Source organism: Phodopus roborovskii, unplaced genomic scaffold (genome assembly GCF_943737965.1).
Source record: "Phodopus roborovskii unplaced genomic scaffold, PHOROB, whole genome shotgun sequence".
NCBI lineage: Eukaryota > Metazoa > Chordata > Mammalia > Rodentia > Cricetidae > Phodopus > Phodopus roborovskii.
The window spans coordinates 24,290,261-24,361,452 of record NW_026126459.1 but is presented as its reverse complement, the minus strand read 5'-3'; the positions used below and the strand labels follow the sequence as shown (position 1 = coordinate 24,361,452).

Below are 71,192 nucleotides of genomic sequence, written 5' to 3'. Positions count from 1 at the left end.
TAAAACAGAGTGCCCGGACCCTGTTGCAAGAAGGGTGGACAGGCCAAAAGCTAAACCCACAAAAGATGGTTCCAGATGGTGATCCGCTGTGTTACACAGGGTATGGCCACGTCTGACTGGGTGGGCAGGCCTTAGGGAGGTAGAAAAATTACTGAAGGGCTCACTTGTGGAAAAGCCGATGCTGAGCGCCAGGAGGCTGTAGCCAACTTCCAAAGCAGCAAACGGCCCAGAAATGAGTCGACCAGGGCTCCCAGGAGTGAAGCAGAGGGGGTGTGGGGGGCTGGGAACACCACATTTTACAAGAATGGAGTGCTGGGAAAGAGCCTGTCATAGGTTGGGTGGACAGTGGCAGTCTGGGGACCTAGCTTCTACTCAAGGCAGACCTCAAGTGCTCTCACTGGTGAGCCAGGCTTTCCCACAGGGACAGTAAGGGAGTTCAGACAAGTGACCCCTATGTTTGTTATATCTAGGGAGGAAAGTTTCAAAAATGTACCTTAAGAGGAGGTTCAGGTACTGAAGAGGGTGTAGAGCCTCAGGTCAGGCCTGTACACGCTCATTAAAATCCCCTACACAATTTCCCTGGCTCCAGGCTAAAAGAAAGATGGAAAATGCAGCCTGTGTTTGGAGGGGGCTGCATGCAGTCAGAGCTTGCCTGAGCACAATCCTCCCCCACAGGCAGTTACCACGCTGACACAGATGCAAAAAAAAAAAACATCAATTTTATAGTTTGTGGTTCAGAAGCAACATAGGCAAAAAAAAAAAAAAAAAAAAAAGGTGGTACAGTCCAGGCTGCCCCACCTCACCTGAAGGAACTCTCAACTCTCATTCTTGTTCCGCAAGGGGCACTGAACCCAGGACCCCTGCCTGGCAGGACCCACTTAGTTACAGGTCCCTGGAGAGGGGTTTAAGCCCTTAGGGGGTCAAGGCTGGAGGGAGGGAACCAGCACCTTGCCCCCTTGGGAACCACTGGTTCATTGGTGTGTGTGTGTGCGTGTGTGTGTGTGTGTGTGTGTGTGTGTGTGTGTGTCTGTGTCTGTCCATCTGTATGTATAGGGTGGAGAATGACCCATCATGGACCTCTCTCCTCAGGAAAAGGGTTGGGGGAAAAGTAAAGCTAAGGAGAGGGCTTCTTGGGACAGGGCCCCCACAAGGCACAACTGACCCAGACTGTAGGCTGGCAGAGCCCTCTTTGGTTCCCCAGAACTCTCCCAACTCCCACTGTCTCTTCTCCCCCTGCAGAGACCCTGCTGTGGTGTAGGGGACGAAAGAAAGCAACCAGGCTCTCTTTTTTTCTCATCAGAGACAAGCCATGAACCAGACCAGCCAGAGCTAGCTAGCAAGGACCCTCTCCCGCAGCTTTGGGCTCCCGGGGTCCTTGGACCGGCACTTTTTGCACTGGCTGTTATGATGAATAAATAAATAAATACCTCCCGCGTGCCCACCCGCGCCCCTACAGCTGGCTCTCCTCTTCCTCCAGGGAGCGGTTGAGTCCGGGAATGAACTTGAGCAGCCGCCGGCGGAAACTGCGGTACTTGGTCTTGCGTAGGCCGGCGCCGCACAGGGCCTGCTCGCGGGCCTCAGTCCAGAGCGCGCCCGGCGCGCCCCCGCCGCCACCCCCGCCCGGGCCCGCGCACCGCACACTGGCGCTGCGGCTGAGCGTGGCGCGGGGTGCGGGACACAGCACTGACGCCGCGGCCTCGGCGGAGCCCGGGCCTGGTGTGCGCGCCGGGGGCGGCGGGGGTAGCAGCGCCTGCGACTCAGCGCCGCCGAAGAAGCACGTGTGGTACACGGCGTCGTCAGTGTCCCCCTTGGCCCGCCGCACGCTCCCGCGGGAAGCCCCAGGCGCAGCAAGCAGAGGCCCAAAGGGCAGTGAGCCAGGGAGCAGGCCAGCGCCGTAGAGGCAGGAGCGCACGGACTCCAGTGTGTCATAGATGCTTGGGTCCTTCACCACCAGGCCTGTGGGGACAGAAGATCAGGAAGCTTCCTGAATCCTGGGGCCAGAGCGCCGTTGGCTAAGGGTCAGAGGGCATGCGCAGGATGTCCAGTTCTTTCCTGTTGGCCACCTACGTGGGCCCTGAGCCCCAGCCTTTCTGGCTGTAAACTCAAGAATGCTACTTAGGGACAGAAAGGCAGGCCATAGGAATGACACACACAGGCTGCTACTGCTTCTTCTGTTTTGGAGACGTGGTCTCTCGACATAGCCCTAGCTGTCCTGGGACTCACTAATGTAGACCAGGCTGGCCTTGAACTCTGAGATCCCCCTGCCTCTGCCTCCAAATGCTGAGATTAAAGGCTATGCTCAACCCTAACCTCCAGTGAGCGACTGTGAGAACAGAACAGTATCAGCTTAGGGCAATGTGGTGTCCAAAGCCCCAGACTCTTCACTGTGAAGCCAGCAGCCAGCTCTAAGAGGGGAGTACCGATGGGGATGTCTGTGAGGATATCCCAACCTACTCACCATGAACTAGCCGCTGCTCCTGAACCATTAGTGATCTGTATTCCCCCCACTTCTCATACAGGGTTTGCTGTAAGACACATGCAGCCAGCTGTCAGGACTAAGCAGGAAACCAGCAGAATATAGGGACACAAGGGTCAAGGGTAAGGCCCAGAAGCCTAAGGGGTAAGGGAGGTTGAGAAAGGTGAATAAGTCCTTGAAGGAGCTGGCCTGAAGGCCAGGGAATGGGGAAAGTAGGACAGAACCTGGACTTGTTTGATCCCTACCTTAAGGTACTGCAGGCGCGCCTCCAGTTCTGCTTTGCGAATGGATGTCCCATACAGAGTTTCCAGTCTGAGGGATTGAGGGGACAAAGGCTAAGTGAGCCTGAAGGTTGAGGGAATGCCACAAGGCTGAGCTCAGGAGCGCTTAGGCACTGCACCAAGACATGGGTACCTGAGAACGTTGCCAGATGCCTTGATGATGTCAACAATTTCCCGGTGCCGGATGCCTTCCACATTGAGCCCATTGACACTGGCGATAGTGTCCCCTGCCAGGAAGAGAAGAAGTCAGCGCCTGTTTCCCAGGGCATGAAGGAAGGATTCCAGACAGAAGGGGCAAAATGGTAACCTGGAGAACTATTCCTGAACTCCCTTCCACAGTGGTGGGGAGACCTGGGCATTTCATTTACCCTACTCAAAATACACAGACCCTAGCTGGGTATGGTGGTGAATATTTTTAATCTCAATACTCGGGAGGCAGAAGCAGACAGATCTCTGAGAGTTCAAGGCCAGCCTGGTCTACAGTGTAAGTTCCAGGGCTACACAGAGAAACCTTGTCTCAAAACAACAATAACAACAACAAAAGTGCATAAAACCACAGGCATTTCCTCCAGCACAGAAACCACGAGCTTGACTGGATAGAGTGACCTACGCTCAGTTATCAGGCATACCCTCAGGAAGCTCTGTCCCTAATACAGAGTCCTCCTGGGTTCCCATGCTCGTCCTGGAGTTAGTATTTCTGTTTAACCCACACCTGTCTTAGATTCATTCAATACAGGGAAGGCAAGGGTTAGTGCCCAACTGGGAGCTGGCCCTGGCTCTAGGCATGCCAATCTTCAGCTTTTGAATCAGGTCAGGCCCTGACCCTAGGCAGGGCATGCTGAAGACTTTAAGTGCTTGTTTGCCATCTGTAAAACAAACAAACACGATACAGTTCCTGGCTATGGCTATACCAAGGACAATCAGGAATTACCTAGCAAAGTGTTGCTGGTATGTGGACAAGAAAGTAAGGGCCCAAAGGACAACTGTGCTGGCAGAATGAGTGTGGACTCCTGTGGTCTCAGGTCGCCCTAAACTGGGACCCTAACTTCAGGGTCTCTTGCTGGAGCACCATTTCCTTGAAAAAGGACATAGCAAAGGTATCCCAGATGGAGTAGAAAGACATGGTCCTCATGGACCATTTAGAAGCAGACCTGGTAGAGTACTTTTCTACCACATTCTGCCCAGCTGGACTGCACAGCTGCCAGGAGGCAGAACAGCTGCTCAGCAATAGCATCTCTTTCTCCAGGCTCCACTCTGTGCTCAGGGAACCACATTGCCACACTGTTGTCTGTCCCATTTTGTAAAAGAAGCACATAGGGTCCCATACTACATGGCCAGCATGCCCAAATCCAGAGTACAGATTCCACTCATTCTTCTGGCCTTCCCCAAGTTGGAGGATAAAGGAGACAGAGAAAGAGAAAAATGTATCCCTCTGCTTAGGAGTAGAGTTGTACACTGTCCCAGAGCCCTGTGTTCTGGGCTCAGGGTTTACCTGGTGTGAGCCCAGCTAGTTGGGCAGGGCTGGACTCATGAACTCGGCAGACAAAGGTCACCATCTCTACGCGCTGCTCCTCTCGGTGGTGAAGGCCATACGTCTGTGAACAAGCAATTGGGACACTCAGAACAGAGGCAAGCAGATCTGCTCACCCTCCAGTTTGACCTGATTCCTCACCCCTCTGTGCCCAGCTTTTCCCACCTGGATCTCGAAGCCGAAGGTCTGGTTGTCTGTCTTCTCCAGAGTCAGCACCTTTCTGCAGAAGACACAAGGGTTGCGATTACAAGAACCCAGGAAGTATTGAAGAGCTGGCTATGGTGGCCTGAATCTATAACTCTGGTACTTGAGAGACTGAGGCAGAAAGATGTTCCATTTGCATCTGAGCTACATAGTGAGGCCCTATCTCAAAATACAATAACAAAAACAGGAGCGTGACAGCCCCACAGCTTAGCCTTCAAGGATGTAGAAGTTTGATCTGGAACATTCTAGAAGGACCCAGAGTCTCCAGTGACAGCTCATTCTCCACAGATTTTTGGAATGCCCTTCCCAAACCCAGCTGAAATTGGCCTCAGGGAGCTGCACAGAAGTAAACCAGTCTCCTACAGGGGAAGGGAGGCATCAGCAAAGGCTGGCCCTGAGAAAGGGGTGAGCCTAGCAGCACCACAGCCTTCCTGTGAGGGAGTCTGACCATATACTCACACTAACTGAGGCCCCCAATTTGGCCCCAGGGCTGGAGCATCCTGGCTCAGCTGCTTTGGGGAGAAGACAGCCCCACCCCCCAGGGGCCAGTCACGAGGCTGGGCACAAACCACAACCGCTCCTCCCAGCTGTGGTGTGGCCAGCCCACCAGATGTGAAGGCTGGGGGAGGGGAGCCTGGGGCCACCCCTTCCCGAACTGAAGGCTGCCTGCTGGACACAATGGTCTGGAACGCCTCCAGATCCTAGCCTGCTGGGGGAGTCCAGAGTTTCCTCCGCGCACCCCCTCCTCTTCCTTCCCGCCAGGCAGTGGCAGAATAAAGTGGCTCCTAAGGCCCCTTTGAGTCTGGCAGTCCCAGAAAGGCCCCGGAGAGCAGGCCTCCAGCGCCTAGCCTGAGTCACACCCCCTGTCGCCTAATGCCGCACAGCAAACTCCCCTTCTTTGAAAGGAGCTTTTTAGCCCTGTACGTTCAAGCAGGGGGCCTGGAAGCCTTGCATCTATCCCAGTACTCTCTGGGTTCCTGCAAGGGTCTGTGAACTCTTAACTGCAAAGAGCCAGATGGTAAATATTTTAGGTTTTGTGGGCCCCATATGGCCTCTGTCATATATTATTCTTTGTTTTTACAACCCTTTAAAATATTAAAATAGGCCAGGCATGGAGGTGTACGCCTTTAATCCCAGCACCTGGGAGGTGGAGGCAGGGGGAATCTCTGTGAGTTCAAAGCCAGCCTGTTCTACAAGAGCCAGTTCCAGGACAGCCAGGGGTCTGTAGAGGGACCCTGTCTCAAAAAAACAAGAAAAATAAAACCAAAAAAAAAAAAAAAAATTGAAATAAGTTTTTAAGTGTGTGCATACATATTTCTTAGTTGAAGAGCCAAATAGGTCAATCTGGCCAGTAGGCCACAGTTTGCTGGCCCATCTCAAAGTAAGCCAGGCCCCAATCAGGCATGAGACATGAACAAAAGGGGATCTGGTCCTAGAGTGAGCAGGTTCAAGTGCAGCCATGGGATGAGACCCACACAGGACTGAAGGTTTTGGAGCATAAGGCTCAAACATTTACAAACATCTGGCCAGAGAGTCTCTGGGCCCACTAGGGTAGGCTGGAAGTCACAGAGGACAAAGTTAGGACACTCCCACAGTGTCTCCTACTTCCCACCCTCCACCTCTCACTAATCCAGCTCTTCCCAGGAAAAGGCAACTGGCAGAGATTGGGGGTGGTTAAGGAGCACCTAATGACTCAAAAGTGCCCCCCCTTATTCTGCCGCCCCTTCATACAGCCCACACCCCCACCTGCCTCTCAATCCCAGCAGGGAAGTCATGCCTAAGGAGGGGAGATGTCTCCCAGGGGGCTGGGCTGAGATGCTGCATAGTGCTCCCCCTCCCCCAACACCTCACTTTTCTGGACCACAGCAGGGGCTTTGGGTGGGGGTGACTCACCGATGTTGCTCGGGACTCTGACCGAGATTCTTCCAACGGAATCCTGAGCCCTGGGTGGGAAAATGGCCAGAAAAGACGATGAGAAGGTGCTGGGAAACCCTCTCTAGGAGGACTCTGACCAGAGCCCCAGCTCTGAACATAGCACCCCACTTCCTGTTGCCAGTCTTCCTTCCCAGGTTCACCTCTGCTTCGGTGCTGGTGTAACTATTTTCCAAGTACAGCTACTATTATCGATCCCAGAGTTCACAGTATCCTGGGACCTCAGACTAAGATGGGTGAACTCTTAGCCTCTACTAACCAGCTTGGGGTCTTGTGACTCTAGAATGGCCTCCACCAATGGCATTATGTCTGATGGGCCAGGCCTTCCAGGCTCCAACGCTGAGGCAATAGTTTTCCCCTAGTTGAAGAGAAAGGTAGGCAGCCATTGGGCTGAAGGTACTTACTCCAGGGGCCCTGCCAGGTAAGTCTGTTCATTTAAAGGCTCAGGCAGATAGTAGTCTGGGAGAGTAGAGAGTCAGGGGCAATGCCAGCCTGAATATGGTAGAGGTGCCAAAGCAAAGAGTTTGCAGGGGTGGAGGGTTTCAGCTGTGGATTCCAGCTGTAGTTGTCTATGTCCTCCAGACCCAAGTCTCTTGATAGCACCGTATATATATTATTTTCTGAGACAAAGTATGTAATAAATAACTAAAACAATACAAATCAAACTTGTTTCACAACAGTTGAGAAACTGGGGGCTCTATTATTTGGAGAAGAAGGCCTCTAACTCTGCAGGCCCTAGATAGCCCCAAACAACCTCTGTCCCTCCTGAGATTTTAGTTCTTGGAGGAAGTCCCATCCGGGACCAGCCCTTTCCCAAAGTGCCAAAACAGCTAGAGGCCTTCCTGGGTTGTGCTCTGGTTAACACTCCCTATCCCTCCCCCTCCCCCGCCCCCCAAGCTGCCCCAAAGCAAGGAGGAGAAGGGGACCCTCTTCCTTCAGAACCAAAGATCAGCCTCAGGGTGGGGTTAATACCCAAATAAGCCAAGGAGGAAGGAATGGGCAGTACAGAGAGACCCCTTTGTTTTTCAACCCGATTTTCATAAAATGCAAATTCTCAACAAGCTGTTCATTGTGTATAGTAGGGAATGGGGGACCAGGAGAGAAGGAGGGGGACGCGTGGAAAGGCTACCCATCCCTTCTCCTTAGCCTGGGTCTGGGGTCTAAGCATCTGAGTGCTCAGGTCCTCCCAGGCCAGAGGAACAGCCACAATAACGGGGAGACGCAGAGAGCCGGCGGGTGCGGCCTGCATCCTTCCTGCCCTGTGACCTCTCCCACCGCGTCCGGTCCAGACTGAAGTCAGGAGGGCTGTCCTCTCGCATCCCGCACCTTAGATGCGGGACAAAGCGTGAGGCCCTGGACCTAGGATGCCTGGCGTCTCAGCAGAGGGGTTATTCTCGGGAATTCGCAGCATTCTAAGGGGACATTAGCCTCTCTCCCTCCCAGGACTCAGGGACCCTCAACTTGTCTGAGGCAAGTGGTGGGGGTCCCTTCCCTAGCCCTTCCTGCTACAACTTCAGGAGGTGCTTGGGCGAGGGGGTCCTGAGAGTTTCTAGACTTCTGGACACCGGCAGGCTGAGCGGGAGGCGGCAGAGAGCCAGATGGAGTGAGCCTGAGAAATGGGGTGCTGGGGCGGAGTTAAGGCAGGAGAGTGGGAGGAGATGGGGCGTCCGCGCGTGGGGAGTGGAGTGCAGTGGGGACCCAACCGAACTGGGGGCGTCGAGGTGGCGGGGGGGGTGCATAGCCTTCCAAGCCGGGAGTGGGCATGTTTGCGCCTTTGGAGGGCAGGGCCGAGAGAGGCGGGTGGCCCAGGGTCGGGGGCTAGGGTGTGCTGAAGTGTAGCAGTCGCCAGGGGCTGCTGCGGGCGAGCAGGTCCTGCCGAAAGAACACTGGGTACCGAGTCTGGGGACAAAGGTTAGGGAACGCACCTTTCGGCGGGGCAGGGTGCCCCCGGACACGGCGAGCGCGCGGTACAGCTCCGCAGGGTGGTAGTCCTCCAGCGCCGCGTACAACTCGTCCCCCGGGGCTCCGGACGGAGCGGCGGCAGCTGGGGGGCCCGAGGGAGTCGGGGCCGGAGATGCACGAGCCGCTTCCGAGTCGGGAGCCCGGGCAGCCGGGTCCGACGCGGCCGTGGCCTCCTCCTTCTGCTGCAGCTTCCTGAGTCGGCGGAGGGTCATGGCTCCGGCGCCCTGCGCCCCTCGGAGGCTGCGCTCACCTGGTTCCGCGGGGTTAGCGACGGCTGTGTTGAGTCCAGCCCAGCGGGCCGCGTGTAGCCTTGCTTTATAGACTCCGGGGAGGCGCGGGGAGCGGCCTCCGGTGGCCTCGCCCCCGACACGCAGGCACCGCCCCAGGGGATGGGGGGGGACCTGCTGTGGCGAGCCCCGCCCACAACGCTTCAAAGACCGCTGGTGCTTAGGAAACTCTGGGGGACTTGAGCGCTCAGTGGAGGAAACCTAGTCGCCCACGGCAGCAGGAGGCACAGGACATCTGGGGCGAGCAGGGGTTTGGTTTACGTGCTACCTGGAAGTGGTCTGTGAAAGCACATTGGATGAGATATAAACTTTGGGAATGGGCGATGGTTTTGGTGGTTGGTGGAGACGGGGCGGGGGGGGGGCACAGTAAGAAATCATGGTAAATAAGCCAATGGAAGCTTTGAGATCGGGGAAGGAGGGGGTCAGACTCAGTGGGCAGAGATTGCAGGAGGCCCTGGACGGGGCGGGGGTAGGGAGTGCTACCCAAGGGGAGGAATGTGGTTTCTGACGAAGGGATGGGGAGACATCTCTGAATTGACCTCGCAGAAGCCCCTGGGGAGTGGGGGGCTGAGTGTTTCACCTTCCACCTTCACCCTAGAAGAGCTAACTTTCCTTTCCCAAATCAAAGCCAGGGGAAAGGGAGACTGGAAACCTGCCTGTAGGAGATTTAATTCAGGGCTCCTCCTGGATGCTGGAATCCAGGCTCTCTTTCCTCACGCGGGGCTTGGACTGTGCACCGAGTAGGTGCTCAGCGTTGGGGCATGGTGGGTACTGAGCCATTCTCTAATCCTGTCTTAGATACCATTCCTCATGCTTTTTGTTACCATGGTTGCCAGGCTGCAGGAGAGGCGGATGACCTAGCCCATGTCTGTCATCAGTGATTCCCAAATAAGAAGTGAGAGAGGGAAGTGGTCAGCATCTAGCCACCACAGAGAGAGCCTGGGGCTCGGCATTTGGAGATGAGCCAGTACACATGTGCTTTACATACATCGTAACAACCTATGAAGTAGGTATGCCGTTATCCCTTACAGAGGAGGAAGCTGAGACCCACCAGAAAGCACCTTGTGGGGAGGGTCACTCAGGGGCAAAGCTGAGGTCCCCAGCAAGGCAGCCTGGTTCTAGGGCTCCAGCCTACCTACTCTGACTTCGGTTCTTCATCTTGAGTTTGAGTCCTACTCTGTACCAGGGACTGCCTGGACACTGGTGTAACAGAGGTGCTTGGTCTGGTAGGGGGTAACATGCTGTACATGCACTGTGTAAGACACATAGTATGGGGTGGGGGCAGAGCAAAGGCCAGAAGGCCATATCTCAGAGGCCAGGAAAGGTTTTCTCCTGTTTCAGTTCACCAGTCTAGCTGTCTCGCCGTGTCTGTGTCTTGCCCACCCTCAGGCTCCTGCGCCTCCACTGTACAAGAGGGAGGTGGGAAGGGTGCTCCTCCACACTCAGAAATTGCACAAGTCCAGATGGCAGGATGCTTGTGGGTTTGGAGGTAGGGGTGGCTTAGAGCTAAGGCCTAGCTACCTTAATGATTTTCACCCCCCTTTAACCACCAAGTGGCCAGCAGCTGAGGGGCCAAGGGAGTGTTGGTGGAGAAACATGGGACTCTATTGAGAGCATTAACACAGATGGACCCCTGGACCGTCTGTTGCCTGACAGACGGCATCTGTAGCAGGGGAGGGAGTGGGGAATAACAAGGCAGAAGGTCCAAAAGTTTCCATTGTATTCATTCTAGTGCTTATCCATGCAAGGACCCTCCCCAAAGGGACCCTGCACAACCTCTATGTAGGAACAACTTCTCTACTCCAGAGAGAGTAATTTAGTGAATCTGTGTCTAACAGCCCTGCTGACACAGACCTCCTTCGGGCTTACATAGAGGTAGATATCCCTCTCCACACCCCCAGCTGGTGCAAGTCCAACAGGCTCTGGCCTCCAAGTAAGAAACCACCACAGGGAACTGAAGTTCTTACCTAAGAACGAAGGTGCTAGAAAACCAGAGAAAGTGTGGACCCAGAAAAAGGCAATGTCTATAAATCCTTGGCATGGTTTCCTCAAATCCTAAGATTTCAGAGCTTGAAGGGGCTTTATGTTCTGGAAAAGACGTGTGTGGTCCAAGCCTTGCTGCCTGTAACAGCAGCCAGAGGGGAAAAGACTGCCATAGAATGGGCTTGGAAACCCAGGACTCTTGACAAAGACTGCATCTGGCAGCTGGGGGAAAGCCGAATTACCGCTTCCTCAGTTTCTTCAGGGAGCGATGTGTAGTCCCGGGTGCGTCCCTGTGGGATGGTGACGCCCTCTGCTGGTCATGAGCCTTGTGGTGGAAAAATCTCCGGACTCAAAAGGTGAGCTAGTGCCTGCACCGCTGGAACACCAGCTGTGTTTTGGGATCCCCCTCAGCAGGATATTGCTCAGGTGGCCACCGAGTTCACAGTAAGGGTCTTGTGAGGAAGAAGATGACGCAGGTGACATGCACTGGAGACTGGAGGCTGTTGCTGGGTTTTCTGGGAGCACTAACTTCCCTCCACAGCACAGCTCCAGAACTCAGCCTTCTACTGCTCTCCCCGACCTCCTCATAAGCCACGCCCCTTTGTCTAGTATCTGTTCTTTTCCTCCAATCTGCTGCAGTCTTCAGCAGGCCTCCTGCTACTCCAGAATGTCCCTTACCCCCTCATGCCTCCCAGCAAATCCCCTGTGGATCTGCTTCTGAGAAATCTACACTCTGCGACTTAGGCAGAAGCAGGTGTCTTGTTCCCAGGGAGTTCAGGTTTCCCAGCTCTTTGGCTACAGCTGCCCTGGATGAAAGGGGGTTGGTCTGTGGAAGGACCTGGATAGTGTGTGGTATTAGTAGGGACTGTCTGATGAACAAAGCCCCTCCTCACTTCTTTAGGACAGCCCTTTGCCAAGTCTCCCACCAATCCACAATTCCCCGTGAGGAAATGGGAGAAGTAACTCACAGACCTGCTTAAATTCTGGGGTACCCTCAGGAAGTTGGAACACTGGAGTATGGAAGATCGGGCCTTCTAGTTACTTTAGGATCCAGACCCGGCACGGATGAATAGCTCTGTGGATGCGGCCTCTGCTGCTGCACTGGGGGTGGGTGGCAGCAGGACAGGGCCTGGGACTCAGCTGGCTCTCTAGTCCACCAGGAATAAGGGGTTGGGCCTCAGCTGCATGACATCACTGCTTGCAGGAGGCACAGAACAGCCGGTGGGCAGCTGACTGGGCAAGGAAGGCTTATTTTCTTAATCGCTCCTATTGCCTAACAGTGTTCACGGGCTAGTGTTGGTGTCAGTGCTGGGGCCCTGCTCGGGGAGGGGTCTAATAGCAGGCCTGATGCAGTACTGCTCAGTGGCATGACTCCTGGGAAGTCTTCAGGTAGGAGCCTATGGGCAGGACAGTTTGTGTTGGGTATGGGTGCCTCATGGCCAAGGGCCATTCTCTTGATTGGTCAGGTTGGAGTGACAGAAGAAAGGGACACACAGTCTGATTTTCTTCAGAGTAGCAACAGCTCACTCCTAAGGCATAGAGTATGAATTATCTCACTCCTCACTTCAGCACAGGTATTCGTCGGAAAGGCAGAAAGTGACAGCTCTTAGGGCTCAGACTCCACAGAGTTGGCAAATGCACACTCGTTTTGTAGCTTAATCGATGACTTCCTCTCCAGGGACAGCATTGTGCATCAGTCTCCCAACTGCCAAAACACATATGCTAGACCTTCAGGCCGCTGACTCCACACAGAAGCCAACTTCCTTTGTGCCATGGTTTGTATCTGATCATGCCTGAACCTGTGTCTCCTGCCCCCTGGCTCTGCCTCCCCTTCCACCCCCCTCCCACTGCGGCTGCCTCCCAAAGGCAAGCAGGGCCACAACACTCCCCGGCTTACAACCCTCTGCTGTGTCTGAATGCGGCTGGTGTCCCACAGATGCAGCCCTTCATGTGATGGAGACCTTAGGTGGTTTGGTCAGCAGGGCTCTGTCCTCACAAATGGGACCTGTGCTGGCTGGTTCTGTGTCAACCTGATGCAGGCTGCAGTTGTCTGAAAGGAGGGAGCCCCAATAGAGAAAACACCTCCAAGCTTCTCACTATGAAGCCCTGGCTCACCTGAAATCACTCTGTAAACCAGGTGGGCCTTGAACTCATAGGTCTGCCTGCCTCTGCCTTGAAAAACTGCTGAGATTAAAGATCTGCCCTATCTTGTTCAGACACATTAGTGGCAGGAACAAGCTAAGACACCCTTCAATGGCATTATCCCAACACGAAGAGTGGGAAGTGAGATCTTGGGTTTTTGTTTTGGTGAGTTTGGATTTTAGAGGAAGGGTCTCTGTCACAGAGCCTTGAAATCAGTATATAGACAACGGTAACCTTGAACCTCTGTTCTCCCACCTCTCTGCTGAGATGTACGCATCACCACACACCCTGTTTTATACATGGTTAAGAATCAACGTGCATGACAGCTAAGCACCACCAGCTCAACTATATTCCCAGCTCCAGTAGGTTTTTAAACTTGGTACAATAGGCATGCTAGTAGCTATTAAGAAAAGTTTGGGGGCTGGAGAGATGGCTCAGAGGTTAAGAGCACTGGCTGTTCTTCCCGAGGGCTCAGGTTCAATTCACAGCACCCACGTGGCAGCTCACAACTGTCTGACACATTCACACAGACAAATGTGTACATAAAATAAAAATAAATAAATTTTAAAAAGGAAAAATTTGGAGACCAACATAAGAGGGAAATTTACTGGTTAGCACAGAGGGAGCTGACCCAAGGGAGGTAATAATAGCATTCATGCTACAGTGTTACCACTTCTGCAGCCTCATACCTTCTCAACACAGGAGCAGCTTCAGTTGACTCCCCTTTCTTATGCTCCTGACTTCCTTGATGTGGCCAAAATGATCATCTTTGTATTTGTGTTGTCGTCAAAATTTATCATAAAATAAGAGTGTTTTGCTTACATGTATACAAGTGCTTGCCTGTTGCCTAGAGACCAGAAGAGGGCGCTGGAGTCTCCGAGAACTGGAGTTACAGTCTTGAGCTGCCATGGGGACATTGACTGAGAAGGGAAACTCGATCCTTTTCAAGAGTACCAAATGCTTATAACTACTGGCCCATCTTCCAGCCTCTCTTGTTCATTTACTGTGTGTGTGGGTGTGTATTCGTGCCACAGTGTGAGTGTGGAGGTCAGAGGACAACTTGTGGGAGCTGGTTCTCGTCTTCCATTATAGGGGTATCGGGAATCAAACTCAGATCATCAGGGTAACAGCTGCCTCACCAGGTCCCTTGTTTTTTGGTTTTATTTATTTTGTTTTTAAACAGGGTCTCATGGTGTATCCCTGTTTGGTTTGGACTCACTATGTAGAACAAGCTGGCATAGAATCTTTGCCTCTGCCTCCCAAGTTCTGGTATTGAAGGCATTCTCTACCTTTCAGGCCCCCTCAGGCTGGCCTCCAGATTGCCTCAGCCTCTGGTCTCAATGCTGGGGAAAAATACATACATGCATACATACATGCATGCATACATACATGCATGCATACATACATACATATATATATATATGCCAGGCACCACTGTAGTATTTCTGTTTGCTTTTTATTTGTTTGTTTTTCAAGACAGGGTTTCTCCGTATTGCTTTGGAGCCTGTCCAGGAACTTGCTTTGTAGATCAGGCTGGCCTCGAATTCACAGAGATCTGCCTGCCTCTGCCTCCCGAGTGCTGGGATTAAAGGCATGTGCCACCAATGCCCGGCTTTCTGCTTGGTTTTTACAATTTCATGTATATATTCTGGTCACATCTGCACCCCTGCAATCACCTTCTCTTACACGCACTTGTGCATCTTAAATGGTGACATTCTTTGACTAGAGACTCTCCCCTGCTCAGTTAGTAGGCTAGTGCGGATTTCAAAATACATGTCCCTTTTACCCTAACCCTCTTTCTCCCCTGTGGTCTCCAGTGTTCTGTTCTTATCATGGTACTTACCTCCCTCAGTAGCCATCTCTTTTCCAGCAGGGAAGGCCCTGGAAAGTCCTGTCCTTCTTTCCCTAGATACCTTACCTGTAGTTCTGGGATACCCAGTATTGCCCTGTAATGGGACTTGCTCTAATCTGCCTTGTGTTTGTACAAATTTGACCTCTCTAGATTATGCAGTCCTGGAGCCAGAGGCCTGGCTTACATGTCCTTGTGTTCTGCCTATATTTGTAAGATCCAAGGATGCTCAGGAAGTAGCTAAAAGCTCATCTGTCCCTGAAACATCTAGAGCCCACACACCCATCTTTGGTTTCCAAGGAGCATCTTCAAAAGGATCTGGTATTGGCTGCTACCCTCCATGGTCCTGGGACTCATCTATCACAAGTTATAGTGCTCGGTGGTTTGGTCAAGTATCAACATAGATGTTTCTGTGAAAGAATGTTTTAGATGTGACTAACATTTAAGTCAGTGGGCTTTTGTTTGTTTGATACAGAGTCTTTTTTTTTCTATTTTTTAAATTTATTTATTTTATATAACCAAGACCATTTAAATGAAAACAAACATTTATAAACAATATTTGGGAATTTGATACAGAGTCTTAATAATCTACAGCCCACACTGGTTTGGAACTCACTCCATAGCCCACGATGGCTTCAAATCTATGGCAACCCCCCTGCCAGTTTCCTGAGTGCCAGGATTACAGGTGTAAGCCACCATGCCTGACTAAACCAGTGGACTTTGAGTAAAGCAAAGTGCCCTTGAGTAGTGTTTTCTATCACTGTAACAAAGCTGGGTAGTGGTGTCACTCTGGAGGCAGAGGCAGGTGGATTTCTGAGTTTGAGGCCAGCCTGGTCTATAGGACAGCCCAGGATAGCCAGGGCTTCAGAGAAACAGTCTAAAAAAAAACTGACCAACTGACTGACAAAATGACCCTGATACATGTGTGATCACAGTTTTGGAGGATTTGGAGAGGCCGGGCATCACAATGGGTCCATGAGGAGCAAGGCTTCTCATTACATTGAGAGGAGAATGGCTATTCCCAACCTAATTTCCATCAAGTCCTTCATCTCATCACCTTCCAGTTTTCAAGCAGTTTGGTGCCCTGGAGGGTTGCAGAAAAAAAAAAAAAAAAAAAAAAAAAAAAAAAAAAAAGGTTCCCACGGTGGGTTATTGAGGCCATGCAGGCTAATGCTGTAAACTTGACACGATCTACAATCCTGTCAAGCAGGAGCAGGCCCATGAAGGACTGTCTAGATTAGATTAGCCTTTAATGTTTTGAGGGATTATCTCGATTATATTGAGGTGGCACTGTCCCATGCACTAGGGCCTTGGGCTGCATAAAAAGGAGAAATGAAGCTGAGCACAAGCTGTCGTTGTAGTTCCCAAGTTCCCAAGCTGCATCTCCAAGTTCCTGTCATCAGGACAGACTGTGCTTTCAAACTGTGAGCCCAGATAATCTTTCCTTAAGGTTGCTTCTATCAGGTTTTTGTAACTAAGAAAATGTAACTAATACAAGGGCATATTCCCAATGACTTCCTCCCACTGGAAGTGGACTGGAGACCAAGCTTTTAACATGGACCTTCAGGGGACCTTACCTAAACAAAAGCATTTCTGTAAATGTGGTTGGGTTTTCTACAGTTGAAAGCCTTGAACTGAGGTGCCCAAAGAAGGACTCTACCTTTAGGTTCAAGACTTCAGGAGCTCTGGCCTATTGGTCATTTTAAAAAATTTTGATTTGCTAGCCCTCACAACTGACTCAGTGCCTTGATCTCTCTCTCTCTCTCTCTCTCTCTCTCTCTCTCTCTCTCTCTCTCTCACACACACACACACACACACACACACACACACACCTTTAAAAACTTCCTGCTATATTGGTTGTTTTTCTGCAAAGCACTACTTCCATCATTACTGGATTAATTCATAGCCCCTTCACTCAAACAAAACACCAAGTGAATTGCCCTTCAAATAACTTCAATGTCTTTGGTGTCACAGGCCTTACAAAGACAACACAGTGACTTTCAAGAGTATGGGAAGATGTGCCAGAAAGTCTGCCATTCTGATTTTCAAGTTGGCAAAGCTGACCTTGCAAACCATGCCAAGGTCCAAGACAAGCAAGAGACTGATCAGCCATGGCATAAGCTGCTTCCTATGTCCAAGATGGGCAAGAGACTGATCAGCCATAGGATAGGTTGCATGAGATCAAGACGGAGTTCACACAAACCTCTGTCTTTCCTTTTAGGAGTTAATAAAACAGACCACCATGAACTTCAGCAAGGGCCTTGGGCTTCTGCCATGACCTCTGATGAGAGAAATACGGCCAGGGCACAAGGACAAATTAATTACTAGCTGACTGGGTTATTGGGGCATGTACCAAACTTAAACTTCTAGAGATTTGTTATTTGATTTTTCAACTCAGCCATCACAGAAGGGAGAACAATAAAAAACCCTGAGTAATGGCTGAGCAGTGGTGGCACACACCTTTAGTCCCAGCACTCGGGAGAGAGAGGCAGAGGCAGGTGGATCTCTGTGAATTTGAGGCCAGCCTGGTCTATAGATCCAGTGCCAGGAGAGGCTCCAAAGCTACACAGAGAAACCCTGTCTCGAAAAACAAAAACAAAGCACAAGACCCCCCAAAAAACAAACAAACAAACAAAGAACCTGGGTAAGAACCAGAACCCAGAACTCTGAAACTGTGAGAGGCTGGAGCAATCAGCAAGTTCTACAGGGACATTTTAATGAATCAATAGGGACCTACCTGGCCACATATAGAATGGGGAGAGGGCTAGATTGTCAAGAAGTGAGCTGCAGCTTCAGCAGTGGCCTTAGGAATTGAGCAGTCTGTAGTCTCTTATCTGCCAGTGACTACTTGGGACAATTTTCATCCTTGCCAGCCTCCGGCTCTAGTGAGGATCAGTCATATTGGGTGAAGGAGGTGGGCGTATGGAGAGAGGAGGCTGTAGGGTGCTACAGGGTTGCAAATAGCACTGTTAGATCAAGTGTCTTTCCCATCCATGAGCTAAATGGTCTTGGTCAATTTATTTGACTCCTCAAAGAACTATCTACTTTATAATCCATAATGACAACAATGCCTGCTTTGTGTGGTTGTTTTCTTAGGGTTAAATAATTAACACATAAAGCAATATTTGGATTTGGCACAAACAATGTTTAGCAATTTTTGTTTTGAGGCAGGGCCTCTCTATGAAGTCGTGGCTATTCTGGATCTTGCTATAAAGACTAGGACGGCCTTGAACTCAGATCCTCCTGCCTTTGCCTCCTGAGTGCTGGGATTAAAGGCGTGTGCCACTACACCCAGCTTTAGCAGTGTTTTAGTTTTTAGAATTATTTTTTTTATTGTATTGTATGTATGTTTGTGTGTATGGAGGGATGGTGGTGTGTATGTGTGCATGTGCCACAGCCTGTAGGAGAGGTTAGAGGACAGTTCTGTTTCAATCTCCTATCTCACCATGCAAATGCTTTTGCCAAATGAGCTATTTCCATGCTACACAATTAAGTTTTCAATAGGTCTTTGCTAATATTAATTGAACAATATGACAGTTACCCTCAAATGTTTTTATGAGCCTTTATTTAGCTAGAAGAGAACAAACACACTGGAAAACCTGCGGAAGGCACACAGGAGTTACAAGTCCTTTCTACTAAAAAGTACAGTCTAGAAGAGGAAGTCATGGTCCTGGATGCTAGAACACGATACAACAGTCATCTGTGGGGACTGGGTGCCTGGCAGAAGGAACCCTGGGGACTACCTAAACCTGACACTATCTTTCTTGCACTTGGTTTTTGGATCTCCTTAGCCCAGAGGTACAGAACATTTACACACAGCCTGTTCTAACAAGGTCCAAGAATGGAGTTGGGTGAGAATTATGAGTGCTGGTGAGAAAACTCAAAGAGTCTTGGAACCTCAGTTTCTTCAAAAATTTGGTATTGTTCTTGAAATGTGTTTGCATGCCCCTCCCAAGTGCAGCAGATGGAAATGAGCTTACTTCAGACTATTCGTCACAACAGGCTGTTGTTTATATGCCTCTATGGAAAAACAGGTTTTTTTTTGCCTAATGTAGCTTGCCCTTGTGATTGTATATAGCTTGACCTCTGGAGAATTTTACTCAGGTGAACTTTCTTAACCCTCAGAGTATAAAATGATGCTCTAAATAAAGTTGGCTATTGCATGAAACTTTAGTGTGCCTCATTTTTAGCTTTCGCTTTTCCAGGTCCAACCACCAACTAAAGTGATGAATATCAGCTATGCTCTGAAAATTCCAGCAAAACATTGAAGTCTCACTTGAGTCTCCTAAGTGCCCCAAAACTCACTAGGTGATGGGAAGTGAAACTGGGCAAGCTCTTATTTTGCCTTGGAGAATCAGTGGCCCATGACCAACCAGGATCAATATCCTTTTTTTGTAAATAGACCAAACGGCTAAAATACGACACAAAGCAGTCTCCAATACCTCAGGCCACTTTGGTAACACAGCAAGTCACAGAAGACCTGACTGCAGGTCAGCACCACACACAGGGGACCCGCCACCTCCACCCTCCCAGTGGAAGACAAGAAGGCGACAGAGCAGCTCTGTGAATAAAACTTTAATGATGTACAGCAGAAATTGGACAGGCTCGTTCTTATATTAAAACAAAAAATTTCCTATATTACAATATATTTACATTTGCATACTGAAGAGGTAAAGTGTCTAAGTGGCTATTTTACAATCCTTTCTAATAAATTGTACAAAAAACAAACAGAAGTACCGAGAATGCCGTTCAGGAGCCTTGATAGCGGCGACCTAAGAACGGGCTTGGACTTGGTCTGTGAATCCAGAATCCAGAGGTGCAGGTAGCCCTGTGGATCAGGGTAGCCTCGGGGAACCAAAACACAGCTTCAGTTTCTCCCAACTCTCAGCTTAATGTAAAGAGTAGTGGGACAGGGGTGAAGTTTCCCCCAAACCTGCTCAAGTCTTCCTGAGAGGCGGACGAGCTGGACTACACACTGGGAGCAGAAGGGCCCCCAGGAGTAGGATGGTGGCACGGGAGCCGCTGTGTGGGTGTATGCTGGAGGACAGCAGAGGACTCTACAGTTCCATCGTCACCTGTAATCACGAAGGTGCAGCTGCAGGGTGGGGGTGGGATGTCAGCAGGGATGGGTTAAGAGGTTCCCCCAATGACACAACTGGGACTCAAGGGAAATTGTTCAATGGCCAGTAAATTGGCCCAAAGAATTAAAGGAAGATCCCCTTTAATGCAAGGAAAGAAGTTATACATCAGGAAATAAATAGAAAGGCCAAGAACATGGGGAGAACAAGGCAGGAGAAGCTGGACTGCAGGCAGTTTCCCTGCAGATACACACTCATGCCTCCCCTGGGGCAGGAAGGGGCACACAACCAAGGCAGTGCTTTGGGGTCTCACCTGGGTTTCTGAACTCCAGGCCTCATTGCTCACCAACGGGTCTCTCTGCCCGAGGGGACACAGGCTCCTCTCCTCAGTGGTCTTAAGAACAGTAATCCCAAGCTCATAAAGGCTCTCAGAACCAGCCACGGGCCCTTCTGCTCTCAAAGCGGGTGCTCATCCACTCACATGATTCCATTCCTCCTCCCATGCTCCCGGTGTAGCACCCAAGCCTGTCCCATTCGCAGAGGTCCTCCCAGCTCCAGCACTCGACCCAAATATGCTGAGCAAATGTCTGGAAAGGGAGCAACCACATGGACAATGCACAAGAGGCTGAGGGTGCTCAGGGATGGGGGTGTGCATGGAATACAAGACACCACGTCCCCAGGGGGAGGAGGAACTCACTGCTGAGTGGAAACAGGCTCAGGTGCAAAGACAAACGTTTCCAGTGACTGAACTATGTGCGTTTGATTCTAGAGAATTTTTTTTGTGGTGTTTTGTTTGTTTTAGGGATTTCTTTAAAAACAAACAGACTAAGAGGTAATTGTCACATAGAGATGGTTTTCCTTTTACAAAAACTTAACAGTATTAAAGTTAAAATCCTGACCCTCCCAATAAAATAAAATAAAATGAATTAAAATAAACCACTCCAGTTAAAAGTTATGGCTTCAAAGTTATTATATACCTAAGATATGCTGACCAAATCACCACCCATAGCCAGGCTTCTAGAATTCATTAAATACTACACTTAGGTTAAACACCATTATTTAACTCAGACTGCTCCCTTCAGTGGGGATCCTGAAGTGAATTCCAATCTCTCATCTTCCCTCTACCCTCATCAGAGATTCCAGTACAAGAAGGCTCATGCAGATGCCTCCCTCCCACCCTTGGCTCCCTCCCCACTCCCTGCAGCCCAACCCTTCCCACCCCAAACCCACCACCACCACCACCACCACCAAAAATATACACTGCAGTTTGTAGAATCTGGGGTGGGACAAACAGATGTCACATTCCAATCTGAGTCCCGAGATCTGGCTTCAGATCCCTTGGCCCTTCCTCACTGCTGTTGAGGAAGATGCCCTTGGGCTGGCTCATTTCCCATGGCTGATACTGAAACACAACACCCAAGACTTGCAGGATAGTCTTCCTCCCTCTGCTCATTCTCCCCCCACCCCCATTTTGACCCAAAAGCCTCTCCTACCATGGACAAGTGGGCCAGCTTTGGTTCTGGTCTGAATGGAAGAGGAGGGCCTGTGATACAGGGTGGGCAATCAGCTTGCTGAGAAGAGGGCCACCCTGACAGGAGCTAGGGACGGGAGGGACTTTCAGGAGGGCACCAGGTTAATGAGATGCCGCTCACTGTGACAGGTGCCAGTACTCAGAGACAGTATGGCCACCACACCCTGGCCTGCACATGCACAGAAAGCTCAAGCAGATAAGTGTGCACCTACAGACACACATACACACACGTGTAAGGGCATGGCACAGACCAGGCACAATGTGGGACACACCTCGGCACATGCACACTTGGCTGGACAGACAGGCAGCAGGTGGTATCTCTAGTGGCAGTCCCTTCAGATGTCCATGAGGAAGGGGATGGTGTGTGTGGCTCAGGACTGCCTGTGAGAGGGGCTACACTTCCGGTTGCTCTGAATACCTTGGTGCCAGGTTGACTGGTCCCTGGAGGAAAACCTGCAGTCCAGCAGACCACAAGGCATAAGGACTGCTCCGGGGAGAGCCCAGCACCCCTTCACCATTCCTGGCTACAGGACAGATGCACTGGGTTTTGTGTACTTCCCAATGCAAGCAGTTCGACTTGTGGCATCGAGTTCTCTACGTAATTTGCTCTCAGAGTCTCCATGCCATCAGGAGGTAAATATAAAAAGTGTCTATGTCTCAAACCCAATATGGGAGTGTGCGATCTCCCAGGCTCTGTCCCTCTTGCAGGCCAGGGCTCTGGCCAGAGGGCTGGGCAGAAACAAGAGGTAGGCCTCCAGTACGCTTGCACGGTGGCTGCAGTCACCCTCACTGCCCAGGTTCTTTGTGTAGGCAGAGGAGCAGCTCAGATCTTCACGTCTTCCTGCACGCTCAGCTGGGACAGAGTCTTCTTGATGCGCAGCGCTGTCAGGCGGGCAGCACCATTGGCATACCAGCACTCCCGCATCATCTTCCCCATCACCCGCAAAGCCTGCACAGAGAAATCCACAGTGAACCACAGAAGCCTTGGCACTGAGTCCTTGCCGCCTCCCTGTCAGTCAGGTCAGACCCACCCACAATGTTTTGCATGCTTTCTTCCTTGGCTTTTCCTTCCCCAGAGGGCAAGTGTACAAGGGAAGGAAATGGCAGTATCAGAAGGCTGGTTCTTTCAGCTTCACACTCAGCTAAATCCACTTCCAGGTGCCCAAGGTACATTTTGGGAAATGCTTTCCCTTTCACAACCTGTGGGCACTGGCTAAACTGTGCCTGGAATTGCAGAAACGCCCCCTAGCGTCCAGGATCTTTAAGGGCAGGTCGAGGTCTCTACTCATGGTAGTTTAAGTATAAAGGGAGAGGAAGCCTTTACCTTGCAAGCTTTGCAGAATTAGCAGAGCTTACACCTCAGAGGTTCTTATTAGCAGTCTTAAAGTACTGTCCACAACCTACTCTGGATGTGAAGTCAGCACAGAAAACCTCAATTATAAGTTTGGCAAGAACTTTGCTTGTAGGCTTCACTTCCAAGGGGATACTCTATAATGGCCAGAAAAATGAGTACAGTCACAAAGGACTCAGTGTGTAATGGCACAGACTGAGCACCCCGTATCTGAGATGTGTGGGACAGGAAGTGCTGAGGACTTTGATCCTCTCAGAGTCTGCAATATCTGCATATACATTTACACAGAGAATGCACTAGAGCCACTTCTGATCAGGAAATACCCACATTTCCTATCTACCTGAAACTCAGTCTCAAGGTGATTCTGTGTTAATATTTTCAATGTAACTGCATATGACTATGACCCATCATGAGGCCAGGCAGGGAATTTTTTTAGTTGTAGCATTATGTAGCATATTTTAGGATTTAAAGACAAAAGATATACTCAGAAGGCAAACCTGGGAGTTGGCCCATTAAGAAATAAAAAAAAAATCCCTTCTTCCAGTAGAGAAACTCAGCAGATGGAGGAAATCACAGGAGTCAAGCAAGCGCCTACCTCATAACTCTGCCACCAGTTGGGGACGTTGGGCCGTAACTTCTGGTCACAGACGACCTTTCTCATTTCCTCAATAGAAGGGTCGGAGGGCACTAAATCATAATATGGCAGTTGATAGTCTTCGTGGACTCCTAGGAGAAAAGAAAATAACCTAGTCACCACAGAAGGAAGGACACATTACTTCAAACCCAGTTACAGCCATGCTGTGAGCTGTGTAATGGTTTCTCACAAAGATGAACCCAGTTCCTCTGTAGAAGGCTGCTGACTCCAGCCTGGTACCAAGCAGCCCCCAGCACAGCCACACACATCGCTGGGGCCTCTAGTTCCAGCATGTGGGAGGCTGGAGAGGAGTGCTGTGAGTTCAAGCTAGTCTCACAACCCTATCTCAAACACAAAGTCAAAACAAAAACTGACATGCATAGCCAAAACAAAGTCTTTATTCACTCAAAAAAAGGCACAGAAAATGTTGGATTACTAGGGTCACATGAGCATTTCCCAATGGACCAAGTTGAAAACATCTAAATAGACTAGGAAGTCTGACAGGTGCAGTGTTTGTATTTTATTGGATGTGAGGGTGATCTGGCTTCGACATCTGGATTGCCAGGGTTGACTCAGCTGACCTGGCCGGCTAGGCAGGTGTCCCTCTCCTTCCTTACTACTAAAGCTGTGCACCTCCCCTAAATGAAAGAGGATTGATCTTCAGTCAAGTGTACACAAGTAGCTGCTCTCCCCTGCTAGAACCTCCAAACAAGCTCTCTTTTCTTTTGAGATAGGATCTCTCTACTTAGTACTAGCTGTCCTGGAACTCACTAAGTAGACCAGCTGGCCTTGAACTCAGAGATCCTCCTGCCTCAAGCATGCACCATCTTGCCAGGAGGAAACAGTATTTTAACTCATCAGTTCACAATAGTACTAGAAAAAGAAAGCTCTGTTTCCCTGTCAGGTGCTGAGAGTGAAGCGGCTCTTCTGAAACCCCTGGGTGTTGGGAAGGAGAGCGTCCTCCTGCACTTCCTATGCAAGCATACACTGGGAAGGAGAGCGTCCTCCTGCACTTCCTATGCAAGCATACACTGGGAAGGAGAGCGTCCTCCTGCACTTCCTATGCAAGCATACAGTGTGGAAAGCAAACAGGTAAGCGGGTACAAGTACTTCATTATTTCCCCCCCACCTTTTTTTTTTTTTTTGGTTTGAGACAGGGTCTCATATGGGGTTCAGGCTGGTCTTAAATCCATAGTTCCTAGCCTTAGTTTCTCAAGTGAGCTAAGGATGTGGGCCAGCATATGCCCTGGCAGTGTTTCTTTACAAGAACAAACACAGCTGACTCACAGGAGGTAAAAACCTTGAAAGAATGCTGGCATGTTGGATTTTTACCTCTGACTGTCAACATCATAAAGGGAAGGACCAACATTCTGTACTTTGTATTAGAAGCCCATGCTAATACCCATGAAATACTTTTGTTCCAAATAAACAAAAAAATTCCCAATCTAGATGTGATTTTAACAGATACTAAACTACTAATTCACAGGAACTGTCTGGAACAGGAGGCCACATGGACTACACGAGAGGCAATCTGTGAAAGACTACAGGACATCTGACTGAATTCTCCAATAGAGTGAAGTGAAGAGGGGAAAAACGGAGGTAAACTTGAAGAGTAAAAGACTTCAGGGTGCATTAGCTGTAGTGATGGCATTTGTACTCTGATTTGAACTTGTGTGTGTTGTCAAGCCCAAAGCCTCACACAACCAGGCAAGCACTTTGCTACTACTCTGCTACAGATATATGTCCTACCCCAGTGTTCCTTTTTGTTTTCAAGAGAGAGCCTAGTTATATGTAGCCTAGGCTGGCTCCAAAATGTCAATCCTCCTGTCTCAGCCTCCTGGGTACTAGGATTATAGGCTGCACCACCTCTACCACCAAACTACACCCACAGCACTCCATCCACCTCCTGACAGGGTCTCACTCAATTCACAGGGGGCTCAGCTTGTAATCCTCCTGCTTTCAGCGCCCCATGATTCACTCTTAGAGTGACTGTGGTGTGTTAAATTCTTATCCTTTAGGTTTACACATAAGAATACATAGTAAGTGCTGGGCAGTGGAAGAGCATGCCTTTAATCCAAGCACTCGGGAGGCAGAGACAGGCAGATCTCTGAGTTCTGAGACCAACCTGGTCTCAAAAACAGTTCCAGGACAGCCAGAGCTACACAGAGAAAACCTGTCTCAAAACAAAAACAAACAAACAAACAAACAAACAAGCAAACAAGCAAACAAACTAATCCATAATAAAAAGTTACAAAATCCGAAGCTGGGCCCAGTGATGCAGACTTGCAATCCTAGTACTGAGGAGCCTGAGGAGGCGTGAGGGTCCCAGGTCAGTCTGGGGTGAGGTGAGACAGCTGTACTCTTCTCACCTTTGGCCCCATTCAAACAACAAACATGCCACTGCCCTGCACTGACGGGACCCTGTTTACTTGTTTTCAGTGTGTGCGCATGCGTGTCAGAGAGACAGGGAAGGTGGTGCACATGTGGAGGTCCGAGGACAACTTTTTGGGAGTTGGTGCTTTCTTACTTTGGGTTCTGGGGCTTAAAGTCAGGTTTTCAGGCTTGTAATGTAAGTAACTTTATCTTCTAAGACATTTTGGCAGCCCTCAAGTAAGATTTATTGATTTGTTTGTTTGTATATTTGTGAAATGGTTTTTCAAGACAGAGTCTCTCTGTGTAGTCCTGGCTGTCCTGCAACTTGCTCTGTAGACCAGGCTGGCCTTGAGCTCACAGATCCATGTGCCTCTGCCTTCTGAATGCTGGGATTAAAGAAATGTACCACCACCTGGAAAGATTTTTTTTTTTAAAGAATTATTTATTTTAGCCGGGGGAAGTGGTGCATACCTTTAGTTCCAACACACGGGAAACAGAGGCAGGCAGATCTATATCTTGAAAAATCAGAAATGAAAGATTTATTCCATGTGTGTCTCCTGCAAGTGTGTATGTGTACCATGTATGTGCCCAGTGCTGGTAGAGGCAGGAGGAAGGAGTCAGATCCCCTGGATCTAAAGTCAGGGATGGCTGTGAGATACGTTAAGCTGGGAACCTGGATCCTCTCTAAGAGCAGTAGGTGCTCTTAATTATTGAGCATCTCTCCAGCCTATGAGGTAAGATTTTTAAACAGAGAATTTGCTTTGGTAATAACTATTTGAGGGGCAGTTGGGAGCTGAAGCTCATACCTTGGAATGCTAGACTTTCAGCTATGTGACCTTATACATTACTTAACCTTTCTCTGACTCATTTCTTTCATCTACAAAATAAGGATAACACTTGTATCTACTTTACAAGTTTGAATGAAGATATTAATGAGTGCACACAGCCAATGGTGAAGACACGCTGCAGTTATTGCATATTGAGCCCTAGTTTCTGGTTGCCATTAGAAAGAAGACAAGAACTTATTGACAGTGTAAGCATTGTATGACAGGACTAAGGAAACATATCAGGGGGTAATGGGCCTGTGTGTAAGCATGAGGAACTCAAGTAACATCTAGGACAGGTAACAGCTAGGACATGTCTGTAACCCCAGTGCAGGAGAACGGATAAAGACAAGAGGATTCCTGGAACACATTAGTCATCCAGCCTAACTCTTGAGCTCCAGGTTCAGTCTCAAAACCATGAGGTAAACCTCTGGCCTCCACATGCACACATATATACACATACCTATGGGAACATGTACATACATCACACACAAAAAATTATTTTTAAAAAGACCCATGACAATTTTCTTTGTGGAAAGAGAGATGCTGGGGCTTATACTATACATATATAATACGTACACATATATGTATACATACATACATATATACATATGTATTACATTCTAGCACTATCACTGAGCTACATTCTACCTCCAGAATTTTCCTAACCAGCTTTTACTTAGTCACACTGATCACAATCTAAGAGGTCCAAATCCACGAATACCTAAGTATCTCCTCCATTACTTGCATCTAATCACACACATCACAGCTAGAAAAGGGTAGGAACAGAAAAAAGGGCCCCATTGGAAAATCTACCAGCTATTTTTAATCCAGCTACTTCCACTGCCCTAGGATTTTTCATCAGATGTGAAAGGCTGAAGGGAGGGCCCTAGAGGCTCTGGAACTGGAGCACATGCTGGAATATTTGGAGGCCATCATAAAACACTCACATAAGCTAACAATAAAAAATTTTCCTGCTAAATATGATGCTACCTTTTCTCCAAGTTTTGACATGAATAAGCAACTGTAACTGTAAGGTTTTTGTTTTTTAATTATGAGAGAAAAAAAATCATTTAAAGAAACTCTTAAGCGCTCTTGTCAACCACGAAAGCTCTACTCTTAGTATAAGGAGGAAACACAAAGAAAGGTTCCCCAGAGATGTGACTAGGAATGTGTCTGGAAGGCCTACATGTTAGAACAAACTGCCTCTGATTCCTAAGACCCTGCCTTAACCTTGACCCAAGTGCATCCTAGAGATTCTCCTCTACTGTGACTTAAAAATAAAGACAGTGAACAAAAGAAGAGAGGAGAGAAGAGGAGGGGAGGGGAGAGGAGGAAAGGAGATGGGAGAGTAGGGAAGGGAGATAGGAAAAAAGAGAGTGAGTCACATATCTAATAACCTATCAAAATAGTTATCACAAAGAACAACACTATTTAACAAGCTGGTCCCTAAGCTTAGAGAGTATGGAAGAGTCTTGTTAAGTATGAACAAAGTCCTGAGTTCATCCCTAGCCCATGCAAATGAATATAACACCAAGCTGCCCTCTCATCTCAGCACAGCTGGATGTAGAAAAGTGGGGCACCAGCACCATTAGGTAATTCATAACCCTGAAAGCCAGAGCACGAGTAGACAGTACCTCCAGAATTGCATCTTCGAGCAATCTCCCAGTATACAAGTCCAAGAGCATAGATATCGGCACACTTGAAGGAGTCAAAGTGCTTCATGTTGATGGTTTCATCAAGTACTTCAGGAGCCATGTATCTGGAATGGCAAGAAACACAGTTATGTACAGTACATGAGGTCTGGATGTGTAAGAACACTACTCCAATGCAGCTCTTTGGGGAGCAGGAGTGAGCACTTGTCTCTACTGCACAACCTGCTTTGGACTCAAAGCTACAAGTTTCAGCATAGATGATTTTTACTGGAGCTTGTTTGGATTCCTAGACACAGTCTGTTTTGTGGGACCATATAGGTAGTGATGGAAGGTTGCTACTGGAGCCTTCCCTTTACAGAGAAGACACACTGACAGAGTGAGCTTACATTTCATTCCGAATTTCTGTTATCTTACCCAGTTTCGGATAGGTGCAAACAATTCTAGAGGTGATCAAAAGCACACTTGGTGACTCTGAGCAGTAATTGTGTGTAATTACATGCCCCACCTACACTTTGGAGCCTGGGCAGATGCAATCTCAGGTCAAAAGGACAAAAAGCAGCAACATAATTAATTCACTTAGCTGCAGCACAGACCTTCTCTTCCACCCTCCATCTTATGATGTCAACTATACAGTTCCTTCACTTCTTAATCAAGTGGAAAGCAGGCCATAACCCTTCAGGTAGCCAGTCCCAAGTCTTCATTAGTTCTGCTCCAGGCTGGCACCCCTGCTCTGTAAGCTCAAATAAGGTACGTGCCCTGCCTCCTTCAAGGGGTTCTACAAACCACCCTCTGCATTTCAGTGCTGCCCACTGACCCTAGGCAGGACTGGTGTCTACCCTCCCAAACCCTGCTCCAGAATCTATCTTTTGTTTTTTTAAGACAAAGTTTTTCTATGCAGCCCTTGGCTGTCCTGGAACTTGGTCTATAGACCAGGCTGGCCTCAAACTCAAGAGATCCATCTACCTCTGCCTTCCAAGTGCTGGGATTAAAAGTGCTACTACTGCCTAGCTTTTTTATTTTTAGTTATCTTCATTATTTTTATTCGTGTGTGTGTGTGTGTGTGCGCGTGTGCGTGCGCGCGCGCGTGCACATATCCAATGAGGCCAGAAGAGGACTCTGGATCTGCCGGAGCTGGAATTATCGGTGGTTGTGAGCCACCCAACTTGATATGGGTGCTGGGAACCAAATGTGGGTCCTCTACAAGAGCAGTATATGCTCTTAATTACTGAGTCATCTCTCCAGGAATCCTTACCCCATTTTTTTTTTTTTTTTTTTTTTGAGACAGGGTCTCACTATGTATTTGAACTCACAGAGAGATCTGCCTGGCTCTGCCTCCTGAGTGCTGGGACTAAAGGCATGTGACACCAAGCCAGGACTCCTGCCCCAAATTTTTTCTCCATTGCCTTTTGCCAGGGCATAGTGCACAGTTCTGTGGAGCTTACACTCCTGGCACTAGTGCTTGTTAGATACTGCTGTGCAGTGTTCCAAGTGAGGAAAGAAAGCTCAACATTTGCCATTCAAGGACAAGGAGACAGACATCTCCTCTTCCACCTCCTCCTGTGTGGGGCATCTAGGCAAGCCGATGAATGAAGGCTGGAGCCTAGGGCCTTCCTACCGTTTGGTTCCCACCCTCTGATTTGGAGCAATGTCAATGGTGTCAGTAACTGCATCATGACGGACAGCCAGGCCCAGGTCTGCAATGGCACACATGCCATTCTTCTTCACCAGGATGTTCTTTGACTTTAAGTCTCGATGAGCAATTCCGGGCTTCCCTGGCAGAGACAAAACCAGGCACATTTAAAATTGATGCATACATGGAAAATGCATGGATTCCGAGCCAGTCTGTCCTGGCTCCACTTCCCACAAACCAGTGATCCCACAGAGTAGCTCAGCCTTCTCTTCCGGACATTAAAATAATGGCACTTCATGGGAATGTAGGGAGGATAAAGCATTCCCAGAAGGAGTTGACATACCTCAGAATGACATGATTATTGCTAAACACTAAAACACTACTGCTCACCAGCCCCAAAGAGCCCACATAGGTCAGGTGGACGACTGAGCATACAAAGCTGATGGCTCTGAAGACTGGGACTGCCATTAGTCCTGCAGCACTAGGGCCTGACTATCACACTGGTTTTCTACCACACCTAGTAAGAGCCAGTGCCCAGGGCCAACCAAGCTGCTGGGGTGAGCTCAGTATCTGGAGTAAGTCCAGTATCTGGAGCCAATAGGACCATCTAGCATAAAGCCTGGGTCCTCTTCAGGAAAGCTTGCAGACAGGTGGCCCAATGTCTTGTCACCATGAGACGTGCAAGGCAGTGCCCAACCTCAGCATGAGATTACTACACTCCTGCCTCTGGTATCCTGGGCCTCTTCTTAGTTCCACTCTTTCACAGTGCACCCCAAAATGCTGTTTAAACCACTGTGGCACATGTTAACAGCAACCAAGCCTTCACCTCAGACCTTCCCTAGGGGAGGGCTAATGGCAGAGCCAACAGAGAAACCCTCTTTAGCTTTTGTTCCTGCTCAGATAGTCTGGCACTGTTCCTCAGATGGTGATGTGTAGTGAGATAGTCCTTCTGTGGCACTGACCACGCCCATTGGGGGGGTGGAACCATGGGCGGAGTGACCTGTGGAAGGAGGTCGGAGGGAGAGCGAGGAAAAGCTCTCTTGCTGGCGTGACTCGGACAGGAGAGGATCGGGTTGAATTTCCTGGTGTTCATCTGTCTAGGTTGTAAGTTATTTCTCCCTGAATAAACATCTATTCGGCCTATTTGTTTATCCTGATCCTTATTTAACCGCGTTAGTGATGGACAGACCTTTTGTCTCAAGCTTCCTGCTCCTTAACTGAGTTTACTACCCACCTTGAGTGCCCACAATCTCCATGTGCAGGTGTGCCAACCCACTAGCTGCAGACAAGGCCAGCTTAATCATCCCCTCAATGGTCACTGTGTAGCGGTTCAGATAATCAAACAGGGAACCATGCTCATGATAGTCAGAGACAAGCCACAGCTGGGTCCAGGTGCCATTGTCTGCAGGAAACAAAGAAGGTCTGAACAGAAGGAATGGTAAACAACAAGTAAGAAGGCCTATAATGCAAGCAAACAATGCCAGGTTCAGGAGGACCCTGAATTTACACTTCTTGCCTCTATATCCCTGGCTGCCCCTTGAGCCCACTTCCCTATGGCAACCTCCAGAGAGGACAGGGGACAGCACTTCTTTTTTAGTCCTGCTCCCTTATCCAAGTGAGTGTGGTTGTTTGAATGAGATATCCTCCACAGAGATCTGCTGGTCCCTGTCTCCCAAGTGCTGGAATTAAAGGCGTGTGCCACCACACCCAGCTACTTTCTTTCTTTCTTTCTTTTTATTTATTTATTTATTTATTATTTATTATTTATTTATTTATTTTTAACCACTTTATCCTGTTTCTTTTTCTCTCCTAAGCCTATGTATATGTTAAAACACACTGTAAAACTTTAGAGGTTTTTCTTAATCTGTCTTTAATGTAATTCTTTACCTTTTTTTCCATGAGTCTTTTATCTGCTAAACAACATTGTTAAAATTAAAGCCACAGCTGTATTAGCCATGGTCTATCCAAAGGTGGGGGGTACATTTAGCACCAGCATTGAGAGCTGTGCTGCTCACCACCTTGGTCTCTGCTGCATCCAGCAGCATGCTTGAAGATGTGGTCATTGCCAGCTCTCATACACACCATTAAGTTGTTAGCAGAGCTTCTTAAAAGCCTTTCGGTTTTTTTTGCTGTTATGCTGGGTCAAGAAATCTCCCTTAAAGGAGCTGTGCAAATCTCTGCTTATCTCTAGCAAAACAGAGCCCAACCGAGAAAAATGCTGCTACCAGGAAGACTTGTTTGTCTCGTTCTTTTGTTTTTAAAATCCCTTTTTAAGCCTTTGTCAAGTTTTAAGTGAAAGTTCTCGGGTCCCACATTGTAGGCGCCATTTTGTTAAGAGCAGTTTTCCTGCCAGCCTGGTCCCACAGCCACATCAGCCCCAAATAACATACTGTATTAGATACAAAGCTGTTGGCCAGCTACTAGTGTTTCTTATTTGGCTAGCTCTGTCTTAAAGATTAACCCATTTCTACTAATCTTAATATTTCTACATGGTCTTATCTTACTGGAGAGAGAGGGTCCGGGCTTCTCTCTTGACTCTCTCTTACTACTACATCTACTAGAATCCTCCTTGTCTCCTAGTCCCACCTATCTTGCTTTCCTATTTGCCGACAGTGCTTTATTCTTTAACCAATAAGAGAAACATATTTACAGAATGACATCTCCCATCAGCTGGAGGAAGGCTTTGAGGTTTTGAAAGTCCTGAGCCACCCTTCTGCTTGTATTTCAAGATGTGAGCTCTCAGCAGCTGTTCCAGCAGCCTGCTGCCTCTGCTTTACCATCACGGACTCAACTCTGAGCAGTGGGCACAAAGGAAACTCTTCTCTAAGTTGCTTTGGTTGTAGTGTTTTATCGAAGCAACAGACAGACAAGCGTTTGAGACAGCGGGAAAACTGAAAAGGAGTGGAGGCAATTCTAAACAATTCAGCATCTTACTGCAAAATTTGTAATGTGGGGCAGCTAGGAAAGAACAATGTGTGCATAGGGAAAGCAACAGGTTCTAACCCTGATGTGAGGCTCACAAGGCTACACTCACCACTGCCAAGGAGAAACGCCTCAAACGCTTCTCCCCTCCCTGAATGCTGTGTGACCATTTGATCATAACCCATCCCAACATTCGCCTCACTGGAAATGTTTCTTTCCAGCCTGTGGCCATCCTCAGGCAAGGAGTCACAATGAGAGCAGGAAGACCTTCTTTGTACTGTTATGGAACCAAAAATACTTTTCCATGCATGAGTAGCCACTCTGAAGTATTCCAGGAAGCCCATCTTGTCCTTTAGAGACAAGATGGGTAACATTCAATGCCTTTTCTTTTTTTCACATGCAGTAGCAGGATGGTGGATGGGAGAGGAAGGGAAGGAAGAAAAGGGCCAGGAATCAATAGAGGTTATGCTGCTGTCACTGGGAGGCACTAAGCACTAAGAGCTTCCAAATTCTGGCTGGGTGTTGGTGGCACAAACCTTTAATCCTAGCACTCGGGAGGCAGAGGCAGGCGGATCTCTATGAGTTCAAGGCCAGCCTGGTCTATAGAGCTAGTTCCAAGACAGACAGGCTCCAAAGCAATACAGAGAAACCCTGTCTTGAAAAACCAAAAAGAGCTTCCAAATTCTAGGTTGGTGTTATTTCCAGGGCATCACCCTACATAGATCATGGTAAAAGGGCAAGAACAAAGGAGCCTGACTTCCTTCTTCCCTGACTCTAATGTGGTGGCACCAGCCAGGTCACAATTCATCTGTACCTTGGAACCTCTGACCACAACAAGGGCCACACTCTAACTTGCAACTACTTCCCGAAGGCCCACTGGTTTGTTATAAGGTTTGAGCCTTCCAATGATTCTAGAATGTTTGGAAGAGCAGCTGCTTTCTCAGAAGGCTGACATTCTTCTTCCCCTATATTTGAACCCACAGCTCTTCAGCTTGGGGGCAGCTGGGGCCATCAACAACCCTACAGCACTGTGAGGAATGAGCTCTGTTGTGTTAGTAGCAAAACCAAAGCTTGGCATTTCCCATAGTCTCAGTGGACATGAGCCTCTAAAGTTATTGTGAAACAGAGCAAGCTGACATGCCAGACACTTCTGAAACATGACCCAGTTGCCTCACAATTTCTGTGTTCCAGGTATATTACCTGCCTGACGTCTGTCCCCCTTTCCCCTGGGAACTCTGTGTAGTTCATTTTTATGTAAGATGGTTTGGAAGACTGGTAGGCCTTTTGTCTCTTTTGGGCAGTGTTCTAATTATTACCTCTGTGTTCAGTATCAAATGCAGTCCTCTCAGTGTTTCCTTAAAGTGTTTGCTGTGCAAAATTGAGGATCTGAGTTCAGATTCCCACCACTCATGGTATTGTCATGTATGATAAAGCGTGAGGAACCTTGGCAGACAGAACGTAGTGAGAAGTTTTATTAGAAAGGAAAAAGGGGGGGGAGGAGGTAAAGAGACACAGAGGACAGAAGAGAAGAGGGAGAAGGTAAAGTCCTGTCTGTCCCGGGGAACAGCAGGAAAGAGAGAGGGAAGAGAGTGTAAGTAGGTGGGGGTCTTCTTTTAAATGGGTCCTTTGTCCCTGCATGCTACCCAGGGTACTGCCTGAGTGCATTCTGCCAGGTAACACGGGCAGGCCAGCATAATGCCTGAATCCTTACAGGTATGACAATGCTCCTGTAACACTAGCATTGGACTGGGGGTGAAGACAGGAGGATCACAGGGGCTTGATGGCAGCTAGTCCAGTAAATCATTGAGCTTTGGTTTTTGTAAGGGACTATCTCAAAAAATAGGGCAGTGAACAATACAGGAAGACAAAGACATTGACTTCTAGCCACCACACATGGGCATACACACATCCTACCCAAAAGCCCAGTGTAACCTGGTCTCTGCCTACCCCTCCACTGGTTCCCTCATGTTAACTGCAGAATCCCCAAACACACCTCATCTTTGCACAGGTACAATGTGCTTTTCCTTTTTGTCCAGTTTTTGCCACCTCTGTCAGGCTCACATGTGACTTATGTGACCTGCCTTCGGTATCACTCACCTAGACTGGCTTGCACTTGCCATCTACCTACCATTTGTTAGTTTATCCATCAGTGAGGTCCTCAAAATAGGGATGTGTCTGGGCACAAACAAAAGCCTCAAAACAGTAGCAAGCCAGCTGAGTGTGGACCACACATCTGTAAATTTCAGCACTTGAGAGGCTGAAACACAAAGGCTATATCTGAGGCCAGGCTGTACTATATAGCAGGACTCTGCCTCAACACTTACCCTCCCTCACAAAGAAGCAAGAAAAGAAAAGAGGAGGAGAGGGGGAAATAGAGGGGAAGGATCATCATCAGCAGCAGCAGCAGCTCAGGGGCCTCAGACACACAACAGACCAAAAACTGAGTTCCATAACCACTAGGTAACACTCTGGGGATAGGCAAGTCTTTGTTCTTGGGGGCTGCCAAGAACAAATGTATATAATGCTGGTTGTGTTGTAAAACATGACTGTGTGCATTTCTGTCACCATTCTTCCCTGGGAGGGTGAAACCATTAATTCCTTATTGTAGGGATTTTCAAAATAAACAAATGGGAGCCCCAACAGCAACTACAGTAGGAGCAAGTCTGGGATAAAATCAAGGAAGTGGAAGTGCTTGCAGGGTGAGGGTGAGTCCTTTCCTACCTGCTAATAATCCAGTTTCTGTGTGAGCCTCTCTTGGCAGAAAAGGTTCCACATTTTAAAAGGGTTTGAAACTAGCTAGGTCTCTCTAGTGTCCCCTGTCCCATGCCACTGACTCCAGGACACTTTGTACCTTTATTGTCAGCAGCAATAAATCCAAGGATGTTTTCGTGGCGCAGCATGACTGTCTGGTAGATCTCTGCTTCCCGGAACCATGACCGCTCTTCACGAGAAGAGAAGATTTTCACAGCCACATCACCACCTCGCCAGCGGCCACGCCATACTTCACCAAACCGGCCCTTGCCGATTATCTCTTGTAAAACAATGGTTCGGGCCACCGTGCGCTGAACAAAGAGGGGTAACCCTGTGGGCCAAAGAATGAAGAGAAATCTGATGTTGAAAATCTTCTAAACTCTGGACATGCTACTCAGTTTATGTTTCCAGAAAGGTCCTCAACAAGGTGCCTCTCCAGTCTCCCCTGGTCCAGTAGCCACAGAGTGTTACAACAAGGGCCGAACCATGCTAGGAACCAGGGAGTGGGCTAAGAGCAAGTCAACATAGAAAAACACATGTGATTAGCTGCCCCTAGCCAAGAACTTTTCTGGTCTGTGTGGATGAGAAAGCTGCATGTTAATCTTTGATCACATTTATCAACTCATCAGTATGTGCTTTATTCTGATGGAAGCAGGAAATGAAAGCAGGTCTCCTTAAGAGGACAATGACTTCCTGGCCAGCCTGCTCACTAGCCACTAGAGGGCGATGCTGTGTGGCCAACAGGACCTATGATCTAAGTTCATAGGGTGGGTACCCAGCTCTCTAGAGAGCTCTAGTCACAGGAAGGCTCCAGGTGTATTACCCATATTAATTCATGACTCACTTTACTGTCTTGTAGGGTTTATCACTGCTCCATTTGACTCATTCAGTGTCTATCTCTCTGTCTACAAGGTAACCCTTATCATCATAACTGACTTTATCTTCTTCCATTCCTTCCCTGGACCAAATAACAGCTGTTAGTAATCCCTGGGTTTGGTGGATTTGCTGTGTGCTTAATATGCATGACACTCTATGCTAAGGGTTTTACATAAATTACCTCATTTCTTCTTGCTCAGTAAGGCAGGCATTGTTATTATCCCCATTGTACAGACAGAAAACTAATAAAGCTCAAAAGGGGATATTATATAACTCGCTCAAATTACTACAAACAGTTAAAAGGCAGAGCAGGAATTAAAACTCTAGGACCTGACTCCAAGGTTCATGCTTTTAACTACACTGGATAGGACTGCCAAAAGTTTCTCTAGTCAGACCAATCCTTCCCCTCAAGCTTGTGCCCTGTCCTACTCGGCCCCTTTTTTAAAAGACTTCCAACCGGTCTTTCCACTTCATTTTACCCTGCCATTGCCTTACACACCCACATACAGCCCTGCTTCACCCCGCCCTTTCTAACAGGAGACTAGCAAGTAAATGAATCCATCCTCCACACCACTGTCAAAATTTCATTTCATCCAAGGGGGGGGGGTGTGAAGGGCGGAGGGTGGGGGGGGACAAAAACACAAAACAAAACAAAAAAAAAAAAACCCCTTCATTTGCCCATGCAAGATAAAGTGTGGTCCCATAGCCCTGGATACCTGGCCAGCCTGCCTCTGCCTGCTCTAAGCATACTATGCCCAACTCCTTATTATGAGTCTTTAAATACCACAAACCTTCATGGTCTTTTTTTCCTTTACATTCAGAGTCTGTTCTGTGGCCTGGAATATTCCCTGCCTGCTTATCTCACTTACAATTTGAACCTGTTCAACACTTCCTCTAATGTACATGCCTCTATAAGATTCTTCAATCATCCCATCAGCCTATCCAATCACAGACCAGCTTTTTTTTCAATCTTTGTTTCCAGAGGGCATTCAGCATACATTTGTTAAAAAGACCCAGAAGTCATATCCATAAAGACAGCATTATTAAAAACTTAATAGCCAGGTTAGAGATGGCTCAATGGTTAAGAACACATACCGAGCCAGGTGTGTTGGCACACACCTTTAATCCCAGCACTTGGGAGGCAAGGATCACTGTAAGTTTGACATTATCCTGGTCTATGTAGTGAGTTCCAGGCCAGCCAAGGCCCCTTTGGCCTCCAAGGGCACCTACTCACCTGTACATACCCCCTCCCCCAACACACAAACAATTTAAAAAAGCAAAACTAAAAACAAGACCAACACCTTGGAAGTTCTGTACATGCTGTACCAAAAATGGTACTTCCCAAGGGGAAGTAGTCATTAACTATTTTAGTCTAAACAAAATGTGTACCAAGACACCCCGACCTCAGCTGGCTTGGATCTGAAAAACCCTGGGACATAAGACTCTATCTCCTAGGTACTTCCAGCTACTGCCCTGCCTTTGGTGGAAAAGCATACGCCAGATATTTTGTAGGTTTCTAAAAATATGCAGCTTTTAAATATATTCATGTTGGTGCTCTCTCCTGCCGAGCTTCATAACGGCAAAACCACTGACATTCAGGAGATGTCAGGCCTCACAGGACTCTCTGTGTTCTCGGAGGGCATCTAGCCATGACTGATGGCACAATGTCCACAATAACCACAGTCCAACCCATGGCAGGGAAACAGAGTCACAGTGAGACCTGTGTTCCAGCTCACATGACAACACACTACCCTCTCAATGTTTTTCTGTGCTAGAGAAGAATGGGATAGCTCTAAAATGATCATTTATGTCCACCACAACAGCAGCAACACTCTCGTAGTCAATTTTGCATCTGAGTTAGCTGGGCTGGGATTTTGAGACAGGGACTCACTATGTAGTCCTGGTTGGCCTGACACTTACTAGGCAGCCTGTGCAGGCCTTGAACTTGAGGCAGTTCTCCTGCCTCAGCCTCCCCAGTGCTAGTGCTGGGATTACAGATGATTTCAGCTATGTTCTGTCACGCCCACATATTGAACTTTTTCTGTTTTTGTTAGCTGAATTATTTCCTGAGACCTAAATAACCTCAGCTCTCTTCATCCTGAGTTCTGGTTTCATGTTAAGGTCCAATGCTGAGTTCATCTAAGAAAGCCTTGGACAACAACAGGCACTACAGGAAATGGAGGCCAAACTATGCTGGAAGCCCAAGCTGCCTTTCCAATAACTCTCACCAAAAGCCCATGGGCAATGGAACAAGTCAATGATTCACCAAATCTTCATTCTAAGCTTTGCTCAGTGTCCTCAAACTCCCCTTGTGGCGGCTCAGAGATCAATGATTAGCTGTCAGCACCTCACAGGAATTCAGCACACTGTTGTTTCTCAAAAGGAGCCCTTAAACTGAGCATGTCACTGCTCAGACAGAACCAGCTCAATGTTCATAGACACACAGCTACAAAAGCTGGAGAGGGGCAGAGTTTCTGCAAGAGAAAGTTTTACACTTGACCTCTGGTATCTTGGGGAATGAAAGATTTTTGGTGTAGCCATTATCATATATTATTACACGTCAGACTCCAGATGAGGGGGAATTATGAAATCAAATGACTCAACACAGCAGGGCCTCTGGCCTTCCTCATAAACACTCTGTTGCTGGGAACCAGTTGTGAGGGCCAACAAGCACAGTGCCCAGAGAACCTAGTACCTGAGCCAGACCCTGACGTGGAGAGATCGTAGACAAGATCCTGCAGTGTCTTGTCTTTGGAGAGACACATCTCACACGAGGGGTCCTCCATGTCCAGTCTCTGGCGGTTGTGGTAGACACGCTGGTGATAGTTGATGACAAGGAAAACAATGATGATGATGAGAAACAGGAGGAAGACTGGGCCAGCGATAATGCCCACCAGCTCCACGGGGCCCCACATGGAGGGGTGCTCAGGCTCCTTGAGGTGCCCTGGGAAAATGAGCAAGAGGAGGGAAGAAACAGTAAAAACAAGAGAATGCTGTGGCCCAATTCATCCCTGAAACTGTACCTCACATAGAAGACCGTCAGCTGTAGGTTTCCTCTGGTCTTCCTGGGATAGCCTAGGCCTCAATGTTCTCCAATGGCACCTTTCACTAAGTGAAGCACTCCTTCAACAGTGGAACCAAACCTACTCTGGAAGTTCCAGAATTGCAAGCTTGGCCCAGGCTCCTCCAGGCTCCTCCAGGCTCTGGTTAGAAAGACCTGTTGTGGCAGACCTGCCCAAGAAGATGTCTAACACTATTCCACTGTTATGACCACTCTTTCTTTTGTTTTCCTTTGAGATAGGGTTTCTCTGTAGCTTTGGAGCCTGTCCTGGAACTCATTCAGTAGACCAGGCTGGCTTTGAACTCACAGATCCGCTTGCCTCTGCCTCCCAAGTACTGGGATTAAAGGCGTGCAACACCACTGCCTGGCCATCACTACCCTTTCTAATTCTAGCCTTCCTCATACCAACTCATTCTGTGCCCAGAGCAGAGCCCTTCACATGGCCCTGCTGCTGAGATCCTCTACCCACAAGTAGATGGCAGCTCTAAGACTCTGGGAAATCTGCTCTTCTCACCTTCTGAACAAAAATTCTGATTAGGAAGGAAGGAAGTCTAGCCTTTGTCATTACCTCAGGGAGCACCTAAAGACCACCTTTCGCTATTGGGATGGGGGGATTGGGGAAGAGCAGAGAAGAATGGAGTCCACTCACCGCTGGGCACCCTGAGGTCAATCTTGTTGCAGAAGTCAGTATAGCAGCAGTGGGTATTGCGCAGATCCTCAGAGCTCAGACAGTAGAAGGGCTTTCCAGCAGGGACCAGCTCCACCTTGGGGATGCAGGTGCGCACATGGTGCTCCATGCCATCCAGGTTGAAGATGGAGACCATGCAGGCCCCATCTGTTTCACACGTGTAGTTGGTCTGTAGGCAGCTGGTACAGGCACACAGCAGAGCTAAGGACACAGAGGAGTAGATATTAACAGTAATGTCAGACCTTCCTTTAGTTCCTCTCCCAGACTCAGAACGACCCATCTGCATACTTCATATCCCCCAATTAAGCAGCTTTTATAGAAATGGGGGCAGAAAGACAGCCTCAGCAAGGCACCTTTGCACCTTATTTAGCTCATAGATGAAGTTTTATAGATCCCACCATTTCTAACTGCTCTGTTCTATGCCAATGAAAGACAAATGAACCACCTACTCCTTCCAAATGATCCAGCTAAGTGGATATAGCCTTCCCTTTGGAGAACAGGTACTCCCCATACTCCACACAAAGCTACCCAAGACTCCTTGGAGCCAGTCTCATCTGATCTGTTTTTGGGCACCAAGCATCCCAGTTTCTAGGACATAGCATGTATGCCCTCATCCATCCTTTCGCTGCAATGATGTTGTTTTTTCTTGCCCAAATCCTTCAAAATTACCATGTCCTTTGAAAAGCTTTCCCTGGCCCTCCATTATTACCTCCTCTTTTTAGTTCATGTTTGGTACCCCTCTCATGAGGAACATGCTCTCCATAGAGAATATGAATGTCCACTTCACAAAGTTATTGTGAGGAGGAAATGAGATCATGAATATAAAGTGTGTAATAAATTTAACCCATACCAAAAGGCCCCAGGCAGCACTTGGCATGCATATGTGCCCTCATGTGCATGTGTGTGACATTCCTTCCCTCCCTCCCCCCCTCCTTTTTTCAACTAGGCAGTATACACAGTCCCCACTGGGACTAATGAGTTTTGCTGGGTATGTACCACACACGAGTGTGTACCACTGACAGGAAATCACTGTAAATGAATTTGGCGCCTCTGAAAGCTGCTCAGCGGTCCTGGAATCTGAAATCCTTTATTTATCTGGCTCACAAGAATAGCACAGACAGTTGGTACTCCTCTACTGTCTCCTAAGCCTAACCTAGCCCTGACCTCCTGGGATGGGCAGGAATGTAGCATTGGCTACAATACTGAAGTTGGTACTTGCAGTGCTGAATGAGGCATTCACTAATGGGGGGAGAGAGGGAAAGGGTACCAGACTTCCATGGCACACTCTGTGGGAAGGCCTGCATATTAAGCCTCTAGAGCAAAAAGGTTTAGGGCCAATCCAAAGGAAAACCTAGGCTGCAAAGAGTTTATCTTCATCTGTTCTCTGAAAGTCATCCCTTAGCTTTGCAAATCCAAACACAACCCAACCTACCCCAGACTGTCTATAAATGAGGCAATCCTTTGCTGGTCCCATTCAAGGACACAAGGTATGGGGAGAGGGGTGTGTGAGAGGCAAGCAGGTAGACACACAAGCCCTTCCATGCAGGACCTGTGTATTTTTTTTTACACTGTTTATGAGATCTATATCTTCTGAGGCGAATTCCCAAACATGCAGCTACCTGCCAACAGCTTGGGTCATACTACTTCTTACAGGCAGAGAGTTTGAAGTAGGTAATTGTGAGACAAGGACTCAGATTATAAAAGGAGCTTTGGCAGCAAGTTTCCCCTCAATCTCAGTTCTAACCTTCTAGTCACAAGACAAAGAAAACCTCAAGTTTTCCTCCCAAAATTGCATTTGCAAATTCTCTCATTCTGTTTCTGTTTGAGACGGGTTCACTAAGTAGTCCAGCCTGAACCCTCCACCCTCCCGTCTCTACAGTGCTAAGATCACAGGCCTAGGCCTCCAAGCCAGGCTCTGTCTTACTCCTCTTAAGAACTTAAAATTTATTCAAGTCTCAGAAAAACTTGGCAGGATCCCCTTTTCTTCCTCTAGGAGTCCTGCTAACCCAAGAAGGAGCCTTTGATAACTCCCTTTTGTGTCCCTTTGGGGTTCCCTACAGGGAGCACACCTCTCAGTACCAAGTTGTGACGTCCAGCAAAGAGAACAGCCTTGGGTCTATTTTGGGAACTAGAAAGGGAAATTAACAACTTCAAGAGATGACTATTCTGAGCACAGTGAGACACACGGCCAAACCCACAGCCTCCTTTTGGAAAGCAGTCACTTCAGAGTCCATCAATTAGGGGCAGAGTAGTCAGGGGTCCCTGATTCCTGACATTTGTTCTTCTTTCGCTGGTGCTGGCCTCGTTCACAAATGATTCATTCTGGAGAATGAACACACCCACACATGGCTCATTATTTTTGGGAAGTACTTAGACAATCTTGGTGTAAGACAGAAAAGAGCAGAAGTGGCGAAATCTATGCTAGAAGCTAGGAAATGGACCATGTGGGTTTGTGATAAGGAGTTGGGCAAGTCCCTGAGCCTATCTGAGCCTCAACTATCCAACCAACAAACACCATTTATCTTACAGAGACAAGAGGGAAATTAGCCAAGCGTCTGCTAAGTGCTGGGGCTCCCCTGGGCAAGGCCCACTCCACCCACTGTGTACATCTTTGCCTTTTGCAGAGCAAGTGACAAGCCTAAACAGACACACTTTGAAGATAACCATCTCCACTAACCACACTCTGAAAAGACCTAATTTACATCACCAGGAGTGACAGTGAGTATCATGGAGCAACAGGTCACAGAGACCTGAAGCCTAAATGCCAGTTCTAGTACTGGCCACATGACCTAGAACTCAACAGTTGGCACTCCTGTACCATTCACTCTACTGTACTGGGCTGACAAAGTAAAGTAGGACTGTTAATGACTGGTTCATAGGACTATATAAACATTACACAAGGTAATATGCCATAAAAGAACTTGAGATAGGATGTACTTGATAAACATGAACTCTTTTAATGTAAAAATTGAAATAAAAAAGACACAGGGAAAATGCCTCTTACATTAACTAGGAAGTGGCTAGTCGAAGTCTCAGGAAGAAACTGCTAACAGTCATGTGGCTTGTGTGGCTTTGGGCAAGTCACCCAACCTCTCTCAACCTCACTTTCCTCATGATAAACCGGGAAAGGATGCTGAAGGAGACAATTTCTCAAGCCCTTTCCAGCAACAAGTTCTCTTCTGAGTCCACTCTTCAGAAAATACCCTATGACTCCAATTGCTCTGCTCTGGGTTCTTGGCCCTTTCCTAAATGCCTTTAAAGACACATGTCTTGGCTACTCACCTGCTAATATTTTTCACTGAAACAAAAGAAACAGTAATAAAATTACAAGCATGCTCTGAACTTATTACAAACTTAGCATCCTAAATATAATTCTTTCTGAAAAGCTAAATCTGGGCTAATGACAACAGCCCCTTGTAATGTTTCATGGTGACTCATGAGGTCAAAGTCTGCACATGAGTATAAACAACACTGTGCACCTAAAACACTCCTTATTCTCCCACCAAGCAAGATATATTAGGAGTGACAACCACAGGGGAGCCACCAACTCACTCTGTGTGTAAATAAGTTAGGGGCCGGGAATTTACTTAGCGGTAGAGGCCTGTCTGCACACGTAAGGCCCTAGGTTTAGTCCCCAGCACTGTACATTTAAAAAAAAAAAAGGGGGGGGGAATGAAATAAAAAAAAAAAAAAGGGGGTCAGAACACAAGCAGCCGTCCCCAGAACAGACTTTCTGTTATTAACCAGTCTAATTAGTAAAATCTGAACTAAAGACAAAGCTGTGGCGGCAGGACTGGAGTATGGTTCAAAGTCTGTCTGACTAGAAGGTGGTTTGTGGTAGGATGTCAATGCAAATTCGATTCAGAAGAAAGGTTGTTTTGAGAAAGGTGAAGTCCCAACTTGGGCACATTCTGGCTGCTGTATGTTCGGCAGAGCCTCAGGAGAACAAAGATCCCCAAAGCGGTGTTCAGCTGGGAAGCCCAGGAATCACCCAGAGCTTAGACTCACAGTCTCACAAGACATCACTAAATGCCCACAACCTCCAAAAGCATACTGCCCAGCAGCCTGCTCTGTCCAGGAATCGGCCACAAACACATCTAAACAGTTCCAAGGCTAGAGCAGCCATGATTCTTAATGATTCATTAATCCTTAGAAGGCTAGAGCAGCCATGATTCTTAATGATTCATTAATCCTTAGGGACGATACCCCATGGAGCACTATCCCAAAGAGGCACACGTCAGACCCAGAAGTCTTTAGGACTAGTGGATGCAGGAGTGGTGATCACATCACTGGGCAGCTCCTACTAAGCAGCATCTGACCCCATCACTGTACGAACAGCAGTGGTCTATAGTATCAGGACCTCATCCAATCTCCCTTACAGCTTTTCAATTTTGCTGTTGATGCATCGATCAGGGTTGTGTCTGGTGGGTGCTCTTTTCTGATAGGCTGATACTTTATACTTTTAGAATCCAGGGCCTCTGGCATGGTAGGTAAGGGCTCTACTATTGAGCCATGAAAGTAAGTTCCATAGGGTTAAGACAAAGACAGACACCAGCTTTCTAGCATGGTATGATACATTCAGCTGTTGCTGTTAAGTGCACACAGCACAGACTGGTTCCATTATTCTGTTAGCCTCATTCTCTTACATGGTCCCCACAGAACTCAGAGCTGAGGCAGATGTAGCTGTTCTACTTTATGAGGAACAAGGCCTTAGGAAAGGTAAGGGGCTCACAAACGATATACAAGCAAGAGATAGTGCCACATCTCCAGTCTCCAAACTTACAATCCAGGAGTTCCCAGTACTCCCCAATGTCCCCTTGACAAGGCCCAGGGCCCCTAACTTTCAGAACCACTGGAAACACCTTCAAATGTATTCTCACCCCATCAGGTCAAATATGCTTTTGTTTTCCTGAGCAGAGGACCCTACCAAGTCTTCCCACAGCTTGCCTCCAGCTTGATCCTCCTGCCTTCCAGGCTGCTGGCTTTGTCAAGCACATCACTGCAGCTGGTCATACCTATTTTTCGAAGGCAGGTCTGTATAAGCAGTAAAAGTTCCTTTTTATTGTGAGGCAGAAGGCACATGACACATGGCCAGTCTTTGACAGTTTGCATTTCATCATCTCACTCTCTTTATTCATAGACATTTTACCTCCTTAAAAAGTGCCAAACCAGCCAGGCAGTGGTGGCGCACAACTTTAATTCCAGCATTCAGGACGCAGAGGCAGGCAGATCTCTAAGTTCAAGACCAGCCTGGTCTACAGGATGAGTTCCAGGGTGGCCAGGTCTACAAAGAAGCTACAAACCTGTCAGGTCTCACAAGAGCCCCACAGCCCACAGTCATCTTTCATCAGTGGCTTAAACTTCACTATGGATCCAGTAAACAACTAGGACCTTCTGGAATCTCTTTATAACAGGCAGACCAGGTCACAAACAATGTTTTGGCTGAAACTGACTGTGTTCCATTCACCTCTGTGTCTCCAGGATTAAATAGGAGTAGGCTCACAGTAAATATTTGAGAGAGAGAGAGAGAGAGAGAGAGATAGAGAGAGAGAGAGAGAGAGAGAGAGAGAGAGAGAGAGAGAGAGAGAGAGAGAAAGGCCATTGAGCTGGTGAGAGGGCTCAGCAGGTAAGGGTACTTGTTGCCAAGCCTAGTAACCCAAATGTGGTTCCTGGAACCTCCACATCTCAGAAGAGGGATCCAGAAAGTTGTCCTCTGATCTAAACACTTGCTGTGGCACACCCTCCCCCAACACAAAATAAATTAAATGACCAATTTATCACAACAATGCTAAAGTCCTTCAAGAGAGAATGAAAAACAGTTTTGCTCCAGTTACTCTAGGGATGCTAATGGACCACCCCAAAATTCTGTCTACTGTCTGTGCCTGGATTCTAACAGCTAAGGGTTTGGACAGAGCAGGGCAGCTGGTCCCAGGGTAACTCTGAGAATCTTCTACAAGGTGCATCTTAAACTGTTGATCTTTGTCATTAACACACCTAAATAAAGAACAACACTCTTAACATCTCCCTGTGCCTATCAGTGCTCCCAAGTCCACTATCTTAAGAGATACTTTCAAGAGTTCATTTGTTCAAATCTGGACCAAAAAAGGTTTCACTGTACTTTGCCAAAAGCTCTTAAATCTGTTAGACCCCAATGTTATTATGTTCAGGAAAATCACTTGCTGAGGAGGCCAGGTGGTTTATCCTGAAGTTTCCCACATTCTGGATTCTGATGACTCCTAATGGTATCCATTTAGCATGCACCACCTCTGCAACTTCTATAACTTATGGTTAAATATGAAGGTCTGATTTGCATCCAATTCAATTTTGCTTTTATCCCCCCACCCCTTTCTTTGAAACAGGGTCTCACACACACACAGACTGGCCTTGAATTCCTGATCCTCCTGACTCTAAGTGCTGAGCACTAGGGAGGTATGTATCTTCTTTTAAGATTTATCACTTTCATTATTTTAAGTGTATGAGTGTTTGTCTCTGTGGATGTATATATATATGATGTATATACCTGGTGCCTATATAGGCTGCAGGGTGTCAAATCCTCTGGAGCTGAAGTTATAGATGGGTGTGAGCCACCATGGGTGTGTTGGGAACCGAATCTGAGTCCTCTGCAAGAGCAGCAAGTGCTCTTAACAGCTGAGCCATCCCACCAGTACCCATCTTTTGGCTTTTTTCAAGACAAGATCTTGCTATGTAGCACAGGTTAGCCTTCAACTCCTTCTGCCTCAGTCTCTTAACTAATGGGATTCTGGGTATGTAGTGTCATGCCCAGTGTCAGTTCAAATTTTAGCTAGAATATTAATGGCACATATACTTTCTAGATGTCTTCCTTTGTGACAGGCCCTACTGTAAGCACTGTGTTCTCAGCATTGTCCTCCTCTAGCTCAATAGGCACAGCCTTTGGCAAAGATGAAGCATTCATTCTCTCTCAGACTAACAATCTACTAGAGTCAATTCAAAATTCAAGACTGGATTCAATGTATTTCCTTAGTAGCTCTAAGATTTAAGAGTTCTTTAAAATGTTTCGCGTGCTGCGCATGCACACGTGCGCGCGCATGTGTGTGTATTTTCATGCAAGTGCTGCATGCACGCATGCATGTGTGTATATAAGAGGGGGGAGAGGGAGAGAGAGCGTTTGCTTTCATGCTTGAGTGAGTTCATACCACAGTGTGCACATGTGGAAGTGAGAGGACAACCTGAGCATCAGCAAGTTCTCTTCTTCCCCATGTGGATCTCAGGGGATCAAACTACTCGGGTGGTCATGCTCACTGGTAAAAGATATCATGCCCATCCCTACAAACAGGCTCCTCCTCAGATAATTAAGGTCTGCAATCATTCATGTCTGATCTAATTCTGTGGTTTGTTTAGCCTCATTATACTGGTCAGGATGTCAGCATCATATACTTCTCCCTCCTAGCCCAGTTATTCCATGTAAGGACAAGATCTTGTGAGCGGTCTCCAGTGTCGTCTCTACCAGGTCAGTCTACTTCCTGCTGGGCCTCATGCATCCCACTTTCCCACAGGTCTGCAGTCTGATATTTCGTTGTTCCTCCCAGTTGCTAAGAAAGCCCTACTCTGTTGGTCACAGCCCTTACTTGCCCTTACTTGCTACTAAGCTCCCCAATTCTAGGACTACATACTGCAGAATTACTTAGTAGAACATCCAGTCATGGTAAAACTTACTAAGGCTTTTAGAAACACTGTATGTTAGGGGTTTTTTTTTTTTTTTTTTTTTTTTTTTTGTCTTTTAATACACTTTATCTTTTGAAAAAATTTATTATTTGTGTGCTTGACCCCCCCCCCACACACACTCTGAGACAGCATTTCTCTGTGTAGCCTTGGTTGTTGTGAAACTAGCTCTGTAGACCAGGTTGGCCTGAAGTTGGAGATCTACCTATGTGCACCACCGCCGGGTCAGTACACTTTTTCTTGACTAGTGTTGTCTTATTCTTTGCTTTACACAATCCCTATTCCTTTCTTTAAAACTTTCAAGGTGTAGATAAATGATGATGGCAGCTCCCAGAACAGGAGCCATAACACCAGAAGCAGAGCAGCAGTACAAATAAAAACAGATTTAAACACCACTGAATATATGGTGCAGAATCCAGGAGCCCTTCGAGTAGTGCTCTCTAGTTACTAAGAATGTGGGTACATTTCTCCAGGGTTTCTTTGATGTAGTTATAAGAGGAATTTTCAGAATAAATTCAGTAATACAAAAAAATTGAGAACTTAATTTGTTCACCAAGATAAAATTCTACATAATATATTAAATATATCATTGTATACATATTTTATTTATTAATTCCTTATTTATTTGTCAAGACAGGATCTCACTATTTAGCTCTGGCTGTTCTAGAACTCACTATATAGATCAAGCTAGTCTTAAACTCGCCTCTGCCTCTTGAATGCTGGGATTAAAGGCATGAGTCTATGCCTAGTTATCATTATTTTACTTTTAATTATGTGTAGGATCTGTGTTGTATCTGTATACTGGCATGTGCTCATGAGTGTAGGCATTCTCAGAGGTCAGCAGAGGACATCAGATCTCCTGGAGCTAGAGTTTCAGGCAGTTGTGAGCTGCCTCAAGTGGGTGCTAGGAACCAAATTCAGGTCCTCTACAAGAGCAGTGCATATTCTTCTGAGCTATCAATCCATTCCCAATTATCCTGTTATATATATTTATTATATACAAGACAAGACACTTACTATTAAAGTGGCAATGCCCCCCATCCAGTGATGGAAACACTGACAATAAAATTCATGTAAATTATAAGGGATCCTGAATAGTCCAGACAATCACAGAGGGTAGAAATAAAAGAACAAAGTTGAAGGGCTCACATTTCCCAATGTCAAACTCTCCACAAAACCATTCTTATCAACCACAGGCACAAGGACAGACATATGTATCAAAGAAATTGAGAGCCTAGAAACATCTATCATCAACTACTTTTCAACAGTTGTGTCTAGAACATTCAAAAGGAAAAATGTCTCTTTTGCAAATTAACTCAAGGAGGCAGGGTGGGTTAAAAAAAAAAAAAAAAAAAAAGACTAACTCCACTTGTAACCCCATACTCAGGAGGCAGAACAAGAAGATTGTAAATCCCAGGTCAATGTGGACTACATAGCAAGACCTATCTTAAAAACACAAACAAAACAAGGCATTAGGGAGGTGGAGGCAGAGGCAGGCAATATCTATGAGTTCGAGACCAGCCTGGTCTACAGAGTGAGTACCAAGGCAGCCAAGGCTACACAGAGAAACCCTGTCTCAAAAACAAACAAACCGAAACAAGTCAGCAAAATGGCTGAGTGAGAATAGGAGCATGCCTCCAAGTCTAGCCACCTGAGTTTGGTTCCTGGGATCCCTTGTAGCAGAACACCAACTTCCAAAGACTGCCCTGTGACTTCCAAATGAACTCCCACCCCCACACAAAATCAATCAAAATACAAATGTTATTACAGCACTTCAGAAAAAATATCTGATTCTTGGTAAGAGAAACAGAACCACCATATAGTCCAGGAGAATTACCACCCAGTCAAGTATACTCTTAGCTATTTACCAAAAAGAACTAAATAAAAAATATGTACATGAATAGGCACAAAAATTCCAAATACCTATCAAATGACGAGGAGGCAAGCAAATTGTGGTATATTAATACAGTGGAATCATTACTCAGCCATTGGAAAGAAGCAATTACATAACAATATGGATGAACCCTGAAAACACTGTAAAGAAAAGAAACCATGTCATGTGGTTCCTTGGATGATACACCCAAACACAGACTTAGGGTTAGAAGGCGTTACTGAGGGTAGAGGCACTGGTTAATGAGTTTTCTCATTAAGTTTTCTTTCAGGGTAATGAAAACCTTTGTGGTGACAGTTTGGATATTATGAAAGGCTTTAATGCCACCAAGTATATACTTCAAGTAGTTAAAATAAGTGAATTCTGCTATATATACTTTATAACAATTTAAAACTACCATAAATCCACACAACCAAAGCAAGCCGTGTAATATAACCTCAAGTACAAAAACTATACAAAAATTTAATTTATGCACAGGAAAAAGATCTGGAGGCGCAGTGCGTTTTCCAAGTGTTATCTACGTCGTCCACCATGTCCCAAGAATCTCTGACCTCCATGAAGAGGTAAGTCAGGGTCCTGTCACCTTGACCCTTCTCTATCTATCTAGCACAGTATTTGGTAAACTCAGTAATAACAAGGCAGACCAACACTGTGTTTGATAAATCTCAATCCAATAAATTACATGCATTTCTAGATTATGTCATTTATTTATATATCTATTATGTTTTGTCTTTTGACTGCGCACACACATGCGCGCGCATACACACACACACACACACACACACACACACACACACAACCTGTGTATCAAATATGTGTTGGTGGCCATGGAGGTCAGAAGAGGGCACCAGACCCCCTATAACTGGAGGAATTACAGATGGTTGTGAACCATCACATGGGCACTGGGAATTGAACCCATGTTCTTTACAAGAACAGGTACTCTTAAACATTGAGCCATCTCTCCAGCCCATATTGAGATAGGGTTTAACTGTCTGGTTCAGAACTTGCTACTTAGACCAGGATAGTCTGAAACTCACAGATCCACTTGACAGCCTCCCAAGGACTGGGATTAAGGACATGTGCTATCCCCTACCCAGTCTCTCTTACTTTTGATAGAGGATCTCGGATATCCTAGGCTGGCCTTGAACTTCTGACTGTCCACCTCTAGGTGCTGGGATTACATCATGTACCACCCCACCCATATGTAGTTTTTATCAGGTGCTGGGCTTTCTCCAAATCAGTCAAGGACTCTACCAACTGAGCTATACCCCTAACCCCCTATACTGACATTTTCCCCACTGCTTAAAATATGAAAAATAGTTAACTACAGATCTAAAAAACTGCCAAAATATTTATGAAAATCTTGAACTGGGGGGGGTGACTCAGCTGATATAGCACTCCCTGTCTGACCTGATAACCTATGACCTGTGACCCTCATGGTAGAAGCACTCCTGAAAGCTGTTCTCTCACCTCTACATACACGTGCCTTGGAACATGTGCCCCTCCCCCACAAATAAGCAAATAAATAAAATGCCATTAGAAAATCTGAGTAGTGTTTGGTTTGCTTGGGGGAGAAAAGGGTGAGATGGCAGTAAATGGGGATGGATACTGAGCCCCATCCTTCATAATCATCAAAGGTGAATCTTAAAACAAGATGAAAAGTTCTGAGTTCTGAGACACAATACAGCCAAAGGCCACAATGCACTTGGTGGGACCCAGAAAACTGCTGGTAAAAAAGCACTTAGGAAAAAAACGTAACTGGCTTAATAAAGGAAGTTTTTGTATTAAGGGCAAACCCCATCTGTTTAACAATAAAGACATTTGATAAACTTGGCATTTAATTCCAGATCTTGGAAAAGATCTTGGAATGGAGTTTGCATAAGAGAAAGGTGTCTGGAAAGCCAGCCCCACACAACACCATTCTGCTAGCTGCCCTTTCTGAGACTGACTTGGAGACAAACCCAACCCTAGAGAGCTGTTTAAACAAGTCCAACTGTAAGCCTCGGGTGTAGAGAACGAAGCTTTGTTCTCACTCAGAAAAGATGCTTGATGTTTATGCTAAGGAGACCTGTCACTGTAATTTAATTTATGATGGATGGTAAATACCCAAACTGCACACAAGGGCCCACCTGCTGCCCAGGAGAGTGGCAAGAGAAAACTAAACAGGCATCACTACTAGGAGGGAGCATGTGCAAAGCTCCCAGACAGGACATGCAGACTCAGCTGTCATATTTAAACATTCAGTAACTTGGTTTATTCTCCTTAACCTAGTCTATAACAAACACAGAAAGCAAGTGGGATTTTGTTTGTTTGTTTTGGCTTCACTTGTGTAGACACACTCTGGCTCATTAGAGCGGGGTGGGGGGTGGGGAGTGTTTATCACGGGTGTTCTCTTCCTCACCCATTTACTATACTATGGCGGAGAGCAGTGAACCTCACACTTGTGAGGAAGAATAACAGGGACGACTGTTTCTGCCAGCTAGGGTAATGCAGGAGAAACAAGCAAACAAATCAAGCAAGAAGGATAAACTAATGAGGTTGAGATTAAGTTCATTTGGCTGCAATAAAATGGATGTGTAAGATCACACACAGAAATCAAAGAGGAAAAAAGAAAAATCAAAGAGATGAGGTAGGAAGACATTATTATGGCTCACAAAGGAGACCTGGCTGCTCTTACAGAGGGCATATATTAGGTTCCCAGCATCCTCATCCATCTGTTTCTCTAGTTCCAGGGGATCTGACATCCTCTTCTGGCCTCCAAAGATACCACACATACACACCTGAACTACATATACAGACATGCAGGCAAAACGTGCATGCACATTTTAAAAAATAATCTATCAGGAAATAAATTACAAGACAGAATTGGAATTGTTTACCTAGGATTTTACTGAGAGTATGGAAAAGGAACAAATTCAGTTAAACATATTTACTAAGTCCTTAAAATCCACAAGGTTCTATGCCCAGCTGAAGGATCCACTGTTTGAAGGTCAGAGGAGCAGAACCCTAAGCAATGTGCCGCCCCCACCCCCCACCAGCACTTTCAGCACAAGGAAAGGAGCTCACCAGGAAAACACAGAAGGATGGAATCCCTGGAAACATTGTATTAGAGAAGGAGGGAGAAGAACAGGAAAGACATGGGGCTATGAAGATACAAAACATACTATGCCCACACTGAAATAGCAATGCCAACAACAGTGCCAAGGTTCCAGCTAGAGACAAGGGCAGCAAGAAGACCAGGGCCAGATGAGACACATGATGCCAATCTTAGAGGCCTGGAGTTGATTCTTGAAACACACAGAAGCAGCCGGTCATGGGACAGAGCGGGTAAAACCCTGCAGCAGAAGTCAAAGAAGACTGAGGTGGAGGCTGGGTTAGAAGCACCTTAGCAGGGCACATGCCTTTAGTCCCACCACCCAGGCACTGGCCACCTCACAACATAGAGCTCACAACAACAGTGCCCAGGCACTGCACTCCCACTAAATAAAATGCCTTTATTACCACCAGTGCATGAGGAGGTTCTGAACTCCTGAAGTTCTACTGGAATAAACTGCAGAAGGGCATGGATATCCCTCTAAATTCAGCTCCAAGGCCAGGCATGCCCAGGTTTTCAGCACTGGACGCTGCTGCACTGATTCAATTTTATCTACCGAGAGTGTTAAGTAAAACATACAAACATATACTAAGACAATGCCTGGGGACTGGGGGCAAAGTGGCTCCCCCACAGATTCTCCAAAACTCCTTCAGTCAATTTAACCCAAGCTAATCTGGAGAGCACACAAATCCTATTCTCCCTCCATATAAATTCTAAGCCAGCCTTGAACTCAGGGTGATCCTTCAGCCTCAGCCTCCTGGCTGATGGGAGTACAGACATATGCTAGCACATCACTGAAAGGGCTTTCACGTCTAGCAATGGGACGCTGAGCTGCTGGGCCACATCCTTGAACCCATCCTGGGTTATTTCTCATCATCCCCATTGCTTCACTTTCCCCACTGCTGTCTGACTCACCACACACACACAATGATTTAAAAAAAGCAAAAAACCACCTCTTTACTATTTCAGTTTCTACAGGTCAGGGTCCAAGTTGGATTCTCCTCTAAGATGAGGTCCTCTTCCAAGTTTAATGGTTGTTTGTAAGATCCACTGCCTGGCAGATATAACGACTCAAAGCCCTACTTTTCTCCTACTATCAGAAAAGGACTGACCACCCTCATTTCTTAGTCTATCTACCATACACCTATTGGGATGGAAGTTAATAACATGGGTGTTTGCTTGATTCCAAGCCAGCTGGAGCATCTCTGACTTCCTTTCCACAACAGACTGAAAAGTCAGCCTTTAAACGGTAAGTTCAATGACATCAAGTCTACCTATCTGAACATCACTTGACTAAGACCTATCTGTCAAATCCTTAGGCAGTAGTAACCAACACCACCACCAGTGTTAGAGTGAGTGACTGGGTACAGGTGGCTAGACCTCAAGTCCCAGGGTTCTTTGGGAAACAGAGGGTGGCTATAAGAAGCACAATCCCCTTGGCTGTCCACTGTCCATCTCATTTGGCAGAAAGTAGGCATTGTGAGGAAAGGCACCCACCAGTGCTAAAGGAATCTGTGCACCAACAAAACACTCAATAAGAATATGTTTATCTACCTATAGGATTTCTAGATGTATTACACTTCTAGGGTCTAGGAATGTAGCCCAGTGGTATAGTGCTTGACCAGTATTCATGAGACCATCCCCAGCATTGTCCAAAACCAATAAAGAATTCAGGTGCAAGGGACTAGGAAGACAGTCCAGTGACTGACCTGTTCCCTGCCTGGTCATGAGAACCTGAGTTCAGAACCCTAGCACTTACTTAACACCAGATGTGAAGGCACAGGTCTGTAACCCAAGGACTGGGGAAGGATGCAATGGGGAAACAGGCAGACCCTGTGGGCTTGCTGGCCAGCTGGTCTATCGGAGAGACCCTGTATTGGACAATGATGGAGAAAACTCTTGGCATCAATTTCTGGCCTCCATACATGCATGCATGAACAAGTGTGCCTGCTCACACACACATATATATATATGTACACATTATACACACACACACACACAAGGATGATGTAATTTATCTGTAGAATATTTGTTTAACTAATGAAATTGAACATCATTATTCTGATTCCATGAATATGCCTACTTGCTAAAAGTTATCTGTGACCCCGGAACACAATGCTTGCAGTCCTTTCCTGGTCATTTGAGGACATGCACAGAAGGTAAAAGACTTGAGCAGCCCAACACGCACATTCCCACTAGAGGTCAAACAAGGCAACACTCTGCTTTCTTTCAGCTCTCATACTGTAAACACATGTCCTCTTGGCAGTATATTTAGTGCCATACTTTTTGTTGATGATTTTGCTATGTAAAATGGTTGGTCCCCAGGCACAGTGCTGAAGTGCTGTCTGGTGTTCCCAAGTACAAGAAGGCAGTGGCATGCCTTAGAGAATGATGTGTTAGGTAAGCTCCATTCAGACAAGAGTGGTTACAGTTCGTGCCTAAATTCCATGTTATGCCCCAACAATATGTATTAAACAGAGTGACTTGAAGACAAGGTCATCTATGGATCACCTACAGACATGGCTATGATCAGAGGCTTGCAGGAACCTGACCCTGTACTTCCCCTGGGAGCAATGGCTCAGTGGCCACTTTATAAACCATATCTCCCAAGCAGTCTCAGCCAGGCTTTACAAAGCACACAGTGATGCAGACATAGGATGGAATGACCATTCTGAACACGCTCTAGCCCATCTTCCTCAGAGCACTCAGCCAGTAATTGTGTTTACTTATTTATTTATAGTTTAAGCCAAGGTGATTTTAAGTTCTACAACAGTAGGAACTTGGGAACTTTTGTTCATCTTATTCTGTGTTATCTCCTCATGCCAAAAGCTGTTTTAGGCATATACCCAATTGAATGAATAAAGAAATCTCTTATATGTAACTATGTAGATATTAGAAGTGATGTGGTATTTATTACTTTCATTATGTTAAATCCAAAGTATTCAGTAGGACAAATGCAGGCTTGAGACTGGATGGAAAGAAGAACAAGAAAGAAGAAGAACTAGTGGTAGTAGTAGGAAAAAAAGACGACCAGACTTGGGAGGCAGAAGCAGGAGGATCTCTGTGAGTCCAAGGTCAGCCTGGTCTACAGAGCAAGTTTTAGGACAGCCAAGGTTACACAGAGAAACACTATCTCAAAAAACAAACAAACAAACAAACAACAACGAAAACCAGAACAAAACAAACAAAAAACAAGTCACCACATGGCCTCACGTGATGCTACCTCTGTGATATGGAGAGAGGGTAAGATCTGCTGGAGTGGAAACTTTCACCACTAAAGCAAACTCTGGAAGGTCTAGAGTGAAGAGGCTGCTCGCAGGACCATTGGTGCTCCAGGTCCCACTTATCCTGGATGGAAGCCAGCAGGTACATAATAGACAAGAATGGAGATGGTGTCTCTGGAGTCCAGGCTCAGGGTAAGCCATGTGTGGGGTAGGAACACTGAGATGAGCAGACACAGAGAACAGGTATTCAAATCCAGCCATGGAGCAAATGGAGAGAAATTCAAGTCAGATTGTAGAAGTCAAGGTGTCAGAGAGCTGATGCTCCAAGGCTGCACACCCCAGCCTAGGTGAGACTGATGGCTGAGGACTCCTGTGGCTCAGCCAGCACTGTAGGCTGGATGAGGAGGCTGGCCAGGACTTTTTGTAAATATGGAAGAAAAGGAAATGATGCTCCATAACAGACAATGCAAGAATTCAGTACAAAGTACTGTTAACTGCTATTCCAAGACAAACTTCAGAAATAGAGATTTTAAAATTAAAATATAACAACCATACCAGTATTTCAATTTAACCTTCAGAAATAAAGAGGATCTAAAGTGCCACAAGCTGAGAATTCCCATTCCCCCATGACACCCTGTACTCCCTGGTGCTCAGGGGAACAGACTGCAGCACAACTCAACTCATGCTCCAAAATGCAACAAGCAGCCTCAGCAGGACATGTGGAAAGCAGCAGCATGTCCCTCCCCTCCAGCTCTTCTTTACTGAATCATACTGTGGTAGCAAGGTTACAATTAGCTCACCGGTGGAGAGTAAACCTATTTATAACGCTGCAGTCCCCAGCACCTCCCCACCCTGAAAAGCACAATCATCTAAAAGGGTTCTAGAGGAAAATAAAGTGCAGCTTCTTCCCCTAGTGCCTGCAAATTCCCAATGTCTTTCCGAATGGAGTTCTCAGTCTAACCTTCCTGTGTTCACAGTCACCATTCTGGCCACCTCTCAGACTCCATGTTCTTATGTAACATTTACATAGTACCATAAACACACCCAGAGTTGCATAACATTGCCAACCAATAAAGCCTAAAGCAGGTCACTCCTTCAGCCTGTCTTTGATTAGCCCAGGTATGCTGCCTGGCCAATGAGGAAAAAGCCTGCCAAAGGCAGAAATCAGCTTGAGGAAATATGAACCCTGGCTACCAAAAAGCAAAGTAAGAAAGGAGCCACACTGACATGTGGTGTGTCTATCAATCAAACTATGTTATTCTGCCCCATAAGATAAAAAGTAACCCAACATTGCTTATTCACTGAAGTCAGAAACTGTGTCTAAAAATACCCTCTCTGCCAACTGGCTATCAGTAAGTCAGCCTCACAAATGTTCCAATAAGAGTGGCACACAGGATTTTTTTTCCAGAGGGAAAATTGTGGCGGTAACAGGTTAAGTTACTTGTTCAAGGACAACCTGTAAGGAAACAAAGTTCCCAAGCACCAGCCTCCTCCCTCCATCTGGTTCTAACCTTTAACCAGAGTAGCCATTTTCCTGTGCTTTATCACATCTGCCCCAGGAGCTGTGTGGACAAACTAATCAGAGGCTCCCTTCCCTCCACAGGCACTCTCTTCCACTGCACTTCAGATCCATGCCCACTCAACCAAGTTACAAGGCTGGGGTTGGGATTACATTTTCAGGCTGTTCACAGAAATGCAAAATGTTCCTATCAGTACCTCAAATGCCTCTCTTGCTGCTTTTGTCTTTAAAAAAAAAAAAAAAAAATGAATGTCATGTTCTGCTACTAACTTAATTTTACATTTTATAACACTAATGTGAAAATTCCTGAGGTAGGTCTTAAAACACCTATCACATGGACGCTATTTCTAGGGTGACATCATTCTCCTTAGCACTGGCTTTGTACTAGGCCCCAGTTTTCATTAATTAATAGAAGAATACCTATCTCTTGCTGCCCTCACATGGTGTCCACACCCCAGGCATGAGAACTGCTTTGCTCTGTCACTTCTCCAGCCCACACAGAGGAGCACTGTATAGGAAATGCAGGGGAGGGAAAAAAGTCAACCTCTTGTTATCCCAGCCTCTACTTTCCCAGAAGTGATGTTTCACTTTAAGCCTTTTGCAACAGTGGTCTCTGTAGCATGCACTGTTGGCAACTAGATGTGTCCCGGAAAAAACTGCAGTGTCTGGCCAAGAAGTTTAAAGGCCTCGGAGAGTGTTTGCGGGACATACAACTGAATTTCCCATTCCCCCCCAAAAGAACCCAGTTCCCTGTTATACCCACCCTCAGCCCAATAAATATCCATTTTACAGAGGATACAAAACAAAAACAACACACTGAACTCTGCTGCATTCTGAACCAGCCAGATTACCAATTAAACGTTCTGAACTATGTTAGCAACAAGAACAATCTACAGGCAGACCCACCAAATCAGCAAGGAATGACTGCTTCAACATCTTGGAGATGCTAGAGGCAGGATATGAACGCCACTGGAGGGACTATAAAGATTTATTTATACACACATAGCATGACAAACCTGAAGATAGACTCCCTATTTTGACTATCCTACTAGAGAAATAGCACTGTCACAGGTTTCAAAACACACAGCCCATAAGGCACAGCAAGCATTGATTTATGAAAACCATTCTTTCCCCACAAAGGCTCTGTCCTTACACCTCCAGTTTGTCTGTCAGTCCCCAGTGCACAGTTTCCTATGCAACACAGAGAACAAGGCACAGTGCCTGACAGGAGCATTATTAGCCTGTTAACAAAGACCCCGATGCACAAGCCCCACCACAGTGGGAGAGAGCACACAGAAGCAGGTGATAATGAACTTGTTTTTGAGACTCCAAAGTAGCATGGTGTCTTCTACTGAAGGTCTGAGTTACTAAACCAAGGCCCACCTAAGAATAGCGTGTGTGTGTGTGTGTGTGTGTGTGTGTGTGTGTGTGTGTGTGTATGTGTGTGTGTAGAGCTCCAGACACACACACTTGATCTCCCATTGCTGGAAGGTTGGGGCTGCTGAGAAATCAAAGTAGCAGGCTTTTGTACAATGGGAGTACAATCCTAACTGCCCAACATCTCCATCTGTGGGTCAATAATCGCTTCAATGTAACTGCCAAATAGAACCTTCATCTGCAACCCCAATGCCAAGGCACATTTGGGAATACTATCAAATGAAATACGTTAGGGTTTCATGTGCTTGTCCCAGCCCCAAATGCCTCATAAACAGCACAGCCAGTGGAGTGTCCCACAGAACCATCTCCACCTCTGTAGTGGGAAAGGTGGGGGTGGCCCTGGCTAGCACAAGGCCCTGAGGGTTGGAAGGTAAGAGGTGTGTGGTGGGGTGCTGGGAGGAGGGACTGTGTGCCAAGGTAAAAGTGCTAACCAAGGACCAGGGAGATGGCCCAATGGTAGGGTTTTTAATAATTGGGGTTGGGGGAAGACTGGGGGAAGATGCTCCACGATTTCACCTGAAAATATTCTCAAAATGACTAACTGAATGGGCTCCCTGGGGTGGGGTGGGGAAGGTGAGGGAAGAAAGCAAATACAAATACACCTAGATTGAGATTAACAGCTGGGAAACTAGGTTTCACAGGGTTGGGGTGGTTTCTGAGGCCAAGCTCCAAAAAAGGTTTAGGGGCCTGCTCACCCCATTTCCTCCAAACAGCTTCTACAGGCATTGATATCTGGTGGGGGGGGGGGATGCCCTGCAGAACCCAAGGGAGAGAGGGAAGGGGAAATGTGTCTCAGGTGCCTAGAACGGCAGAGTGGCTGGGAAGGGTGGATAGGGGCACCCCAAGCTGAAAGGAAGGGTAGTGAACCCGTACCCTTGTAACCTAGGGTTCGCATGGGCTGTCGGCATCAGGTCACCTCGGAGAAACAAGCTCTCCCCCTTCGCCAAACCCCACAATCTTGGCGGGAGAAAAGGCGCCCCCAGGAGCATTTGCTGGCAGGGAATAACCCCCCTCGCACGGACGTGCTGAAGGGCAGGGACCTCCCCATCTCCTCGAGGAAGCCTGGTCTGTGAAAGGAGGGAGCTGAGGGTGCTGAAAGCGCGACCCCCGGGGCGCCCTGGTCGGGCTCCGCCTGGAAGAGCGCGCGGGTCCCCAAGGCTGACCCCCGCCACCCCGGCCCTCCGCGCCCCCTGCCCGGCCATATTGCGCCGCTGGGGAGGGGGCGCGCCCGCTCGAGCCCCAGGGCGAGCGCGAGGCCTCGCCTGGCCCTTTGCATCCCGCGCCGTTCCCCCCTGCCCCCACAGCCCGGGACTCACCCTGGATCCCCCGGGGCCCAGACCCGCCGCTGCCGGCGAGCAGGAGGACAACAAGGGGGAAGAAGGAGGAGGCTCCGGCCGACTCCGCCATAGTAACCGCCGCCGCCGCAGCCCAGCAGCGCCCAGCGCGCGCGCGCGCCCCCGGCGCCTCCCTCCTCCCGCCCGCCGGCGCTCGCCTGCTTCCTCGCACGCGCGCGCGCGCGCTCGCCCGGCTCCTCCGCTCCGCGCCGGCACGTGAGCTCCGGGGAGCCGGTGCGGCGGTCGCCGCGCGCGCCCCCGAAGGGCGGGGCCGGGTGCGCGCGGGCGCCCGCCTTAAAGGGGAGTGTCCCTGTTAAAGGGGCGGAGGGTCTCGCCTCAGCCAACCTCGCGCGCCGGTGTGAAGCCGGGCGGAGAGCCGGGGAGGCCGGGTCCGGCTGGCCTCCTTCCTCCCGCCACCAGCGCTGGCGCTAGCCCTCCATAGCAGTCCTGACCCTTTGAGTCAGTCCCGCAGGGTTCGTCGCCAGGGTCTCCTAACCTGTGTCCCCAGGAGACTCCTCCGCGCAGCCCTCAGGAGGCAACAACCTGTGCGATCGTGTTTTCGAAACGTACCCAGGCTCGCACAGTGAGAGCCTTGGTGAGGGTGCTGCCTCAGGTAGAAGCCTTTTGATAAATAGCATGGCAGTGCCTATCACAGTATGCATCGCCTTTGCTGGGCATTTACCCTGTCTGTCTTCAGGAAATAACGAGGCTACATATTTACGTAAAATGCTCCCTTGCTTATTTATTGTTGGGAAAGCTGGAAATTAGAGAAGCAGTTATGGAACCATAGATAAACTATGGGCTCACCCATGTGAGGGAACACTGTTCATTAAAAATCGGTTTGTAACTTCTGCCACCCAAGTGCTGGGACTAAAGGTGTGTGCCGCAGCGCCAGGCAGAAATAATGTTTTACTTTTATTTTTCAATATTCCAATAATTTCTAAATACTTTTCAGATAAACGTTACTTTCAAATTTAGGGGGAAATTACATATAAAAGATAAAGTAAATGATCCCTCTCTTTCTGAAGAGTTTACTTTCTTTAGCTTGACATCACTGAGAGGGTAAGGCTCAGAGAGTCAAGAGACTCTGGTGTCTGTATTTTGCTTCTACTAACCCAGGGGGAAACACAGACCATATCTTAACCTTTCTAAGGCACAGTTTCATGTGTGAGGACCAGGGGTAGAGAAGATGGTCATGAGGGAGGGAGCTGTTTTGTAATCATCACCTTGCCTTACAAGTTGTCTCCAACACAAAGGGAGAGAAAACAGGACTACAGACCTCACCCCCACGTAAAACACACACGAATATAAAGTCAAACAAAGGGTTAGTGAGTAGGTGGATGAGTAAGCACCATTATTTTTATTCTTTTTACCCTCACCTGCCCCCCCAAGGAGTAGCCTACTTCCCCAAGTCTATCTAATTGGTTTCCCCGACTGTGTTTTAGCCTCCCTTAGGTTCCAAGCTACAGTGGGTGGGCACAGTTCTAAAAGGTCAATAGACCAAAGTTGGCTTTAAATAACAAATGTATTCTCTTCCCCCATTCTGGAGCCTAGAAATTCAAAACCATGGTGTTGACTGGGCTAGGTTCAATCAAACTTTTCAGGAATGACTCCTCCCCTGCCTCTTTGAGCTTCAGTACTTCCCAGAATCCTTGATGCTCTTCAGCTTCTGGCAGCCCTGTGTGATGCCAATCCCTGCCTCCATCCTCACATGAAGACCTTCTTTCCCAGTCTGCAGCTAAAACTGGGAGACTGCTCAGTTGGTAAAGCACTTGTCACACACAATATCACAAGTACTCAAGTTCAGATCCCCAGTCCCCAGATAAAAGCCAAGTGCACAGCTCAAATCTGTAACCCTGGCACTTGGAGGGCAAGGACAAGCAGGACAAGCAGACTCCCAGAGTCTTGCTGGCCAACCAGTCTAGATGAAACGGCAAGTTTCAGGTTCATTGAAAGATTGTGTCTCCCCAAAGGAAGGTGGGGCCAGCAGGATAGCTCAGTGGGTCAAGGTGCTTGTCACCAAACCTGATAACCTAAGTTCCATCTCTGAAGCCTATGTAGTTGAAGAAAAGAACAGACTTGCACAGGTTGTTTTCTGACCTCTATAACATGCACCAGGACATGCAACACCTTTACCCCCAAATAAATAAATATGGTGGAGATCAATAAAGGAAGATACCTTTATTCATGCCTTCACACATGTGCATACAGCACACATGAGTTAAAGAAAAAAAAAAAAAAAAAAAAAAAAAAAAACCTCTCATCAGAATAGCAATCATCAACTTAGGGCCCTCCCTGATCCAGCATGATTTTAAGTCCTAACGTCTTGCCTTTTTTCCTTTCTTCCTTCCTTCCTCCCTTCCTTCCTGCCCTTTTATCTGTTTTTGAAACAGGGTCTCCTGTTTGCCCAGGCTGCCTGTGAGATCACTGTATACAGGAAGATGGCCTTGAACTCCTGATCCCCCTGCCTCTGCCTAGGTGTGTGGAGATGACAGGTGTCCCTTGCCATGCTTGCAGCTCAGGTAATTATAACTTGATTGCATTTGCTCTGACTTTCTAGTAAGATTACAATCACAGGTTGGGGGTATCATAGTAGTTAATCCTGTGCAATCAGTACTTCTGCAATTGGGAAAAGGACACTGAATCCCCAGGAACACCACTCTGAGATCATCCTTCCTTATGCCTTGCCACCACTGTGACCTCAAGACCAGTGGTCACAGAGGGACCCCATAGTTGCTTCACTTCTAGGTGGTAGGGTCAGCCTAAACATACAGAACAATGATCTAAAGCCTAGGTCCCCAGAGCAGCACATGCATCATTTGCTTCTTTGATAACATTTGACTTTGGCCAGGAGGTTTTACCTCGCTAAACTCAGTTCACTCATCTATACAATATCTTGTAGGGATGTTGTGAGAATGGGTTAGGGTATTGTATGTAAAGCACTTAACATTGACTTTGACACAGGAAACAATGTAAGAGGAGTGGCTGATATTAACATACCCTTTGCTACCATCCTGAGGAGTAGCTGAGGCTCCCGATTGTGCCCCATTTGCAGGTGAGGCTACTGAGCCTTCATAGAAGGTGCAACATGCCTGAGCTTGCACATAATTAGCTGTTAATGCCACCGCCCACTGCTCTTGCACTTTGTTCAAAACCTCAACATCGTATGCTTTTCCAAGGATTAACCTTCAGAACCAAGCTGAAGATTAAAAAAAAAGAGAGAGAGAGAGAGATTTGCTGGAGTGGGGAGAAGGGATAATTCTATTTCTCACAGCCTTTTGTGAGGTGTGGGATGTCTTGCCCAGTCAGCTTTCCTAGGTGACACATCTATCTTCCCTCTAAGGCCCTGGGCTTCAGGGTGACAAAATGTCCAGCTCACACCCATGATCCCTTGCTTCTTCCTGTGGCTGGGCCCACGGATGCCTCCTTCTAGTGCTCCTGACCATGCCTAAAGACTCAGAGAGGTATCCTTGCTTCCTTGTGGTTTATAAAAAGTGCTTGGTATCATGACATTTCTGTACAAGCATATACTATGTATGTAAACATGCCTTCTCAGACATGTACCATATTTACAGTAGAAGCCTTCAAACGCTTTTTCCCTGACTATTTTGAAATATGGAAATTCTCATTATCTATAGTCACTTTCTTGTGCAACGGCACACTGAAACTTCTCTTATCTAACTGTCACTTAGTGCTATTTATTGACGTTTCCCCGTCTCATCCTCCCTCCTACTCTCCACAGCCCCTGTAGCCACACCGAACTGAAGTTCCTTAAACTCCAGGCTAGACCTCTCCGTAGTCAGGGAAATTCTTGCCCCCACTACTGTGTCCCTTTGATATCCAATCCCTCAGAGCACCTTGAAGTCACTTTCCTAAGGAAAAAACCATTCTTCCTGTGCTCTAGTGACTAAGTCACCCAGTGTGACAGCTTCCAGCTTGGTCACAATTCATCTAGACACCATTGAGAGGACTCACCTCAGTTTACCTGGATGAACTTTGTGAGCACTTATAGAGCACCTATGGCACACCAGACACAACACATATATGTTAAGGTAGAAGTTTCACCCAAGTCGCTGGCATCCACATACCCAAAGAGTCTGGGATGTATGGTGCAAGCTCCACCCAAGGCCCCTCCCCCACCTCTGGCCAAACCCTGCTGTATCTCAGAAAGCCTGACAAATGATGGCCCCTCCCCCAGAGATACTCAAGACAACTCCCACAGGGTATTTAAACTGCCCCCCCCAAAACAGATTTGTGGTTTTTCTGTCTCCCTTTCCCATCTCCTCTCTTGGGGGGAGGGAGTAAGGCCACCCAGGAGCGCTGTATCCATTAAACATGGACTTTTTCTAATTCAGTTTGATTTGGTCTGATGTGGATTGTTGTATCGGTGGAAAGGCTTATTCAGGTGTAGAAACTTTTCAGTATACATGGCTAAAGTCTTGATTCCTTGCTCTCATGAAACTTGTCATCTTATACAGACAAGCATGAAAGAAAGACAATGGTCTGTGAACACATGGTGCAGGCCACAGAGTCAGTGGGGCATGGCAAGGCTTCATTAGGTCAGCTCTGCAGAGAGCTGCTGAAGAATTGGGAGAGGCCACACTACAATTGATTCTTGGATAGCCAGTGCTCCCCACATAGACAGGTCTGTTGGAACAGGGCTGGGGAGGTGACTCAGAGGTAAGAGCACTTGCTAATCTTGCAGAGGACCTGGGTTCAATTCCCAGCATCCACATCAAGCAGCTCACAACCACTTGTAATATAGCCATGGGGGATCTGGTGACTCTTCTGGCTTTTGTAGGTACCAGGCACATATGTGCTGCACACACATATCTGTAATCACTCATACACACACATAAAATACATGTCTTTGTTTTTGTTACAGAAGAGTTTTGGAGCGTGGCAAGACTGACACTAGGAAACCAAAGAGGAGGACATTTCAATAGCTTAAACAGGAGAGGCAGAAGAGTGGATCCCAGGCAGCAACATTGAAAGGGGAAATGGGAAATGGATTCAAGAGACTAATTTAGAGAGGCGAAAACAAGATCAAAGGATGTGGGAAGTGAAGGAGAGAATGGCCTGCTAGAATTCCTGGACGACTTGACATGGATAACTGGCACCTAGATTAGGAAAGATGGGTATGGGAGGACAGAAGTGAAATCTCTACCAACCATCCTGACTTTGATAGGCATCATGTATCTGGAGCCACAGAGAGGTGGATTCAGAAGCCAGGAGCACAGCCCACAAGGTCAAACAGCTCATGGGAGCACAGGCATACCAGAAGTACAGCAACATGGCACAAAAAAATGACCTCTTGGAAGGAGGAAGCCTCCAAAGACCTTGGAAGCAAAGTGAGAATCACAAGGTCCCTCCCTGAAGTTACATAGATGATAAACAATTTCCAGGTGAGAGGAGACTCTTTGGAGAAGTTGCTGCAAGTTGTGTAGGGACGCTCAGAAGTTGTGAGCTGTGATGTATCTGCAAAGTTTTGAGGGACCCATGCTACTTTAAGTAACCCTGTTAAGTTCATTAGCTCACCAAGGGAGACTTGGTTGGAGTCCCTCCTTTAGTTTGTTATTGCTCTCTCTATGTGTGGTGAATAGAAATAGGTGTTGTAGGAAAGGGACAGTGACATTGAAGCATAAAGCACACAAACACCTAAAGAGACAAAGAGGAAGCCAGGTGACTGCCTTCCACCTCAGGAGTGTTTACACACCAATAACTTGAAGTGTGGTTTTTGTAGGAGACAAAGCCTGTGTCCATCCAGAGAAGAAGCCCTCTGCACAAAGCTCTGGCCCACAGAAGGTAATAGAGTTAGTGTAAGAACTAGAAAGAACTCACTCCTTTGAGACACCACAGAAAAATTGCCTAACTTGAACTTTGCTATTGGGTAAAAGTTGGGGCAAAACCTTGCAGGAGAATTCATAAATAAAAGCCAGCTTCATGATATGTTTTTATCCAAAATCTACCCTATCTGGACAGTTTGGGAAACAACACACTATTTAGATTCAAGTAACTTAGGCCATGTATAATAATACCGAAAATAAAGAAAAATAAATTAACTCTAGAGGAAATCAACCCTTAACTATAGGAGAGTCTCATAGTTAGTATTACATTAAATATGGAATGAAATAAAACATAACCAAATGGGACTTAGAGAAAAATAAATCAACTTAGAACTATACGTTCATTAGAAAATGCCTCTTAAGCCAGGCATTGGTGGTGCATGCCTTTAATCCCAGCACTCGGGAGGCAGAAACAAGTGGATTTCTGTGAATTTGAGGCCACCTGGTCTACAGAGCTAGTTTCAGGACAGACTCTAAAAAAGTACAGAGAAACACTGTCTGGGGTGGGGGGTGCCTCTTAAAATGAGTCAAATAAAAAAATGTAAGTCACTGATGACTTCCTTGCATACTAGCAACTTCCAGGTTAAGCAAAAAGGAAATAGGATGAAAAATACAAGAAAGTAAGCAAGTAAATGAAAAGAACAATAGCAATATGCAACAAATAGAAAGAACATGGGAAGTAAAAACAAAACCAGATTGTAAGCATGGGTATAAAAAATATAAATGAACTAAACAATCCAATTTAAAAATAATGACTTCCAGACTGGACAAGAGGGGGAAATGGGTGTCAGCTACACAAAGTGAAAAAAATAATCTTACTTTGTTCAGTTGCTTTACCAAGAGCAGAGAGATTCTAGCTTACCTCTAGTGAAGGAGCCAAGAAGAGTTCAAACACACGGGAAGACGAAGGAGTAAAAGACAGAGCCAGAATCCAGGAGAGATGAAGAGCACAGGCTCCAGATGTAAAGATACAAGGACCAGTTTTTGGTCTGGAGGGGAATATTACTGTCTCAGAGATCAAAGAAAGGAGGTGAGCAAAGAGAAAATGTGTAAGAACAATCATGGTACAGTCACTTTGAGGTAATTTGCTCATAAGGGTGAATGACTTATGATGGAGAATGTACTTGAAGACAGTGGCAATAATGTGTAAAAATTCACTCTCATGGAAAAAATGAGTGATGTCCAGGGATTTAGAAAACCAGAAAGAATGTCCAGGTGGCACTGGAGTCTAGCTGGGATCACAAAACATAAAGATGAAGTGTCAGGGACCCTTTTGAACAGTATTATTTTTTCTGGAAGTGTTCATCAGCCTCAGGTGGGGACAGATGAGTCTCCAAGAGCCAGAAAAGGTGGAGTTGGAGGATGAGGACATGTGGGGTGGATGGAGAGTGAGCAGAGGGAGGGCTCATCAGACAATAGAGAGAAGTTGAATGTGATGTACCTGGTGGCGGAGGATAGGGATGCTAGAAGGACTGTGGCTTACCTGAAATGCCTAACAACCCCACTTGGCATCAGCATCCTACAGTTTGTACACAAGTGACCCTACAGGAAGGAGCTGAGCTGTGGCATTTCTGAAGAATTTACCCTTCCAGGTTCTCCTTGTTCCCTCTCTGCCCCAGAGGCTACCACGTGACTTTAGAGGCAGGCGTTCTTTCTTCAGCTCTTGCCCTGACCTTGTTCCACCCCAGCGCCTCTTTGGTAAACAGGCCCTGTGCCCTCAGCAGTGATGATTCAGACTTGAGTTTCTACCTGAGCATGCCCAGTGGCCAAACAGTACTGCTCTCTATCCTGGCCATTCATTCTCTGGTTGTTGTGAGCCTCAGTTTCTTCCTGTCTGCCTGGTGCCCTCATGACATTCCAGGCCAGAGCCTCATAGCACTGTGGGACTGTGTTGCTGCGTAACCTCTTCATTTCCTGGTCACCCCTCCCCAGTGCTCTGGCCACACTGCCACATAACCATGTCTCAAGAGACCATAACTCACTTCATCAGCTATCTTCTCCATACCATACATGCTTTTTTATTGCTCAAAACCATGAAGTTCTAAATCCAGAAGGGAATTTTAAGTCATTGAGTCTGATCCTGTAATTTATTTATTTATTTGTTTTGTGAGACAAGGTTTCTCTGTATAGTTGTTTGTACTAGAACTCCCTATGTAGACCAGGCTGACCTTAAAATCAGGGATCTTGCCTTCTCTGCCTCCCGAGTGCTGGAACTAAAGGCATGTACCACCATGCCTGGTTTTAACCCTGTTATTTTAGGATGGAGAAACCTAGGCTTGGTAGAGACAAATGTCTTGTCCAAGGACAGTGCCCAAATAGGCAGCTAATATCGCTACACAATGAGACTTACTACTCATCTAGACACAGTCTCTGGACACCAGCTTGCCTAGGAAGATTGCCAGGTTATGTATCATCTTCACAAGCATCTAGTAGTGATACCATTCAGCTCACCCTAGAGAAGAGGAACTGAGCCCCTAGCCCAAGGTCATTCAGCGAATACCTAGTTTAACAGTTTCTCTGTTGTCTAATTTCTCCTGCCTATCCTCCCACACCCCTAAGATCCTTCATACAAAGTTCCCTCTTACCTGTTGGTCTGGAGTCTGTCATGCTCACCACCAATTCCTGCTTCTCCAGGGGGAATGCATGAGATGGTGGTGGTGGGGGATTGTATAGTCAGGCTTTCTGGCCACAGCTGATGGTACCAGGGCTGGCTATCTGGGCCAAGGAAAAGCAATGTAGAGACTGGCTGAGCTTGTGAGTATTTAAACTAAGAAGGCAAGAAAACTGAGTGACTGAGGTAGTGGCAGGTGCCAGGCTGAGCTGGGAAAGCAGTGTAGAACAAAGGTTCAAGGTGAAGAAGCAGACAAGAAAGTGAGGCTCTCTGGGCTGTGCTCATGGGTGTGCCTGTGTATACACCCTCCAATATCATCCTCCAGTCAGGTGCTTTCCAACCCAGTGTCCTCAGGTCCCTGAGATCTGGCAGTATATCTGTTGGTGAGGTTCTTTGAGATTTCTCTGTCTCCTCATTTAAACATCTTGATCCTTGAAGACCATGACCCAGCAAGCACCCAATTAATATAATTCTACCAGCTCCAGATTGACTCCTCCAGGGAGCCTTCCCCCTCCTCTGTATGTTTGTCGGTCTTCTCCAGGTCACTTATAACCTGACCAAGGCAGTGGTTATCTCCTTTTCTTTCCCATCATTTGGTTCTCATTGGTTGATAGACCCTTTGGACTTTGTGGTGGCACTTATTATCACATTTGTCATTTGGAGCCATTTGCTTTCTCCCTGCCATTTTATATTCTAGTGATCCATGTGTAGGGTATCACTTCTTCATCCTTGAGTACACACTGAAAATCTGTGAGACGGGTCTTGGCCTATGTCCTGGGGATGAGTAGGCTTTTAGCTCATAACCTAGGAGGGAAAGCTACCTTCCTCTAGCCAAACTTAGGTGTCATGATCCCAGCTACCCACTTGAATACCCAGCATGATGATTGGCCCTGTCACATTGACACACTTGCAGACACAGGCTCTATTTCCAGTTTTTTCTTTCTTATTGTTCTTTCCCCCCTCCCCACACCCTGGAGTCCTCTCTTCTCCCCACTCTTCCTTCTTTCTCATCTTCATTCTGGAGAGAGAGAGAGAGAGAGAGAGAGAGAGGGAGAGGGAGGGAGAGAAAGGGAGAGAGAGCGAGAGAGCGAGAGAGAGAGAGACTTTATGCTATTTTAGGACCCCATCACTTTTCAAAAACCTGGTGAAGAATCCTGCCAAAGCCCCAGGGTGGGGGAGGGGAGGCTGGGCAATCTGAGCCTGGGGCAGGCTGTGTATCTGGGAAGCCAGGTTACAACTGCCAGCTGCAGAGCTTGGGCTCAAATGGCTAGGCACCCTTGACTGCTGCTTCATAGACCCCTCCAGGCCCAACTTGACCTGGTAGGAGCCTTCAGGCCCACCTCCTCTTTAGCATGCCCAGCCGTCCTTCCTCCCCACCAGTCGCTTAGACTCTGCATGCCAGGCACCATGTAAAACTGTTGTGTTTCTGGAAACACACCACACGCCGAGAAGCCTTGAAATTCTTCTTGGAACAGGTCCAGGGGTTTATTTATGAAATTCCCAGGGGGTGGGAGAGACAGAAGTCTGGACGTCGCAGACTGAGTGCTGCGCCGTCATCTTGCCCGCATGCATACCCGCCACTCTAGCCAGCTCTTACTACAGACCAGCTCTGACTGCGCTAGGCTGGCAGAAAGCTAGCTCAGGAGCCCAGGACTCAGGAGAGAGAGGGGATTTGACCATGGTCCCGAATTCTGACCTCCCTACACTCTACCAGCCCCACTCCCATCCTCAGTCCTCCCTCTGCCCTCTCCACTTTTCTACAGAGGTGTCTTTAGATCACTGCGAATGTAGCTTTGGGGTAGATAGCTTGTCTAGGCTGCAAGAGTCCTTGGTCTCTGTCCCCAACCCACCCTAGGAGGCAAACAAAACATACACACTTGTCTTTAGTTTCCTGCCTATTGTGGGAATTTATTTAGCCAATAGCTTTTGCAGTACAGGCCCCTTGTGGGTGCCGTCTGTGTGGACTGGTAGGTGGGGAGAAGTGTGTCTGTGTGGGGCAGTTTGTCCTCAGTAAGGGCGTTTGGGTTCCAGTCTCATTAGGCACCAGATAAATGGAATGGTATGAGAGTCCGTGAGAGCCCAAAATAAAGGGATATCAAGTATTTTATTTATCTGGAGAACATTCACAAATGGCAATAAGATAGAGAGCCTCAGTGGTCTTCTGCCCAGGGCACTAGAAACTGTGATTAGATTGCCGATCACCTCACAAGAGAATGAACACACTTCTGCTCCCCTCTCACAGTCCACATGTAGCACCTCAGACCATGCCCAGAAGAGGCTGGTACCCCAAAAGCTATTGGCTGAATGAACTCTCACAACTGCCTTCTAGTGTGAGGCCAAGGGGTTCAACCCCATGGGGTGACTATCTGCCACAAATGTCACTATCTTACTTTGGGACTGACACTAATCTGCTAGAGATGCTATAGAAAGTTTAGGTCAAGAACAGTGCACTTGCACTTGCCAGAGCAGTAGGGGACTTTGAAAAGTCACAGGAAACCATCCCCAAACTAATAA

At 47.2% G+C, this 71,192-nt stretch overlaps 2 protein-coding genes across 2 annotated transcripts; both read right to left on the bottom strand.

Moving 5' to 3' along the window:
• Positions 1-697: 697 nt before the first annotated feature.
• On the bottom strand, positions 698-8,684 carry Tamalin (trafficking regulator and scaffold protein tamalin). The gene is made up of 8 exons (XM_051189945.1): positions 8,350-8,684; positions 6,386-6,435; positions 4,454-4,508; positions 4,250-4,352; positions 2,891-2,984; positions 2,722-2,788; positions 2,459-2,525; positions 698-1,956 (listed from the first exon to the last, which is right to left on the bottom strand). Exons 1-8 carry the CDS (start codon positions 8,596-8,598, stop codon positions 1,451-1,453), a joined length of 1,191 nt encoding a protein of 396 aa, XP_051045902.1. The 5' UTR covers positions 8,599-8,684; the 3' UTR covers positions 698-1,450.
• A 10,523-nt stretch (positions 8,685-19,207) lies between these two features.
• Acvr1b (activin A receptor type 1B) lies at positions 19,208-60,382 on the bottom strand. The gene is made up of 9 exons (XM_051189940.1): positions 60,204-60,382; positions 39,983-40,222; positions 38,968-39,216; positions 35,497-35,727; positions 30,958-31,125; positions 29,709-29,865; positions 28,076-28,200; positions 23,203-23,333; positions 19,208-22,205 (listed from the first exon to the last, which is right to left on the bottom strand). Exons 1-9 carry the CDS (start codon positions 60,292-60,294, stop codon positions 22,080-22,082), a joined length of 1,518 nt encoding a protein of 505 aa, XP_051045897.1. The 5' UTR covers positions 60,295-60,382; the 3' UTR covers positions 19,208-22,079.
• Between the last annotated feature and the right edge of the window lie 10,810 nt (positions 60,383-71,192).

Bases quoted from the DNA above. Each gene is read 5' to 3' on its own strand.
- Acvr1b (XM_051189940.1), bottom strand. From the start codon at position 60,294: ATGGCGGAGTCGGCCGGAGCCTCCTCCTTCTTCCCCCTTGTTGTCCTC. The intron at 40,223-60,203 runs GTGAGTCCCGGG...CTGTGTCCTTAG, and splicing joins TGGGCCCCGGGGGATCCAGG to CTCTGCTGTGTGCCTGTACC. The intron at 28,201-29,708 runs GTAGGAAGGCCC...TTGCCATTCCAG, and splicing joins CAGAGGGTGGGAACCAAACG to ATACATGGCTCCTGAAGTAC.
- Tamalin (XM_051189945.1), bottom strand. From the start codon at position 8,598: ATGACCCTCCGCCGACTCAGGAAGCTGCAGCAGAAGGAGGAGGCCACG. The intron at 2,985-4,249 runs GTAAACCCTGAG...TCTTCCTGGCAG, and splicing joins ACTAGCTGGGCTCACACCAG to GGGACACTATCGCCAGTGTC. The intron at 1,957-2,458 runs GTGAGTAGGTTG...CTGTCCCCACAG, and splicing joins GGAGCAGCGGCTAGTTCATG to GCCTGGTGGTGAAGGACCCA.